We start from the raw sequence: 72,089 nt of genomic DNA on the forward strand, positions 1-72,089 counted from the left end.
TTGCCATCAGTCCTCACTTTTGGAATATTTCTCCAATGCTAAAGTTAACAGAGACCTTCTTAGAGTTTTGCTTAGCAGAATTAAAATTTTCTCTGAATCTCATTGCATCCAAACTGTTATCTAAAAACCACTAGTAGGTAGCACATCAGAGTGATCTTGTATTAAATATTCCATCTGATGAGCATTTAAGAAATTCTTAAATTCTTACATTATGTTGAATGAATGAACAAAGTCTAAGTCCATCATATCATGGGATAGTATGTTATGAAATCTTGTTCCAGAATAAAATTTGCTCCAGAATAAAAGTTTTTTACAAAAATATGTTTGGGCTTTTTTTTTAGAGTAGTAAATTGTTCTACTTTTACTCCCATTATACTTACAACTTTCTTTTTCTATAGCATTGGTTCTCAATCTCTAACTTATCTGAATCACAGCTTGTTAAATCACAAATTGAAGAGCTCCACTCCCAGTGTTTCTGATTCCATAAACCTGAGCTGAAGACTGACAATTTGCATTTTTTAACAAGTCCCCAGGCGATGCTAAAGCTGCCGATTGGGGACCAAAATGTTAGAACCATTGCTTCATAGTTTTTCTCAACTGTTGAAATAATTTGTGAATAATCCATCTTAGAATATACCTTACTACAGTATTTTAGTAGGAACCAACAGAAGTAAATAAACTATATTTACAATTTACATTAGTAAATGAATTACACAATACAAAATCCTGTTGACTAAATCAATGAGACAGTCATTACACTTCGAGTTTGAACTGCCTTGACTTTTGATTGAGAAATGTCCAGAGTCTGCCCACAGCAAAAGGAGAAATTTGTAAAAAATAAAAATAAAAAAATTGTATACTTCACAAGACCCATAATATTTGGAATGAAGGCAAATTAGCTCAAATGACCATCCTCCAAAGGGAAATAATTTGCCAGAGTTTTTAAAAGGTAAATAAATGCCTACTTCCAATCCACAGCCATTTTTTAAAAAATGAGAGTATTCACATACTTCCCATGACAACTTCTGCTTTCCATCACTCATCTCTTTGTGAAAATAGTCCATTTTTGGCTTAGTCCATGTTTGGGCTTAGTCCAAAAATGAACTTCTTGAAAGGTTTACAAAAATAATTTCAGTTGTTTTTAATTCCTGACTGCTTAAAATAAAGAAAACAAACTATAAAAAGGGTAGTAGGATTTTAATTGCATTTTTTTACATTTAAATATCAGATAACTTCCTAATGGACTCTACATATCTATGTGCTCTATAAGAAATCCCATTCCTTCCTCAATTTGAAAACACAGCTGAGACTAAAAAAAGACTGGCGTCTGAAAATGTCCTCTGAGGAAACACACACAAAAGCACATGTGTGTCCCGAACTCTTGAGTATGTACATTTAAGAGGCGCCAGCCAACTCGATCTTTCTTCTTCTATAAACATGCCTCACTGGGTTTTCAGAGAGCCTGCTTGGTGAGGGACTCATGCAATATTGTTTATAATTTTTATCAGTGTGGTTATTTTCCCACCACCTACTTAAAAGCTCATTTTCCCTTGTTTCTGTACTTCTTTGAATCTCCTCTTAGAAGAAATGATTATGTAAACTGAGCTAACCTGAGGCACTGGGCAGAGGAGATTTCTTTATGTTTCTATATTTAACATTGAACATTGTCTTAGTCTACACTTTCACATCTTTTAAACTGATGCTAGGTAAAGGGTGAAAGATCCTGGGTACAGGACAACACACAGGGGTTATCCTGAAATGAGATCCCAGGCAAGGAAAGATTCTCAGGGAAAGTCAGTCTGATTCTAAACATCACTTTCCTCTTCCTAAATTAAATGAACTATTTAATAGCCGATTGTATTCACATACTTTTTATGTTTAAAGACAGCTTCTAATAACTTGTAAACACTGTATCTATATTTGTATCATTATTAGATATGGTTAAATGTCTTTTGCTACTAAGCAGGCTTTCCCATCCTTCACAAATGTGGAATTTCTAGTTGCAAATGTTTCAATTTCTTTGTTAATATTTCCCAATTAACTCCAACTTATAGTGATTCTTTGAAATCATTTGGCCTGTCATTTTGCTGTTGTTCCTTTTACATTTATCTTGTATGATCTTGTGATGTTGCCAGATAACTTTTATAGACATTGATTCTAGCTACCTAATTCAGTTTTAAGTGCCCTGAGGATAGAGACTTCACAGGGATTTGAGGTGTCACTGTGCCTTGAACTTGGAAGGCACTCCATGAAAATGGGTTAATGGTGGATGTATGGGAGATATTGAGTCATCCTTTAATTTGAGGTTGGGATGGCTGGAATGGGTGAGAATGAAATCAAAACACCTAGAGAATGGTTTCCCAACTTAGTTTAGTGTTTCTTTGGCCCAAAGCAACCTTGGTTCATGAAACTTGTTCTCACAGGAAACAGCAAGTAGGCCATGATCTATAATAATGATTTATGGCTGAAGAAGTGGCATGTTAAAAGAAATGGCTATTGGAAGACACCAAGGCAGAAATAACTACCATGTAACAGGTAGTCATGGCCTAACCAACCATTTCGAAGTCCCTTAGTGACATAGGGTCTGTAAAGTAGGAAAAAAGGTGTACCCAAGGAGGAAAGGCTGACTCTGAGAACAGGAATGCACAAACACATTCTGATGTTGTTCAAGAAGGAAGCTGCAAATATGGATGAGAACTTCATTATTCCAAGTCATCATGTCCACAGAGGACTCACACCTGTCCTGTCTGCTCAGATGTCTGACTGGAGACTCCAACCTGTCTTTTTCTTGTTAGTTATATATAAAAGATATAGAAAATAAAAAAGATATTTCCCTTTTAAAAAACAACAACAATGATAGTTGCAGACAGAAGCTGTAGGCAAATTCACTAGTCATTTCTCTGCCAAAGGTCAACTTCTCCTATGCTGAACCATTCTTCAAGGAATAAATTAATGCATTACTACAATTATACTTAACACAATCTTTTTAAAATTTATCTGGATCTTTAAGCTTACTTCTCCTCATCTTTCCATACCTCTATCTGCTACACATACCTATTACAATATGACTGTACATTAGCGATTACACCATCTCATATGTATGGAGGAGAGTAATGCATTGAATAACACAGGTCCACGTTTTGGTTCCATCATTTACTACTCAGAAATAAATATATGTGTTGTATATGTGGATGAACATGTTTATTCCAGATCTATGTTTCTTAGTTATTAACTTACTTTTCTATATGTACTTTTCAAATTATTATATATTCAACTGTTATATGAAATATACATGAATTCATGTCTTCAAAAATGGTATATGCTGAAACAGAAGTCTACACTGTTTTACTATGTTTAAACATGCCAACAATTTAACTATGCACATGAATGCCACAAAACAATTTTGAACACTAAGTGAAGAAAGTTATATCCAAGTGAAACAATTGCCAGAACAGAGGTCAATAGGAAATAATTACACTCAAGAGAATTTGGACAGGACATCAACAAGTGCACAAACCATAAAATCTTCAGTGACTCTCAAACAGAACAGAAACTGCAACCAAGAGCTGTAACTTTCATCCAAAGAAAGATCTTTTCTTCAATCTTGATAATTTTTTAATCCTCAGATTCTGGCATGATTTAACTCAACTGGATTGAATGGGCAATGCTGACTGACCCACATACTAATTTTAAAAAAGGAAATGTGGAAGTATCAGCTATTCTTTCCATATGAATGAATATTTCAAGATTTATGCAGCAGATGTGGAGAAAGAATACTAAACATAGGATCAAATATCTCTGCTAAGGCCGCCATGCTGAAAAACTCCAGAACATGCCATTTCTACTACCATGTATGCGTACTCACTTATAGAGTTGGCCATGAAGGCTACACAGAAAAGCCTGACATTGGTTCTAGTTCTACAACTGCCACTCACCAATTATATGAACTGGACAAGTCATGACATTTTGCTGAGATTCTATATCACCATTTTTTAGTTTATTCTGGGTGCTGTGGATCCATTTGATAATCTGATAAAAGTTATTAATGCTTTCTTAGAATAAGGTTTTTAATTGCATAAAATAATGCAGAGAATTTTGAAGAATCCAATTATTATTTTTTTCTGATGTACTAATAAAGGGTCTCCTTGATTATCATATTATAAATCATTATCACCCTGGTTGGTGTGTTTCAGTTGGTTGGAATGTCTTCCAGCACACCAGAAGGTGATGGGTTTGATTCCCGGTCAAAGCACATACCCAGGTTGCAGGTTCAATCCTCAGTCAAGGCGCATGCTGGAGGCAACAGATCACTGTTTCTTCTCACATCAATGTTTCTCTCTCTGTTCTCTCTCTTTCCCTTCCTCAGTGTCTAAAATCAATGGAAACATGTCCTGTGTGATGATTTAAAAAAATCATTATCAAGAGACAGGTCTCATAAATGTCCTAATTTAGAGGTAGTGTATAAAAAATATTTTGAGATATCTGCAACAACTGTGATGTGATATGAAAATATCTGTTCTATTTAATGATGACAAAATGATAGGTACCTGTAATAATATTGTTCTTTGTTTCTTACACTCATTAAAGATGTAAATGTTAAGTTTTTGTTAGGGGTTAGTGAAAATGAGATGTATTTTTTTCTCCATTCAAGTTCAGTGACTCCATGAATTTCATTTATTGACTCCAGGTTAAGTACCTTTGCTCTTTATTCTTTCATGTTAAAGGGGGAAACAATACTTGTCCTCCAGAATTTACTGAGCTTTTACAGCATCAAATTAGACAAAGTTAATTCAATAAATATTTAGTGAGAAATTTCTATGTGCCAGTCACTGTTTTGGGGTCAGGGGATATATTAGTGAACAAAAGAGATGCTGTCTAGTGGAACATAAGTTTTACTTCTGGGTGATAGAATTTAAATCTATTTCTAAAAGATTACATATGTATTATCAGGAGATAATAAGGAAAATAAACCAGAATAAGATGTGAAGTAGAGAAAAAGCCTCTCTGCTAAGATGCCACTAAAGCAGAGACCAAAAGAAGTAAGAGACAGGAGCCATGGGTCACACAGAAAAACCTGTCTGCAAATAATAAAAATTTTAATATCACTTTTTCTTTGTTCACAATGAATAAGCAGGTAGTAAATTGAAATACAAGTCAGATTACTAAGTAAAAAAATAATATGTAAACTTCTTGCTAGAATTATAAATTCTATAATGTTTTAAATTCTATAATGTTATAAATTCTAACAATGTTTCAGAATTAAACATTGTTTTATAGCCCTATTTGAAAATTTTGTTTCTATTGATTTTATTATACATCATTTTTTTAGCACATCTTATTTCATGTCAAGCACTATATTTAAACAAATTAATAATTTGTTTAATAATTATAGGACAGAACCTATAATTGCCCTACTTTAAATATGAGAAAAAGGAGTCTCAGAGAGGTTAAATTAATTGCCCACATTTGCAGAGTAAATAAAAGTAAATAGCAGGACGAGGATTTGAATGAAGCAAATATCAAACATAAATCTATCTGCCTACCTACCAGATAACACTGATTTTTAAAAATAATACTGTTATTTCACAGGAGAACAATGCATCTCAGATACCATATTTTAAAAGTTGCTAAAGTACTTTAGAAATTTATGATTACGATCATTCAGCATTAAATGATAAAAGTTTTTATTGCATTCAGTAGGGTAAATGTTCAAAGAGCAAAAAGCTGAGCCATAAAGGGGTCAGAAAAAGAGAAAGAAATTCCTGACAAGGGGAAAGATAATCATTCTGGAATCCCAATGGAAAATTATAGCCTCCATAATATTTCTCTTTTTCATATCTATTTGTGATTACCAAATAATAAATTAAAAGCAATTCAGAAAGCTAATCAGAGGTCCTGAAAAGATAATTTAAGTTTTTTTTTCTATAATTTAAAGAAAGTTACCCTGGACTTCTGACTATAGGGGAAGTTTATGTGCAGTGTAAAACCATAGATTAAAGCCTGAAAAGGGCAGAGGTTTCATAAAGTAGATAAGAGTAAGTAGATAAGTTAAGGGTAATTAGATAGAATGGGAAGAGTACAGTCATTTATTTTCAATCAAGTCTGGCAATTTTTGGAAAGAGTGAGACTAACAGTAAAATATTAGATGCAACTTATATTCTATCTGAAATTATTTTTCTTTCTGAATTTATTTTCTTGCTGTTAGACTACTACTCTTCTCAGGAGTGTACTGCAATAGCTCCAGTAAGAGGCTGTTACCATAGGCAGCTGTCAGAGTGTGGGTCTGGCTTGCCAATTTTGGAGGGGTGTCCATGCAGGAGCTGCACAGAGAATACAGGCATGCCGGGCTCCAGGGGTGCCCAGCAGACTCGGCTGGCTCCCCAGATGTACAGGAGCTGTGTCCAGTGTCCATAGATGGGCTGTAAGTTGCAACATCTCCAGGCTTTCTGATGGTGGGTTCTAGAACACCCCCATGCCCACAATCACAGACAGGGAGTACAGGGGTCTCCCTAGTTGACCAAGATGGTACAGGGGAAGTCTTACACCAAGCACACAAAAAGCTAGAAAGATGAATGGGCAGGGGCTCGAACACTCCAAAAGCTAGCAAGATAATGTCATTTCTTTTTAGAAAATCCCTCCCTTCTTTAAACCTATAAGAATGTGAGGCTTTAGCAGGAAGGGGAGATGATCTACCATTCTCCCAAATCAGAGCACCTGAATAAAACCTTTCTTTTTTCACCAGCATCTGTCTCATAAGTTTGGCTTTCATTGGATCAGGAAGCCAAACCTGAATTTTTTGGTTACAGTTTTTGGCAACTCCACTGGGGACAGCATGGACCTCAGTAAGTCCCAGAGGGTCTGAGCTGGGGTTCCACCTGCCTGTGGCAGGCCAACCTCAGGAATGGGACTGTGGGAACTTTCCAGGAGCTGCCAAGAGTTTTCTTGGGGAATTTCACTGCACTCCTTTTCAAGGAGTCAGGGACCTGAAATGCTTGGCTATGGAAAGAAAACAGATTTCGGGGAGGAAACAGACTCTAAGAATGGTTAAACCAAACCAGTGTGCACACTGGGAGTCCTCTATCCCTGCCACTTAAGCTTCATACTGCTTGGGCTTTGTGCCATTTAGGACAGGTCAAGACTGTTTGTAGTATCAGTTGGCAGGAGATAAGATGCTAAGACTTGAGTTGAGGAAAACAGCTGCACTGTGAGAGGAAGGAGAGCGCCCCTGCTCCCAGCCACTGACTTGATTTACTCCTAAAATACTGTGTTACCAGCTTAGAAAAAACAGGAAAATATACCTGAGTGGACATACTTTGAGTAGGGAGCACTGAAGAAATATCAGAGGCTGGTAAGAGAGGGGGAACGTGGAAAGGGGGCATCCTCCCTGAAGCCTGTGCTGAGCTCTGAGCCCCCTAGGCCTAGAGACTGCAAAGCTCCCTCTCCTTGGGAGTGTGGACTGGCATGCAGAAGCTGAGATCTCAAACCCAGAGCTGAGAAGAAAAGGAGTGCCCTGCATGGAGGGCAGAGGGACCCAAAGGAACAGTGTACCTGAGAGGAGGGGACTGTGTGTTCCTAGTGAAAGAAAGCTTCTAATGGTGGCTCTGACCTGCCTCTTATGCACAGGGTTCTGACCATAATAAAGGCAGTCCCACAGTGTGTGGCCCCAGAGTAGAAAGGGACCAGAGATCTGCACTGAGCAGCCACATACAGGGACCCTCTGCCTTCCTGTAAGGATTGTGTTGAGCCCCAGAAAGCATTTAATCTGTGTGGTGCAGGGAAGGGGAAGAGAGCCTTCCTACCACAAGAGATGGACTAGAATTACCGGTGGGAGAAAGTTTTCCTCTAGCCCCATGAGCTCCCGGTGGGCTGATTCTGGGGTTTTTGACCAGTCCTGAGGGTGTCGTGGTGGCACACATGGAACTGCCCCAGCTTTACTGAGATTAGTGGTGCAGGGGAGCTGCGTTGAACTCACTTTGTGTCTCCTCCTGCTGGGTGCCTTGGTGCGGGGCCAGACGAAACTTCCAGGGCAGATTCTCTGCTTGTGTGTTGCTTCGTGAGTTTTTGGGTTTTTGATTGCTAAACTGGCTCCCACCTTCCTGGCTTGTATTGGGTGGACAGAACAGCAGAAGCTGGGATTTCGGTCTGCATAGTAGAGTGCTTGAGGTGAGCCCTTGGTGCAACCAGCCAACTAGATCTGGGAAGGGAAGGCAGAGCATGCCTGCCTCTCTTGCAGCCTAGGAGCACCACCCCCAACAGGAAAGAGGCTGGTTCAGCTCACTGAAGACCCAGATACCCCCTGCAAGGCACAGTCCTGAGGAGCAAAGGAAAACAGTTCACAGGGAGATATTACAAGAATAAGACTCTAAAGGACCATTGTCTGGGATCTGGGAGAAAAGCTGAAAACCTCTGCTGGGAGCTAGGCAGGCAAAGTGCTCACTGGAATGTTTTTTAATTGAACCCACTGAGCCCAGGCTGCTGAAACTGCCCATACAGAAAAGGCAACAGACTGAAGTCAATCTGAACCTACAGTAGGCCATTGTATGGGGAACTAGAATTGAAGGATAGGATGCTGTGAAGCAGAGACTAACTTCCTCATAGTGAGTGCTTGACAGTAAAACCTCTAAGTAAGGGGAGCAATATCCTGAGCTACACTAGCCATCCTGCACCCTAAAGACTCTACAGAAGACTCTGGAGTAAAACCAGGCAACCACAAGGGTGTAAAATAGCTGACAAGTGGAGGTGGTCCACAGAGAGCCTCAGATCAACCAACTACTTAATTACAATCGAGCCAAACCTAGACAGTTCCTGACATTGGCTGATACTCAAGTACCTCCCAGGAGAACTGAAATCAGTATACAAAACAGTGAGTTGCAGACAACATAAGCTGTCCAGGTGAAACAAACTTGATAGCTTATTTTATTTCTTTAGGAAAAAGAAAAAGAAAAAAATTTTTTTCTTTTTAAATTTTTAAATTTTTTAATTAATTTTTTAAAAAAGAATTTTGTTTTGCTTAGCTTGTTTTTTGTTTTTTGTTCTCTGCTTTGTTTTGTTTTATCTTTTGTCCTACTATCAAGATTTTCTTGATATGCTCTGCTTAACTGTTGGGACATTATCATTATAACCAATGAGTTTACTGCTTTTCTCTATAGTTTCTCCCATATCTCTTATTGGACTCCCTCCCTGCCCTTGCTTTATCTCTCTCTCCCCTCTCGATCCATTGAAATAACTTTTTTCTTTTTCTTTTTCTTTCTTTTTCTTCTTTCTTTTGATTTTCTCACTTCTGTCTTCCTGTCTTTTTGTTTGATTTTTAGTTTCTGTTTGTCTCTTTATTGTATTTTTATTTTTTCATTTTCAACTATTATCCTATTTCTATGCTCTACCCTTAATTTTTTTTCTCACCTTTCTTTCAGAATCGTTCCTCTCCCCTTTTATCTCCCAAGAGCTTCTCTCTCTTTTTTTTTTACATTTTAGTTTAGTTTATTATTATTATTTTTTAAATTTTCATCATTATTAACAATAATATACTTTTATCTCTCTAGCTTTATTTTTCTTTTTCTCTTTCCTTCCTTCCTTCCTTCCTTCCTTCCTTCCTTCCTTCCTTCCTTCCTTCCTTCTTCTTTTTTTTTTTTCTTTAGCATTTGTGTTCTCCCTTCACTCTTCCAGTTCTATTTTCACTGGGTTGTTTTCATTGTGACTTTCAAGATATTTTGTAAGATACCTCTTGTTTCTTGGAAGTTTAGTTGTGCATTGTCCAACCTTGCCAGCACTGGTACAACAAATCACACAAAGTTGTTGGGACTGAGACACACATTTAGCTAACCTGAGAGGAGAGTCCTCCCAAAGACTAGTCAACAACAATCTAGACACAATCACAAAAGGAGAGCCCAAAGAACCCACAAAAGGGACACACACAAAAGGGACACACTTTCCTTGTACTCAAAAGAACAAGGAAAACACACTTCAAGGCTCCACTGGACTCACACTAAAGACTGTGAGAGAGCAAATATATCTAATATATAGATAAAAACACTAAGAGCTACCAAAATGGGGAGACAAAGAAACAATCCCCAAACTAAAGAAAAGGAAAAAACACAGAAAGACCTTGATTAGATGGAATTAAGCACATTATCAGAAATAGAGTTCAGAGTAATGGCCATCAAAATACTCAATGAAATTAATGGGAACGACAAGATACTTAATGGTAAGGTGAAGGAACTTAGTGAAAACATGAAAAAAAGAGATAAATATAAATAAGAATCAGGCAGAAATGAAGAATACTATAGCTGATATCAAGATTATGCAGGAAGGAATTTAAAGGAGGCTCAATGAAGCAGAGGATAGAATAAATGACTTAGAAGATAAGGTAGAAAAAACAATCAGAGCAACAAAAAGAAAAAAACACTTAAAAAGCATGAGGACAGGATAAGGGAGCTTTGGGACAACATGAAGTGAAACAACATTCGCAACATAGGGGTATCAGAGGGGGCAGAAAGAGAGCAAGGGATAGAGAACTTGGTGGAGAAAATAATGACAGAAAACTTCTTTATCCTGGTGAGGGAGAAAACCAGACAAGTTCAGGAAGCACAGAGGTTTCAAAAAAGAGGGACCCAAAGAGACCCTCTCCAGACACATCATAATTAAATGGCAATAGCAAGGACAAAGAAAGAATATTAAGAGCTGCAAGAGAGAGAGCCAAGCAGTGACCTACAAGGGAACCCTCATAAGGCTGATATCAGATCTCTCAACAGAGACTCTTCAGGCCAGAAGGGAGTGGCATGAAGTTCTGCAAGTAATGAAAAGCAAGAACATGCAACCAATATTGCTTAATCCAGCAAGGCTATCATTTAAAATTGAAGGTGAAATAAAGAGCTTCCCAGACAAAAAAGGTCTAAAGGAGTTCAGTACCACAAAACCAGCATTGCAAGAAATGCTAAAAGGACAGTTCTAAGAAAAAGAAAAAAACATTGAGAGAAAGGTACATCAGCATAAAGGGGAAAAAGGCATTAAATAAGTATATATCAACAGTAACCTTAAATGTAAACAGAATATATACTCCAATCAAAAGACATAGGATAGCTGAATGGATAAGAAAACAGGACCCAAATATATGCTGTCTACAAGAGACCCACATGAGAGCTAAAGATTCACACAAGCTAAAAGTAAAGAAATGGAATAAAATATTCCACGCAAATGGAAATTTTAAAAAAGCTGGAGTAGCAATACATATTTCTGACAAAATGGACTTCAAAATAAACACCATAACAAGAGACAAGAATTGTCACTACATAATACTAACGGGATCAATCCAACAGTCGGATATAACCCTTATAAAGATATATGCACCCAAAATAGGAACACCTAAAAAATATAAAACATATCTCGGTGGAATTTAATGGGGAGATTGACAGCAACACAATCATAGTGGGAGACTTTAAAACCTCACTGTAATCACTGGACAGATGACCAAGACAAAAAATCAACAGAGAAACAAAGACCTTAAATAACACACTAGAGCTAATGGATTTAATTGACATTTACAGAACATTCCCCCCCAAAGCAGCAGAATACACATTCTTCTCAAGTGCACATGGAACATTCTCAAAAATAGACCATATGTTAGAGCACAAGGTAAGCCCCTACAAATTCAAGAAGATTGAAATCATATCAAGCATCTTCTCAGATCCCAATGCCATGAAACTAGAAATCAACCACTATGAAAAAATTCAAAAACATTCAAACACATGGAGGCTAAATAGCATGTTATTAAACAATGAATGGGTTATCAATGAGATCAAGGAAGAAATCAAAGACTTCTTAGGAAAAAATGAAAATGGCCCGGCTGGGCGTGGCTCAGCAGTTGAGCATAGACCTAGGATCCAAGCAATCAGGGTTCGATTCCCCGTCAGGGCACATGCCCGGGTTGTGGGCTCGATCAATGACTCTGTCATCATTGATGTTTCTCTCTCTCTCCCCCTCTCCCTGTCTGTCTCTGAAATCAATAAAGATATTTTTAAAAAAAAGAAGAAAAAAAAAAAGAAAAAATGAAAATGAACAGACAACAATCTAAAATCTATAGGACACAGTGAAAGCAGTCCTGAGAGGAAAGTTCATAGCAGTACAGGAATATCTCAAGAAACAAGAAAAACATCTAATAAACCATCTAAAACAACAACTAAAAGAACTAGAATGAGAGCAGCAAGAAAAGCCCTGAGGAAGTAGAAGAAAGGAAATGATAGAGATCAGAGCAGAAATTAATGAAATCGAGACTAAAACAAATACAAAAATTCAATGAAACCAAGAGCTGGTTCTCTGAAAAGTAAATATTATTGATGCACCTTTAGCAAGACTCACCAAGAAAGAAAGAGAGAGGACCCAAATAAATAAAATCAGAAATGAAAGAGGTGATATAACAACCAACCCAACAGAATTACAAAGGATCGTAAGAAAATACTATGGACAACTATATGCCAACAAATTGGACAACATGGGGGAAATGGACAAATTCCAAGAAGCATACAATCTTTGAAAGCTGAATCAGGAACAGGCAGAAAACCAGATAACAACTAATGAAATTGAAGCAGTAATCAAAAATACTCTGCAAACAAAGTTCAGGACCAGATGGATTTACAGGAGAGTTTATCAAACCTTCGAAAAAGAATTAAAACCTGTTCTATTCAAACTATTGCAAAAATTCAAGAGGAGGGAAACCTCTCAAACTCTTTTTATGAAGCCAATATCATCCTAATCTCAAACCAGACAAAGACACTACAAAGAAAGAAAATTACAGGCCAATATCCTTGATCAAAATAGACTCTAAAATCCTCAACAAAATACTAGCAACCCAGATTCAGCAATACATTAAAAACATTATACACCACAACCAAGTGGGATTTCTCCTGGTGATGCAAGGCTGGTATAACATCTGCAAATCTATAAATGTGATATATCACAGAAACAAAATGAAGGACAAAAATTATCATATCAATAGAAGCAGAAAAAACATTCGACAAAATCCAGCACCCATTTCTGATAAAAACTATCAGCAAAGTGGGAATAGAGGGATCATACCTCAACATAATAAAGGTCATGTATGACAAACCTACAGCCAACATCATACTCAATGGACAAAAACTGAAACCATTTGCCTTAAAAACTGGAACAACACAGGGATTTTCACTTTCACCACTCTTATTCTACATAGAATTAGAAATCCTTGCCACAGCCATCAGACAGGAAGAAGACATAAAAGGCATCCAAATTGGAAATGAAGAAGTAAAACTGTCATTATTTGAAGATGACATGATCTTGTACATAGAAAGCCCTAAAGACTCCACTAAAGCACTACTAGATTTGATATGAATTCAGCAAGGTAGCTGGATACAAAATTACCATCTGGAACTCGGTGGCATTCTTATACACCAACAATGAACTCTCACAAAGAGAAACTAAAAAAACAATAACATTTACCATTGCAACTAAAAAAATAAGATACCTAGGAATAAACTTAACCAAGGATGTAAAAGACCTATACTCAGAAAGCTACAGGTCACTGAAAAAAGGGACAGAGAAAGATATAAACAAGTGGAAGAATATATCATGCTCATGGATTGGAAGAATTAGTATAATTAAAATGTCCATACTACCCAAAGCAATTTACAGGTTCAATGCAATTCCTATTAAAATACCAACAGCATAATTCAGAGACCTAGAACAAACATTCCAAAAATTTATGTGGAACCAAAAAAGACCCTGAATAGCTGCAGCCATCTTGAGCAAGAAAAGAGTGGGAGGGATCACTTTACTGGATATCAAACTGTACTACAAAGTCACTGTAATCAAAACAGCCTGGTAGTGACACAACAACAGGCATATAGATCAGTGGAACAGAACAGAGACCCCAGAAATAGACCTATGCCATTATGGTCAGTTAATATTTGACAATGGAGGCAAGAACATACAATGGAGTAAAGACATTCTCTTCAATATATGGTGCTGGGATAATTGGACAGCTACATGCAAAAAAAATGAAACTAGACCACCACTTTCACCGTACACAGAAATAAATGTAAAATTGATAAAAGACTTAAATGTAAGTCATGAAACCATAAAAATCCTGGAAGAAAACATAGGCAGTAAAGTCAAAGACATCTCATCTAATGGAATTTTCACTGATACATCTCCTAGGCCAAGAGAAACAAAAGATAAAAATAAACATATGGGACTACATCAAACTAAAAAGTTTCTGCACAGCAAAAGAAGTCAGTCTCACAATACAAAGGAAGCCCACAGTCTGGGAAAACATATTTGCCAATGATGTATCTGAGAAAGGGTTAATTTTCAAAGGGTTAAATTTACAATGAACTTACACTACTCAGCAAGAGGAAGACAAACAATCCAATTAAAAAATGGGCAAAGGACCTGAATAGACACTTCTCCAAAGAGGACATACAGATGGCCAATAGACATATGAGAAAATGCTCAATATCACTAATCATCAGAGAGATGCAAATTAAAACCACAATGAGGTATCACTTCACACCTGTCAGAATGGCTACCACCAACAAATCAACAAATGGCATGTACTGGTGAGGTTGTGGAGAAAGGGGAACCCTAGTATACTTCTGGTGGGAATGCAGACTGGTGCAACCACTATGGAAAACAGTATGGAGGTTCCTAAAAAGATTAAAAATGGAGCTGCCTTTTGACCCAGAGATCCCATTTCTAGGAATATAACCTAAGAATCCTGAAACACTAATCAGAAAGAATATATGTACCCCTATGTTCATAGCAGCAGTTTACAATAGCTAAGATCTGGAAACAGCCCAAGTGTCCATCAGTACATGAGTGGATAAAAAAGCTGTGGGACATTACACCATGAAATACTATGCAGCTGTAAAGAAGAAGAATCTCATAGCCTTTGGGACAGTATGGAAGGACTTGGAGAATATTATGCTAAGTGAAATATTCCAGTCAGAGAAAGACAAACATCACATGATTTCACTTATATGTGGAATCTAAAGAACTCAATAAACTGATGAACAGAAATGATTCTATGACATGGAAGCATGGATCAGGCTGATGATGCTCAAAAGAATGAAGGGGGACAGGTGGGTGGAGGGGGAGAGATTAAACAAAGAATTTATATGCATATATTCATAACTCAAGGACACAGACAGTGGTGTGGTGAGCACCTGGGGAGGGGGATGGAGCAAGGTGGAATGGGTCAATGGGGAGAAAAAGGGACATCTGTAATATTTTGAACAAAAATTAAAAAAATAACTCAAAAAAAATTTCTAAATGATATAAGTTTTTCAAATTATTACATAAAAGTATGACATAAAAGATGTGGTATTAAAAAAAAAAAAAGGATGCTAAGACTTGATTGTCAGCTCTTGTTTCGGCTAATGGAATTATGTTTTGTTTATATGTTTCCACCTTGTCTTGGGTCTTTCTATGGTTATGGATTTGGGTGTGTATTTTTGTGCCAGCAGAGGTTTTTCTGCTTTGACTCCTGAAGATTACCATGCTCAAGAAACAAGAAAATTAAAGTAGGTCACTATTTTTTAAAGAAACAGTGCGGGGAAACCAGAAGAAGAGGCAGGACCTGAAAGGAAAAGAGAAAATGCCAATTAATGCACCTATTGTAAAGAAGAAGAAAAGACTGCTTGGGACACAAAAAGAAAATGGAAACGGGTAGAAATCCTTGCCAAGAACTTTTAGAAAGGACTGGAAAATCTGAACGCCCAGCAGCTCCCCTAGACACCTCCTGACATATTACTATTGTATGGCTGGAGCCCTGGTTACAATTGACAGTGGGTACCTAGGTAATTACTTCCTTGTAGATTTAGGGGCTACATACTCATTGCTAAATACAAAACTAACCAAGAAAAGTTCAGCTGCAGTGACAGTTACTGGAGTGACTGGACAATAAGAAAAAACAGGCATTCCTTCAATCTCTAGAATGCTAGCTTGGGGATCAAAAACATATGCATAGTTTTCTCTACATGCCAGACTGCCCTATTCGATTGTTCTGCCAAGATTTACTTTGTAAATTGCAAGTACAAATAACTTTTCCCCCTGAGAAACTGCAATTATGTTTAGAAGTCTTTCCAGAACATGTTTTACAGCTCCAGGTGCTCCTAGCTAGCCCGGAAGAACCCAGAGCTAGGCTCTTCCCATGTCAGATCTACAAGCAGGTTGACTGGACTGTTTGGGCTGAAGGAAACCCAGGTAAGGTGGTTAATATCCAACCTGTAAAAATTAACCTAAAAGAAGGGACATGTATCCCACAGGAGAAACAGTACCTCCTTAGAAGGAAAGCTTTAGAGGGAATTCAACTAGTATTGCAGAAATTCTTAAAATCAGGATTAATTCAGCCATGCCAGTCTCCCTATAACATTCCCATTTTGCCAATCAAAAAGCCTCACTCATGAAAATTGATTTGTACAGGATACTAAGGCATAAATGTTGTCTAGGAAATTCATCCTATGCTAGCCATACCTTATACTTTGTTGATTGTGGTGCCTGGGATAGCAAATAGTTTTCAGTCCTAGACTTAAGGATGCTTTTTCCTGCATCCCAATAGATGAATAGGCTCAACTATTGTTTGCTTTTGAATGGCAGGACCCAGAAACAAAAGTCATGCTCTAATATTGTTGGACTGTATGACCAAAAGAATTTAAGAATTACCTGACCATATTTGGGGAAATATTAGCAAAAGATTTAAGGGATATTCAATTGAAATTGAGAATTTTTCTACAATATGTACACAATTTACTAATAACTAGCAATACTTGAGAAGACTGTTTGCTCAATACCATTACAATCCTGAATCCTTTGGCAAAGAGAAGATATAAAGTATCACCTTACATGGCCCAGATTTTCAAACAAGAGGTGGCATACCTGGGATTCCAATTGAATCAGGGCACTATGAGCTTGATGGCTGATTAAAAACAAGCCATCACTACAATAAAAATCCCAGAGAATCGGAGACAGCTTCATGGATTCTTAGGGATTACAGAGTTTTGCCGAATTTGGATTTCAATCTCTAGCCTTATAGCAAAATCCATTGTATAAGTCTTTGAAAAGATTAGGCTCTGAATCTCTTGAATGGACAAGAGACTGTCAGACAGCATTTGACACCTTGAAGGAAAAACTAGTTCTGGCCCTTACACTAGGATTGCCTAATTCACAGAAACATTTCCAATTATACATTCATAAAAAGGAAAATATTAGACTTGGGGTACTAACCCAGACCCTGAGAAATATCCATCAACCCAAAGCCTATCTCTCAAAGAAATTAGATTACATGACAAAAAGATAGCCTGCATGCTTTTGGGCAATAGCAGCCACTGGAGACATTGTAAAGTCCTTTGTATTTCTGTTGGGTCAGTTGTTATTTCACCTCTTTCATCTCTGATTTTGTTTATTTGGGTCCTCTCTCTTTGTTTCTTGATGAATCTGGCTAAAGGTTCATCAATCTTGTTTATCTTTCCCAAGAACCAGCTCTTGGTTTCATCGATCTTTTGTTTTTTTTTTTTAGTCTCTATGTCATTAATTTCTGTTCTTATCTTTATTATTTCTTTCCTTCTACTTACTCTGGGCTTTTTTGTTGTTGTTCTCTAAGTTCTTAAGTTGTAGGGTTAAAGACTCTATTAGAAGTTTTTCTTGTTTTTTGAGGTATGCTTGTAGTGCTATGAACTTCCCTCTCAGTACTGCTTTCATTGTGTCCCATAGATTTGGAGTTGTGTGTTGGAGACATTGTACAGAAAGCAGAGAAATTCACTCTGGAGGAACCTATTATGGTATTTATACCACACAGGTCCTAACCCTTTTAGAACAGAAAGGAGGGTATTGGTTGACAGCAGGGCATATGAGAAAATATCAGGCAATTTTATTAGATGACCCAAATGTTACCTTACAAACTACCATTACCTTAAATCCAGTCACCCTATTCTCGAAACTCAGAGGGAAGCTCAGATGCCCAACATGAATGTTTAGAAATCATTGACAAAGTTTATTCCAGCAGACCACATCCATTTGACCAGCTTCTGACAGAACCTGACTGGTAATTATATACAGATGGGAGCAGTTTCATGGAGAATGGTCCAGGCGAGCCAGGTATGAGTTCGTCATAATAGACAATGCAATAGGAGCCCAGACCCTGGCTGCAGGAACCTCAGAACAAAAGGCTGAACTGAAAGCCCTCACCAGAGCCTTAGAATTATCCCTAGGAGAGATATTAACATCTACAGTGACTCTAAATATGCCTTCATGGTAGTCCATACCCATGGGGCAATATGGAAAGAAAAAGGGCTCTTGACCTCAGGAATAAATATTATCAAACATGCAAAAGAGATTTAAAAATTACTATGGGCTGTTAATCTACCAAATTAGATTGCCATAATTCACTGCCTGGAAAACAGAAGGATGGTTCCCAAAAAGCCAGGGAAACCAAACTGCCAATAAAGCAGCAAGACAAGATGCCCAAAGGTTGCTACTTCTAGGGGCTTTAATTCCCCAACTGGACTTGTCAGATTTTAAACCTCATTACATAGAACAAGATAAGGAATGGGCCCATTAATGGGGAATCTCTAACACTGATCCTAATTCTATGTGGAAGTTTAAGACTCATGGTATGACCTTACTCCCTGAAACTCTAGTATATCTTATCCTCAAACACCTACATGAAGGGAACAATTGTGGAAGGTATGCTCTAATCATGCTCATTAAACCACATTTGGAAGGCCCTCATTTACCAAGGACCATTCAGAAGATTACCCAAGCCTGTCAGATATTGGCCCAAAACAATCTTAAGACATAATGTGCCACAACAGGGAAGGGAGTGTGATATAAAAGGATACGCCAATTTGAGGAGTGGCAAGTTGGCTTTACACAGATTCCTAAAACCATAGGAAACTTTACATTTTTATTAATTTTTGTAGACACCTTTTCTGGATGGGTGGAGGCATACCCCGTTAGAACGGAGAAGGCAACTAAGGAAGCAAAACTCCTTCTCAAAGAAATAATTACTAGGTTTGGACTTATTTTCAGCATTCAAAGTGGGAATGGACTGTTGTTCAATTCAGAAATCTCCCTATAGATAGGTCAAGCACTACAGACTCAATGGAAACTACATGCATCTTGGAGACACATCCTACGGATAAGACTGAGAGAATGAACCACACAAAAAGAAGACCCTGGAAAAAATATGTCAGAAAACACATTTGAAATGGGACCAGGCACTCCCTATTGCCTTACTTTGGATTAGGTTAGTGCTCCAAAGTGGGCTTAAATTAAAGCCCTTTTGAAATAGTTTATGGGAGACCCTTTCAAGTTTCTGTTTTAGAAACACCTCCTTTAGATTTAGAACATGAATTAAAAATCAAACAACATGGCCTTAGCCAGTTTAGCTCAGTGGTTAAAGCATTGGCCTGCATACCAAATGGTCTAGGGTTCGATTCTGGCCAAGGGCACATACCTTGGTTTCGGGCTCGATCCCCAGCCCTGGTCTGGGTATGTGTGAGAGGCAACCAATCCATGTATTCTCTCACATTGATGTTTCTCTCTCCCTCTCTCTCTCTCCCTCTCTCTCTCTTTTTCCCTCTCTCTCCCTCTCACTCTCTCCCCCCCACCCCCTTCCACTCTCTGAAAAGCAATGGAGATTTTCTTGGGTGAAGATTAAAAAATAATAATAGTCAAACAAAATACATAACAGTTAGGGCAAATACTAACAACTTTGCACAAGTTTGCTCATTGCAGATGTATCTGCCTAACGAGCCCTTACACCCATTCCAGCAGGGAGACCAAGTTTTACTAAAGACCTGGAAGACACAGGGTCCTGAACAGCAGTTAGCTGAGCAATGGACCAGTCCCTATGATGTCCTGCTGACAACACTCTTCCCTAAAGTTCACTGGACTCAGTCCCTGGATCCACCACACACTGATAAAGCAGGCACCACTTGAGGAGGACTGGGATCTTGCTGTTCTGTTAATATTGCAAGGGAAAGCTGGACCTGCACTCCTGAAAGAAATTTAAAATTTCTCTTTTGGGAAAGGACAGCACCTTCCAGAGCTAAGTTACAATGTTACTTTTTATTTTATTACTATTTTTAAAAAATTGCTGCACTTTATGCCCGTGCTTGGACTACTAATGCTTTTGTCTGAATTTCCCAGATAGTTGCTTCCATGGCAAACTTTTCCCACTCTTGTGTGTGCCATTCAATGCTCTGCTCAGAACTAGATCATGGGGAAACTTTAGTCTCTCCAGTTTCTGATTTCATTACAATCACCTGCACTACTAAGCATACCCTTCACTAAATGCTTGATTGTTTGTTGACACAATAGGTTTTACTTTGGAAGCCCATCAGCAACACTGCTTTTTAAAATATATGAAGCAGTCTACCAGCTTTGTATTTTCAGCAGTTCCATCCTCTAGGCACTGTGTATGCTGCTTTCCAAAGACAGCAGTCCTCCTTCCTCACATAAAGGCTTTCCCCCATTCTTGACCCCTTCTTCCTTTAGCAGATAGCAAGAATCTCTGGACCTGCAGATAGGTAAGACTATGCCCCTTGACAGCAAGAAGAAAGTACAGAAGGTGAGCCTTCCATCAATTTACCCTTGTAGGATTACTAGGGTCCAGAGATTTGAAGTGGGGGATAGTTACTGTAGGCACCCATCCCTTGGAGTGGGGGTTTGGCTGGCAACTTCAGAGGGGCGGGCTGTGCAGGGGCAGCACAGGGGATGCAGGCACACCAGGATCCAGGAATGTCCCATGGACTCCAACTGGTTCACCTGGATGTGTGTGTGCTGTGTCCAGCATTGGGAGGAGTGCTGAATGCTGTGGGCATCTCTACAACAGACAGTCAGGGAGCGCTGAGGAATTTCCACCACTGGCCAAGATGGCACAGAGGGAGGGAGGTTCTTACATCAAGCATGCCAATAGCTAGAAAGATGAATGGACAAGACCTGAGCATGTCAAAAGCTAGTGAGATAATTGGATAGAAAAAAGAGCCTTCCCCTCCTTATCTCTATAAGAACTGGGAGTTTGAGCAGGAAAGGGCGATGGTCTTTGAGAGGGCACCTGAATAAAATCTCTTTCCTTTTGCACTGGCACTGGTCTTATGAGTTTGGCTTTCACTGTGGCAGGCAGCCTAACATGCATTTTCAGTTACATGATGACAAAAGCCTGAAGAATAGCAATAATAGTGGAGATGGCTGGTAAAGAAAAAAAGAAGATATGTGATATTTAATGATGAGAGGGGGAATGGGAAGAATGCAGGTGTCAAAGGGAAAAAGTACAAAATGGCTTTGGTTTCTGTCATGAATGCCAGTTGGATGGTGTGTTACAGAAAGGTAATGAGTGTAAGAATCAGAAGGAAGGCAGTGAGCACACATCTGAATGTGTTGGTCATTAACTCAGAACTGCATTTTTTAATGTTATAAGTTTGGTAGATCCACATGACAGTTACTATAGGCTGTTGGATGTGCAAGTCTGGAACTCAGCAGAAAAATTTGGAATACAAAGAAAAATATAATTAGAAATAGAGCTTCAGGAATCATCAGCATGTGGACAAAGACAGAAAATTTCACTGAACATTTGAGGTATGTCCAGAGAATGAGAGAGAAAGGAGAGTACAGCTGAGCAATAGAGAGGCCTGAGGAGCCAGGAGGAGCAGTAGCAGATGCCATAGAGAAGACAAAGTAAGGATTAGTGGTAGAAGGTTTAGGGTTAAAAGAATCAATGCATTGGAGCCTTTGATAGAGCAGTTATGTGGACATCATGACAGAAAGTCTGAAGGGCATGGAGTGGGGGGGTGAATAGGAAGGTAAAATTACAATATAACTTATTCTATTCATGACGTTGATAGTTAAATAATAAGAGAGAAAAAGAGAGTCATTAGATGCCAAGGCAGAGTCAACAAATGGAAAAGTTGAAATTATTTGAAAAGGAATAATTGATGAGTAAGTATCTAAAAGAAACAAGAAGGGCGCTGACTGAGAACATGGGTGAAAGGATGGGCGTTAAAGAGGTAGAACAGGTGCTTCGTCCCTGAGGCTGTGAGCAGTGGTTCTCAATTCAAACAAAGAACATGTTATAAATTTGTAGGAGCAATGGTTTTTCCTGAAAAAAAAAAAAAGATTGGAGGACCAATTGGCACTAACTAAGTAAGTGGGACCAAGGAATTCATGAGACACAAGAAAATATTGTTCCATGTCCATACGACTATCAAATATACTAAGGGACATTCATGTAGGTGAAATACCTGTGATGGCAACTGTTGTACAACTAGTTCCAATTGCTTCTGAATGTCTTTAATATGCACAGATTTTCCAGGAATACAACTACTGTATAATTCAAGGGAAAGTTGATTTAGGTTTTATTCAGATACTTACCAAGAGTTGGTCATAATTTCTGGAATTCATATGATCAACAAGAAATACTGTTAGCATTATGCTAAGTAAAAGAAACCAGACACAAAAGGTCACATATTATAGGATATCTTTCATATGAAATATCTAGAATAGGTAAATCCATAGAGAGCACTTTCTTGAGTTGATGTCTTAGTTTGGGTCTAGGTAGCATTCTTGGTCAAGGGTTAAAGCTAAGGTGGGTTTACTAGCTGCAGTCTGAGACCATTCAACTCAGTGGAACTTTTCTGAAAGAAAAATCATATTTGAAATTGGCTTTGAAAGGGAAAAGAATATGCTGATAAATTGTGTGTCATATACCAAGACAAGGCAGTGCCATCCAGTAGGTTCTCCTAAAGAAGGAAAGGAGTTATTTACTGGCTGAAGTTTCTACAAGAAGACACAGATTGAACTGCTTTCTATCATTCAGTCAATAAAATTATATTGAACTTCTACCATATGTTAGGCACAGAGCCATGCCAGGGGCACAGCTAAGTAAGGCTTGGGGACATGAATGAAATACTTTAAGGTCTCAAAGGAGTGCTTGGCCTACTGAAGGAAGTAAACAATTAAAAGTAAGGAGTGATACCAATGCTAGATTTGAAATACTCTGACACCCTTGCTACTCAGAGTGTGGTCTGTGGACAAGCAGCATTAGCATTCCTGAGAGCTCGTTAAAAACATAATCTCAGGCTGTACCCAGACTACAAAACAGAACCTGCATTTTAACAAAATTTCCAGATGATTTATATACACATTAAGTTTGAGTAGTGCTACACTAAGGGGTTTCAGCTTTGGGCTGGGATGTGAAGAAAGGTCCAGATTTTGACTATTGTGTTTCTTTTCTTCAGAGTCTCTGATTTTTGTAAAAGTAATTTGATATTTCCTAAGAAATGACTTATATGACTTTATTAAACTGTTTTCCTCTCTGGGAGGTGGTGCCTACTCAATAGCATTTCGAGGTTGCCTGGTCACCAAGTGACAACTTTGGTATCAGGTGGATTGATTGGTTAACTAGAGGCAGATCCCAATATTTTGACTGGTTTCTGAAACCTGTTTCCCATAGGTGAGCTGAACACTGGAGATGCAAAGATGAATTAGATGAGCCCTGTCTTCAAGAGTTAATTTACTCAAAAGGACTTGTTTTTAGTTACCATTTGGTCTAGGCAAGAATATCTGTCTACTTCCATGATGAATAAATAATTACAAATTCTTCACTATTCTAAAGTATATAGTTAGAATAAATATACATCTGGTTTCCCAGGACAATTCTCATTTATTCTGATTTTCCCAAAGTACTTATCAAGAGCATCTCTATCATTTTCAAAAGCATTCCATTTGAATGATAAATTTTAGCCCTTGCCAGTGTGGCTCAGTTGGTTGGAGTATCCCTGACTCCCACTGTGTTGATGACAACTTCATTGCTTAATAGCCATACTATTTTTCCTTCTCTTGCTCACCTTCAAAGCATCCTTCGAAAGTAACCATTGCATTCCTCATTGATCATCACTTAGCTATAGATAGGGTGACTATAAAAAAACTTTTTAAAATCCTCACCCAAAGACATGCTTATTAATTTTAGAGAGAGGGGAAGGAGGAGAGAGAGACTCACACAGAAACATCAACCATTGATGTAAGAGAGAAACATAGATCACCTGCCTTCCTGTATGCTCTCTGACCAGGGATCAAACCCACAAACTAGGTATGTGCTCTGACCAGGAACCAAACCCGCAAACAACTGAGCCACACTGGCCAGGGCAAAGAGAACATGTAAATGCAAATATTTCTAAGTTATCAAATATATTTTAATTATGTTGACTGAGGACTTCCATAAAGAAAAGCCTGGTTAACATAGAAGCATGTGTCATATTGAACAGTTTTATCAAACTAGTGATTATTCAACTTTGAAAATATGAAGTTGCTGAGCCTCCCCTCAATAATACTCCTACTCCATTTAACATTTTCACCTCCTACTTATTGTCATTATAAAAGCTGCTGGTAGCTGAACACCTATTTAACCACAGGGAAAATTGTCTCTATTTACACTGAGTTCAGCTAAAAGACATCTAAGAAGACTGTGTCCCCCTTAGGGCCAAAAGAACATTATTAACATGGCTGGAGAAAGATCTCCTCAGTCTTTATTGATCTATGGATTGGATTATTAACAAAATGCTTGCTTACTGAAGGAGACTCTCAAAACCATTTATTTTGCTCTCCAAACCAAAAATGAAGTGGAGTGCTTCTCATTAGGTTTTTCTTCTGCTCTTCTAAATTGCCTGCATCCTGCAGCATCAGCCCAGTCAGTGCACAATGAATTTTTTATGTTCCAGTATAGCATTAACAAAAGAAGTTCACAAGGATTTTATAGAAAAGCTTCTCTTCTATAACAAGTGTATTTCTTCAATATTTATTCTCACTCACCCCTGTGCTTACAAAAGGCAAACAAACATGCTACATCAAAAAGAGCAAAAAGATATGATTTACTTTCTTTTTTTTCAATAGCTTGGGCAAGTTCTTTAACTTCTTCTGGGCCTCATTTATTAGAGTGCTTGGGCTTTGAATCTAGTCAAATACAACACTGGCAAATATGCTGAGTACAAATCCTCCTATGTGCAGGCTAAATTTATTTAACAATCTAGTACTGCAGAGACAACATTTTGCCAATTTATTCACTTAAGTGTTAGTTTACTCATTCTTTTAACAAATATGTAATAAGCTTCAACTCTGTACCAGACTACTGGTTTGTTCCTCAGCTTATACAGATGAGTAATTCAAGTCAAGCCCTGACTTCAAGGAGTTTGACTAAGTGTAGGAAGGAGCCAGATTGATAGGAAAGAAATTATAATGCAATGTGATGGGTGTAAATCATTCTGTGGCCACTAGGAATGGAATGATTGTTGATGGTTTCCTTTGCTGTGCAAAAACTTTTTAGTTTGATGCAGCCCCATTTGTTTATTTTTTCTTTTGTTTCTCTTGCCTGAGGGGATATATCAAAAAAATATTGCTATGAGAGATGTCCGAGATTTTATTGCATAAGGAGCACTATGTATTTATTAAGCACCTATGGTTCTGGGCACTGAGTACTGTGTGTGTGTGTGTGTGTGTGTGTGTGTGTATGTGTGTTGTATTTATTAATCACATATTATGCGACACTTAAACTGATTATCTTATTTAATCTTCACAAAAACTTTATAAGGCAGGTGTCATAATTATTTTCATTTTATAGAGGATGAAATGAAAACTCTGAAAGTACTGGGGTGAGGATTTGACCACAGGTATAAAACAAATATAAACCTGGTCTATATTTTGTTGCCATCCCACCTCTAGCACATAGTAGGTGCTCAAAAATATTTGTTGGATGAATGTGCCACACAGTCTCAGTTTTCTGTTCTGTCCATGCTTGTTATTGTCATAATTGGCTACTTAATTTTAATAATAAGAAGAGAGCAAAGAGGAGGTCAGACATTATAAGCATGATCACCTGGGTAGCTTCCCCAGAAAGCTTCACACTCCATACAGGTAACCACAGGTCCATTCCCTGCAAGTTATTGGGGGGAAGGGATGGAACAAAGAGGGAGATCAGCACATGCACAGTGATATCAAGGTGATATAGGGGAGATAATTGACTGTCAGTCTAACCTGGGATAAAGATAATTGGCTAGGTGGTATAGCCACCGCAAGTGCCTGAAATACTGAAAGGTTAATTGGTTAAGCTCCTAGTTATAATCCCCAGACAAAGAGTTCTCTCTCTCATGCTCTTACATCTTGCTCTTGCTTCACTCTTGCCTGCTTGTGCTCTCTTGCTTCATGACCTGTGCTATCCTCTGCACTCCATAGTCATGTGGCCTTAAGCAGATGCACAGCCCATGGCCATGCGGACCCCACATGCAGTGGACTGCGGCTGGGAACACAAGTTAAGCTAGCCAGATGCTAGACTATTCTGTGCTTTAATATGAAGTAGAGACTCTGGACAGTGGCATCAATTCTAGCTCTGCTGAAGATAAGATTGGACTTTTTCCATGGTGGGATGGAGGGAAATGCAACATTGGAAAACCAAGGGTTTAACTCCATGGAAATAAAGATCACTCATCCTCCTGTGCAATTCTCAGGAAATTCCTTTCCTTGCAACATCACAAGAACTCCATTTCCACTGGTAATGGGGGGGGGGCGGGGGGGGAGGTTGCAGAAGGCACCCCACAGATAACATGCCCACCCCTTCTCCATCAGCCCTTCAGAAAACCTCTATACTCCAGAGGCTATGATGTTATTTTTGACCGAAAGCAGTAGTTTAAGACTGTTGGGAGGGGAAAATGGCTATTGCTAAGACCACTTTGAGTAAAGAAAGTATCTAAAAGAGAACAAGTTTTCCCTCTTAACTCCTTGACCGGGGAAGGACTGTGTCTTCTGGTCTTCTCACTTGGAGAATCATCCAACTGTTGGGAGCACCACTATGGATACTAGACACATAGAGAAGAGTAGCATAAGGGAACCATAGCATTCCCCTTTCTGACCCAAGACAAAAAACAAACTCTTGATTTACTTCTTCCTTGTTTTTGTTGTTCATTTGTCCTAATCTAACACAACATTTTTTTTTTCTCACACAGTAATTATACAATCTTTAGACAAAGTTCTTAGAACATCATTTGCTATACTATTAAACTGAGTAAAGGGCATAGACTTTTTTGTAAAATTGAACTTATTGAGGTAACATTGGTTTGCAAAATAATACATGTTTCAATTGTACAAGTCAATAAAATATCATCTGCACACTGTATCATGTGCCCATCACCCCTGGCAAAATCTCTTTCTGTCCCCATTGCCTTCCGGTCCTTTGCCACCCACCCTCTACTTCTCTTTCCCTCTGTCTATCACCACACTGTTGTCTGTCTCTATGCAATATATATATATATATATATATATATTTATATATATATATATATATACACACACACACACACACACACACACACACATATGTGTGTGTATATATATATATATATTTTTTTTTTGCTTAATCTCTTCACCTTCTTTCATTTAGTCCCCCAGCCCCCCTTTCCTCTGACAGCTGTCAGTCCGTTTCATGTATCCATGCCTCTATTTCTATTTTGTCAGTTTATTTTGTTCATTAGATTCCACATATAAGTGAAATCATATGGTATTTATCTTTCTCTTTCTCTGACTGGCTTATTTCACTTAGCATAATAATCTCCAGCTCCATCCATGCTGTCAAAAATGGTAAGATTTCTCCTTTTTTTGGGGGGCCAAGTACTATTTTATTGTGTAAATGTACCACAACTTTCCACTCATCTACTGATGGGTACATGGGCTGTTTCCAGATACTGGCTATTGTAAATAATGCTGCTATGAACATAGGGGTGCATATATTCTTTCACATTAGTATTTCTGATTTCTTAGGATATACTCTTAGAACTGAGATTGCTGGGTCCAAAGGCAGTTCCATTTTTAATTTTTTGAGAAAATTCCATATTGTTTTCTACAGTGGCTGCACCAGTCTGCATCTCCACCAACAGTAAATGAAGGTTCAAACGTTTTCACTAACGTCTATGAAATTGCAACTAATATGTGAAGGCTTATATAAGTGCTGAGGTTAAGCTATATTTTTTCTTGTTACATTCCTTGGTATAATTTAGTGAGCTTGGAAGCCAAGCTGAGCTAAAGTTAAACTTCAGCTTCAAAAAACAAGCTGTGTGGCCTTGGGCACATAACACCTCTGAGATTCAGTCCCTTTAACTGTACACTCTCTTGATGTTACTTGTCCCACAAGGTTATTATGAAGGTGATAACATAATATAATTGAGAGACTGGGCAGCAATTTGCAAGTGCTTGGAGTCACTTTGCTTAGAGTGACTGTGAGCAAGCTTTCTTACTATTCTTATCTGTAACAACTACAAAAATAATACCTCACTGATAGAATTGCTACAGAGATTTAATTAGATGATGCACTTGAACTTAGCAGAGTACCTAATGCATACTATGTGTTCAACATATGTTTGTCCTATTTTTCCCCCACCTTTTCCCCTCAGTTTCTGAAATCTGAGTTTACCTTATCACTACCCTTTACTCTGCATATAACATGCTAAACCATTCTCATGCCCCTATGGTCCATTCCATAGCTTACATTTTTGCATATCCTAACCACTAAAAACTTGACGTGTTATGTCTTACTACTTTCCAGGTGCCCTGCCTCTAGATCAATCACACACCTCAGTGCCATGGTCAAACTTTCCTTCCCCACTCATGACCTTACATTGAAATTATACTTAACAAAGGCATTCCATTATGAATAAGGACCATTACTCACCAACTCGAAAGTTCTCCACCTCATCCAAACTGAAGGTCAAATATGTCTTTATCAGCCTAATTCATGTTCTCCATTTCCTCAAACCAAATGTTATATCAGCCCCTTTTCCTTTTTTATTTTCCATCTTGATCCTGGGACTAGGATGTACTCCTGCCCTATCCTAGAGTTCATAGACTATACTTAGAGACTTGAGGCCAAAAGAATGATGAAAATGTTTGGATTTGTTCTGGAAGTCTTACACTTCCCCAGAGATTTATTGGTTCTTCTGCCCACCCTCACTATTGCAAAAGAAAGAAGAGAAGGAAGTTCTCAAAGGACTCCCTGGTCCAGATTTGCAGAATGGCTTTGCTTTCAAGTGTCTAATGGGGACATCAGGTGTCTACATTTAGTACTATTCTACATTGTTGCAAAACATGCAGGTTTGTGAAGCATATAGGGAGAGATGTCATGTTGCAGGAATTCTCACTTTTTCAATCTTGTCTGGGGATATTTCACATAAAGTTGAAGAAACAAATCTAATGAAAAGATTACAGAAGGTTTATGTGTTAAATGACATGACTCTGAACTAGATACTTATTTCTTGGTGGAGAGGAGATTGGAAAGTAGAGAAACTGTGTAGGAAGTGGCAAAATTTAATGAACTCATGGTTGTGAAGGGAGAGATTGAACAAGCAGGTTCTAAAACAGGCTCAGACTCAGGGCTGGGTGATTGGCACTGAAGAATATTCCCTACAGGGACTGCAGGGTTGAAAAGAGAAGAGTGTTTTCTGGTAAAAAAATTAAAATCTTGATCTTTGCCATGTTAAACATGAGGTGGTAATGAGACAGCAGGAAGGTACTTTGGTGAGGCAGCAGGAAAACATGACTAAACAGCTGGAGAAGTGTGACATGCAGAGGTAAAACTGACTGATTCATTAGCTAATCATACCTTCAATTACACGGTACTGAGTTTTACAGTTTACAAAATACTTTAATATACGTTATCTGAATCCTTGGTATTATTAACCACTTTTTACAGATAAGGGGACTGATGTTCTGATAGACACTTGCTTTGGCCTATGGACTCATTAGTAAGTGCTGGAATTGTGATTCAAGTTAAATTGCTTTTTTTTTTTTTTTTAGCCAGGGTTAACATGCCTTTCACAATCCCATGCTGGCACAATTATGAAATCTTCGTTGCTATTGTTCCCTTTGGAGGTGGAGTGGGACAAACTTTTTGAAACCAAATTCCCCTGATAATAGTTTATCGAGTGTAACCTTTTCCCAAATGAAGGTCACATGGGAGATGATTAAGAGCCTTGGCATGCAAGTCCAGAATTCCCCCAAGGGTCTTTGGAATGCTGTGTGTAAGAATCATTGGAGTTTCTCCTCAATGTCAATTCCCCCCTTCTTCTTGCTGGTAAAGCCAAACTTCACACAGGAAAGAGTGACCCTAATTAAATTCTGGTTATTTTAGACCAATCCCCTTACCTGTGGGGGAGTTGGGCAGTAAGGGGGTAACCAATGTCATAGGAGGCCCATGTGGCATCTGCAAAAAGGGGTTTCTTGTTTCTAAAAAGGAGATTAGGAAAAGATGCTCGCCTTTCTCTTTGTTGGAGATGCCATGTCTGAATGTGTTGCCAGAACTACATCAATTATCTTATGTCCATAAGTATAAAAGCCATCACAATAAAGATGTCAGTACCAAGGGAAGGTGGAAAAAACTTAGTATTCAATGACATTTTAAAACTTCTACCTTGAAAAAATCTTGAAACTTTTTCTACCTCTTGATTTATAAGCAAAATAATACATTTCCAGTGTTTAAAGTAATTTGAGTTGAGGGTTTCTGGTTCTTATAAATGATGCTTCCTAAATGATACCATCAGCTTTAGCCTTTATTTTTGCAAGTTAATCCCAAAGTTGAATGACCTAAATGCAGAGCTTTTCTCACAAACTTGTACTAGAAGACATAATTCCAATTCCATTCTCAATAAAATCAAATGTACATATTTTTATTAACAAATGTTACACAAATGTAGATGTAACTGGGTTACTGCCTCTTTTATTAAGCAAAGGACAACTCTGAAGGCAGGTTTCCATCTTGTGTCAGTCCTCATGATTTCCTTACCTTCATGCCAAGCTAAGAATATTATATGTGTAATCCTTGAACTATTCTCATGAATCTCTAGTAGAATTTTATAACCTCTTTCTCAAACTGTAATATAAAATAATTACTCTCAGAAAAACCTGCATTGTCTTTCTTTTATTATTCCTAACTTTTTATCTCTCAGTCTTATCAACACCCTCTTAGCAAATGTTAAGGAATCTAGAACTATGAGAACAGATAAATTCTGTCACTGGGAACCAATGGGCTGAGAAACTTGCCTAAAATAAATTATTACACTTCTCCCAGGAGATTTAGGGAAAAAAATTTACCCAAAGAAAGTGCTTGTACATTATAAGTGCCCTCACAGAGCCCAAAGGTTTCAAAAATTTCATTTTATGTAATAAACAGCATATTGTCCCTATTCAGGCTTGATAGGATAATGTTAAGTTTCATGAAAGCAAAAAATAATAATAGAGAGAAAATTTTACCATATGTACTGTCCAGTGACTTTTGATAAAGTTTAAGTAATAAGTGATGAATATTTATACTAATTCCATTTTAAGTCTAATAAGTGTGCCAGTTTTATATTGTATAGATTACATTGTATTAAATGTAAACAGTGCCTGTGAGTGATGTGAATACATTAGCATGGTATAAGTGATATTCATTATATGTGAAGTGCCAGCTCTGCTCTAGGATCTTTATGATAATGAGATGCTGCTTTTTCTGAGACTTTCCCAATGAGTAACAATTTTCAATAAATAAAATATGTGTCCCTACAAGACTTCATTGACAAGAATATTTTCTAAAAGTAAAGTGTGTATCTCAAAACTAGAGTCCTTCATAGTACTAATCTAGATGCTATTTCTGTCTTGTTCTTTGGAGATTTTTTTTCATTACAGCTGTCCATTATCGTGTTTTTAACAGACAAAGTTGGAGGCTAAATAGCTAGATTCTATTGTTACAGTTACTCAGCTTTTGGATTTTTCCTTGTTGTTTTGAAAGGAAAAGAAGACTTTATTTAATTTGAAATATATAAATGATGCCAAATTCCTATTTAAAATTGTTAGACTGTGATTACCAGTGGAACTATAACCTTATTTATGTAAATCACTAGAGTTAATGGTAAGTCTGACATTTACAGGATTAATGAACTAAATAATTAAGTGACCTAGTAAGTGAATTGGTAAACCAGAGCTATTAATCTTTTAATGAATTCTTTGCTATCACCTAAATAATATTTTTTTTTTGCACAATTTTAAAGGATTGCAGTGAAGAAACATTAGAATTGGAAACCCATTCAATGAAGGAATGCTGTTTTTATAAATCCATCATTATGTCTCTTTTTATTGAATTCATTTTTATTCAGGTTTAGAAAAGGTACAATTTTTATTTCAGTTACTAACATATAAGAATGTTTTTCTTTCCCCTTCACTGAGAAAAAAGTTTAAGATCATTTACTGCTTCAAAAAACCACAGCCTAAAATGAGTAATTAGTATACAAATATAATTTTAGAAATCCCCTATTTGATGGTGTGCATCACATGTGTTTCAGAATTTCTAAGCTCTTGTAGGTTACCTAGCACATAAAATAAGGCATTTGCACTGGTTATCTTCAAATAGCATTTCTCTAATTTCCAAAAGTGACTATCTTTACTTTTCATTTCAAATACCCTTTTTAAAAAATCAGATCACAACTATTAAAATAACTGAACTAGACTAAACACAACCAAAACTTAGAACATTGAAATGTTTAGGGTAATATCAATCAATAATGAGAGAGGAGTAGAAGTAAACTGTGTCTTCTGTATCCATACTAATTGCCTACATAAGACTGCTCTTACTAGGCTGAGCATTTATTGAATCATAAATACTTTCCACTAGAAGGGAAAAAATCAAGTGCTTAAATAAAAAGAAAAGATGTCAAGAGTTATGGTTATAATGGGTTTCTCAACCCATATGAAATAAGAAGATGATGATCACTTAAATCAAAGTGTTTATTGAACAACTATCATGTACTTGACACTGTCCTAGGCACAATGGGACATACAGAAGAAAAAGAAGATACAGTCCACAACTTGAAGATATTATAATCTAAGTGAAAAGACTGAACTAATACACATAATTTAGTACCAAGCTACAGAAAAGTGATAATAATCTCAACTATTGCATACAAAACACCCTGTAGCTTTGTAGGCTGAAGAAATCAACTTGAGTATTTTTAAAATATTCTGAGAATCTGTGAACCTCTATTTCTGGCAATATCAAAGGTTATATATCCTGAAAATCTTTCTGATAGTGAACACTTAGAAATATTCATAAAATATAACAATTTAAAAATACCAACCTTATGTGGATTAGGAGATCAAATTTATACCTCTTTCTAAATTAGTGAAATTCCAAGAGGTAATGTAAATTATTCCCAGGATGATAGCATTCCAGGACACTGCAGAAGCAATGCAAACCTCTTGTGAGACACTTACCTTTTAATCTAGGTCCTGAAAGATCCCCACAAGATTCTATTGGGTATGGCTCACAATGGAAAATTACAAAACACAGGAGGAAACAAATTTCTTTGGATGTAGTGAAACTTGAGCCATAGAAGATTTATTTAACAGAAAAGATGAAGAAATGTTAGAAAAACAGATAAATTCCCAAAGTGAGAAGATCATGTGAGCTTGGTCCTGAAATTGAAGTGAACAAGCCAGCAGAGAAATAGAGAAGGCAGCCCTTTTGTTTCACTTTAGAAGACTCTGCGTTTTAGAAGTTATTTCATCAGCAAAAAAATACTCAGATCAATGGGCGTGTCTAAAACTAGTCTTACTTCACCTGTCCAACTGAAATGTTCATATTAAACAAATGAACAGTGATTTGGCAGGTGGATACAAAAAAGCCAACCTCTTTTGGAAAAAAATTTTTTTTCCTTTAGCTACATTTAAAACAGTCCATTTGGCTTAAATATATATATATATATTTTACTTCTTGGGTTTGCTACTTACTGAGTCAGTAGTTGGTTGGACCAAGAAGCAGACAAATGACAAAATAATCCTTTGTAAAGGGAACGAAGGCCAAGTAAATGTACCATCTAGAGGACAAAGCTCTAAAACTTCAGTATCTTTAGATTTTTGTCCTAAACTACCCAACTTCCTCATTCCTCAGGCCAGGACTTGGGGCCATTCAATGTGTTCTTTTTCTTCAGATTGTTTTCATTGTTCCTGTGAAAGTATGAGAGGGGGAAAAATGACAACACCTAAACTTAGTGTTTTGTACAGAGAAAACACTTAATAGGTATTTATTAACTAACTGTCATAAGCTATCTCTAAAGGCCTGAACAAAAGCCAGGCATATTAATTAATGAACTCATAAGAAGAAGGTACACAATGCAAGGTGAGGCAAGGTAAATGAGAGCCTGCCAAAAGCCATGTCCCCAGTTGGATATTGTCCTGCTATGTCTAGCATGAACTGGATACTCCATAAAACTTTGTTAAATACAAGGATCTTTTCTAGAATACGGCAAACCAGTTAGAATACAATCAACTAGGCATCATAACTCCTCTTGTTAATCTCGAGTTTGGTGAAAGAACCTATGTAAAGCACAGATTCAGGTTGGATCAGCTTCAGGGTATCTTTCATTTTTCTCCAGGGAAATTTCACTTTCTCATGGTGGTGTTCAACAGAACTTAAACTTTGAAACAATATCCTGTGATATCACCCTTTTTTATAAAATATTTCCTCTCAAAATATTTTATTCAAATTAGGAAATTTATCACATAGACTCTCAATTTCACTTAAGTTAGTCATTTACTTCAAGTTCATTGAGTAATGAGTGTTTTAAAGTCACAGGTGTCATCGAAGCCATAGATGCCTTTATGCTTTATAACCCTCTGTCCCACCTCAAACTTTATAGGGAGAGAAATCCAGTTGTTTTTAATGATTATTGTGTCAGTGGGCATGAATGTCGCATGACAGGGTGCACATTACCATGAAAAGATTCAGACAAGAACTATCAGCAGGGGAGGGAAAACATTTGATAACCTCATAAATGAAAATAAATATTTTTCATTTAGCTGAAATCAGTATTGACCAGGCAGTACAGAAAGAGCTACGGCCCAGCCGGGTGTGGCTCAGCGGTTGAGCGTCGACCTAGGATCCAGGCGATCAAGGTTCGATTCCCGGTCAGGGCACATGCCTGGGTTGCGGGCTCAATCAATGACTCTCTCATCATTGATGTTTCTATCTCTCTCTCTCCCTCTCCTGTCCTCTCTCTGCAATCAATAAAGACATATTTTAAAAAAACAACACACACACATAAAAAAGAAAGAGCTCCGCAATAAGTATTAATATCAGAAAGTCTTGAGAAAAAATATCTTTAGAAAATCGCCAATCCCATATTTCAAATATATGGTTTGTAAAAATATGTGGAATTTAGAAGTAATCAAATAGATCAAGTATGTTTGCACAAGACTGTATGATTTCTTAGCAGATGGTTAAACTTGTGACTATTCTAACAGAACCAGAAGAGGAAAAATATCTGTCAAGTCATTTTAAAGATACTGTACCAACCAAAGGAAGACAAAACTTGAGAAACAGTCCTATGAAAAGAATATTAGCATAAGACCACATCTATTGGTGGGCACACTACATTTGACCATACTCTAACAACTGCCTTTATGATTAATTTACATCTCTGATACTGAACTGATCATGCAGTGATCTGCATTGATTATTAAGGTGACTGAAATAACCAAATCAGACATGGCTTACAAGTGCAAATTGGCTGTTGCATCAACACATAAATATTTCAGGGAGAGATCCAAGATGGTGGCTGACTGAGTGGAAGTTACACTGACACTCTCCTGGGACTAATCTGGATTTATAGCTAAAACATAGAAAAACCATACTGACAACCATCCTGAAATCCAACTGAAGACTAGATGGAGAGCACCCTCATGACCAAGGAGGAAAAGTGGAGATTGCGTAGAGACTGGTAGGAAGTGTGGACGCAAAAGGGCTGGCAGGACTCCCACAGGCAGCAGTTGAAGGTCCAGAGGGATATCTCAGCTGTGAGGGGTTCCCACTGAGGACTCTGGGGCCTAAACCCTAAGCTGGGCTTCCCAGCCAAGAGCACCAGAACTGAGAAAGGTGCCCACATAACATCTGGCTGTGAAATGCAGCTGGGTTTCTATCTGCCAGGGAGAGGCAGCTGGAACTGCAGAAACCTTCTTAAAAAGCCAAGCCCAACGTTTCATGTGCAGCCTCTCACTTTGGGCTTCGGCAGAGGGCGAGTGGAGTGGAGAGCCACTTGCCCTGCCCAGAGGAGTTTCTATAGCCTGAGGCTTGTTAAAAGACTGATAACAACCAGCCTACCTACATTGAGGAGATTCTATAGCTTGAGGCTCATTAAGAGAATCAGATTAACAAATCTGCAGACTGAGGGAGACCTCAGGGTGCTTTGAGTCTTTGCCTGATCTGTTTTAGGACCTGGGCCTTAGAAAAGCAGACTTTGGTGTGCACCTCAGTCCTGTCCAAACGCATCCAGCCCCAGTAGTGAAGACCTCAAACCTGGGGTTGTTGATAGCCCCAAACAGGGTACTCAGGGCCAGTCACAAACTGCTTCTGACATTGGCCAGTACCAGAGACCCTCCAAAAAGACTGAGAGCCCTAGAAGATCTACCTAACATTTAGTCAAAATGAGGAGACCAAAAAAGAAGCCCTAAGTGAAATATCAAGAGAAGTCTCCAAAAAAAGAGCCAAATGAAACAGAGATAAGCAATCGCTCAGATGTAGAGTTCAGAATACTGATTGTAAGGATGCTCAATGGCATGAAAAAAAGATATGGAAACTATGAAAAATGACCAGTTAGAAATGAAGAATGACATAGCTGAAATGAAGAATACATTAGAAGGAATAAGGAGCAGATTGGAGGAAGCTGAGGATCAGATCAGTGAATTAAAAGACAAGGTAGAAAAAAATCACTCAATCAGAGACTAAAAAACAATTAAAAAACAGAAGGAACATGTAAGGGAGCTGTGGGACAGCATAAAATGTAACAATATTCATATTATGGGAGTGCCAGAGGAAGTCAAAAGTAAGCAGGTATTAGAGAACCTGTTTGATGAAATAATGGCAAAAAACTTCCCTAACCTGGTCAAGAAAAAAGGCACACAGGTTTTGGAGGTACGGAGAGACCCAAGCAAGAAGAATCCAAAGAGGCCCATGCCCACACACATCATAAGTAAACTGTCAAAAATTCAAGACAAAGAGAGAATCTTAAAGGAAGCTAGAGAAAAGCAATCTGTTACCTATAAAGGAGCTCCCATAAGGCCGTCATCTAACTTCTCATCGGAAACTCTACAGTCCAAATAGGAATGGCATGAAGTATTCAAGTTAACGCAATAGAAGCATCTGAAACCTGGACTACTCTATCCAGCAACATTATCAGTCAAGCTGGATGGTGAAATAAAGAGCTTCCCAGACAAAAAAGGTTAAAAGGTTTTATCACTACAAAACCAGCATTACAGGAAATGTTAAAGGGACTGCTATAATTAGAAGTAGAAATAAAAGAGAATGAGAAACATAGACACAAAGAAACAAAATGTCAGTGGATAAGTATCTTTCAATAATAACCTTAAATGTAAGTGGATTAAATACCCCAATAAAAAGATATAGGGTGGCTGAATGGATAAGAAAATATGACCCAATTATATGCTGTCTACAAGAGACCCACCTCAGAACAAAAGTCTCACACAGGATGAAAGGAAAAGGATGAAAAATATTTTCCATGCAAATGGAAATGAGAAAAAAGTTGGGGTAGCAATACTCATATCAGACAAAATAGACTGTAAACTGAAGACTATAATGAGAGACAAGAAGGGTTACTACATAATGCTAAAGGGATCAATCCAGCAAGAGGATATAACTCTGATAAACATATATGCACCCAATATAGAAGCACCTAAATTTATAAAACAACTTCTAGAGGACCTTTAAGGGAGAAATCTACAGCAATACAGTCATACTCAGGGATTTTAACACCCCACTGGTTTCATTGGATAGGTTTTCCACACAAAAAATTAACAAGGAAACAGTGACCCTAAATGACACACTAGATCAGATGGATTTAATCAACATTTACAGAACATTCTACCACAAAGCTGCAGAATAAATATTCTTCTCAAGTGCACAAGGGACATTCTCAAAGATAGACAACATGTTAGAACACAAAACAATCTCAATAAGTTCAAGAAGGTTGAAATCATATCAAGCATCTTGGATCATAATGGCACAAAACTAGAAATCAACTGCAATAAAAACACTGAAAGACTTTGAAACATATTGAATGGGTTACCAAAGAGATTAAGAAAGAAATAAAAAACTTTCTGGAAATAAATGAAAATGAACACACAAGAACTCCAAATCTATGGGACACAATGAAAGCAGTCCTGAGAGGAAAGTTTATAGCACTACAAGCCTATGTCAAAAAACAAGAAAAACTTCTAATAGACTCTTTAACCCTACAAGTTAAAAACTTACAAAAGGAACAGCAAGAAAAGCCCAGAGTTACTACAAGGAAAAAAAATAATAAAGAGTAGAGGAGAAATAAATGACATAGAGACTAAAAAAATCAATACAAAGATCAATGAAGCCAAGAGCTGGTTCTTTGAAAAGATAAACAGGATTGATGAACCTTTAGCCAGACTCATCAAGAAACAAAGACAGAGGACCCAAATAAACAAAATCAGAGAGGAAAGAGGTGAAATAACAACTGACACAACAGAAATACAAGGGATTGTAAGAGAATACTATGAACAACTATATGCCACCAAGCTGGACAACCTGGATGAAATGGATGAATTCCTAGAAAAATAAAACCTTTCAAAACTCAATCAGGAAGAGTCAGAAAGTCTAAATAGGCTGATAACTGCTGATGAAGTTGAAGCAGTAATCAAAGGGCTCCAAGCACTCAAAAACCTTAGCCTGGATGGCTTCACAGGGAAGTTTTACCAAACATTTAAAGAAGAATTAACATCTATCCTCCTCAAACTATTTAAAAAAATCCAAGAGGAATGAACACTTCCAAATCCTTTTTATGAGGCCAGCATTGCTTAATTCCAAAACTGCATAAAAACACTACAAAGAAAGAGATTACAGGCCAATATCCCTAATGAACATAGATGCTAAAATCCTCAACAAAATATTAGCAAATCTGATCCAGCAATATATTAAAAAGATCACACATGATAGCCAAGTGGGATTTATTCCAGGGATGCAAGGCTGGTACAATATTTGCAAATCAATAAACGTGATACATCACATAAACAAAGTGAAAGATAAAAGTCACGTGATCATATCAATAGATGTAGAAAAAGCATTCAACAAATTCCAGCACCAGTTTCTGATAAAAACTCTTAACAGAGTGGGAATAGAAGGATCATACCTCAACATAATAAAAGCAGTATATGACAAACCTACAGGCAACATCATACTCAATGGGCAAAAACTAAAACCATTTCCTCTAAGAACAGGAAAAAGACATGGTTGTCTACTTTCACCACTCTTATTCAACATAGTACTGGAAGTCCTAGCCACAGCAACCACACAAGCAGAAAACATAAAAGGTATCCAAACTGGAAAGGAGGAAACTGTCATTATTTGCAAGTGACATGATATTGTGCATATGGAATCCTAAAGACTCCACCAAAAAACTACTAGATTTAACAAATGAATTCAGCAAGGTATCAGTATCCAAAATTAACACCCAGAAATCAATGGCATTTTTATACACCAATAATGAACTCTCAGAAATAGAAACTAAAAAAAAAAAAATCTCATTTACCACTGTAACTAAAAAAATAAGATACCTAGGAATAAACTTAACCAAGGAGGTAAAAGATCATTATCAGAAAACTACAGAACACTGAAAAAAGAAATAGAGGAAGATATAAACAAATGGAAAAATATACCATGTTCATGTATTGGGAGAATTAACATCATTAAAATGTATATACTACCCAAAGCAATCAATAAATTTGATGCAATCCCTATTAAAATACCAAGAGCATATTTCACAGATCTAGAAAAAACACTTCAAAAATTTATATGGAACCAAAAAACACCCTGAATAGCCATGCCAATCTTGAGAAAGAAGAACAAAGTTGGAGGGATCACAATATAAGATATCAAGTCATACTACAAAGCTACTGTAATCAAAACAACCTGGTACTGGCACAAGAACAGACATATCGATCAGTGGAACAGAACAGGGAACCCAGAAATTGACCCATGTCATTATGGTCAATTAATACTTGATAAAAGGGGCAAGAACATACAATGGAGAAAAGACTGTCTCTTCAATAAATGGTGTTAGGAAAATTGGACAAGTACACGCAAAAAATGAAACTAGACCAACTTACACCACACACAGAAGTAAACTCAAAATGGATAAAAGACTATGTAAGGCATGAAACAATAAAAATCCTAGAGGAAAACATAGGCAGTAAAATCTCAGACATCTCTCATAGCAATATGTTTGCTGATACATCTCCTAGGGCAAGAGAAACTAAAGAGAAAATAAACAAATGGGAATGCATCAAAATAAAAAGCTTCTGCACAGCAAAAGAAACCATCAACAAAACGAAAAGGGAGCCCATTGTATGGGAGAGCGTATTTGACAATAACACATCTGTTAAAGGGTTAATATCCAAAATATAAAAGGAACTTATAGAATTTAACAAAAGGAAGACAAACAATCCAATTAAAAAATGGGCAAAGGACCTAAATAGGTGCTTCTTCAAAGAGGACATACAAATCTCTAAGAGACATGTGAAAAAATGCTCAGTGTCGATATTCATCAGAGAGATGCAAATTAAAACCACAATGAGGTGTCACTTCACACCTGTCAGAATGGCTACCATCAAGTCAACGAACTACAAGTGCTGGCGAGGGTGTGGAGAAAAGGGAACCCTAGTACACTCCTGGTGGGAATGCAGACTGGTGCAGCCACTATGGAAAAGAGTATGGAGTTTCCTCAAAAGATTAAAAATTGACCTGCCATTTGACCCAGTAATCCCACTTCTAGGAACATATCCTAAGGAAACCCAAACACCAATTACAAAGAACTTATGCACCCTTATGTTCATAGTACCACAAGTTACAATAGCTAAGATTTGGAAATAGCCTAAATGCCCATCAGTAAGTGAGTGGATAAAAAAGCTGTGGGACATTTACACCATGGAATACTATGCCACTGTAAAGAGGAAGGACCTTTTAGCCTTTGACACAGCATGGAGGGAACTAGAAAGTATTATGCTGTGAAATTAGCCAGTAAGAGACAGACAACTACCAAATGATCTCACTTACATGTGGAATATAATAAAGAAAATAAACTGATGAGCAAAGTGGTTCCAGAGACATAGAAGCTTGGAACAAACTGAGGGATCTCAGAGGGAAGGCAGGGAGAGGGTGTGGGTGGGGAGAGATTAATCAGGGAACTTGTATGTTTTCGGGCATCGCCCATGGATATGGACATTGGTGTTTGGGGGGGGGGGGCTGGAGGTCGGAAGGATGTGGTGTGGAGGGGATCAGTGGGTTAAAAGGGGGACATCTGTAATGGTCTCAACAATAGAGATAAAGAAACATTAAAATAAATAAATAAATAATAAAATGTCTTGTAAAAAACTGAAAAAAACATATTTCAGGGAAAAGTTAGTGATTGTCACATATCACCAAGAAAGGAATTACCATGTACTTTCATATCTGCTAGGCCTATGTATACTGACACATATTGTATTTTAATCAACATTTTACTTTAATCAACTTGATGTCTTTCACAACAGTAAAAACCTGTATTTAATCCTGAATCACTTAGGTATAAATTTAAAAATTGTCCTTTGAGTGATTGAATTGTCTCTTAGAAAAATCACCAGCATGATCTACTCTTTTAATATGACCTGTAGTTAGTTATTAGAAGACTGCAACTTTTGGTCACTCTAAAAGAAATCAAACTCTAACTGCAATTTTCATCCATGATCAATTTTCTGAGACTATGTGCCTAATGTAATGCAAATTACTTGGAAAGATGCACTTGTATTTCTAGCCATTTCTAATAAAATATTTTAGTGCACAATATTATTCTTAAAATCAGTTACATTAGCAATGTTAATTTAGAAATATAATAAAATTGGGTCCCAACATGATTATTAGAAAGCTAATTCTGAGCCTAAATAAAAATTATTATGAAAAAAGATTGTGACAATGAAGATTTAGGTGTTTCAACCCAGTATGTGCTACTTTAAGGTAAATATTTGTCTCTAAATGTGTATATATCTCTTCTCTTCTGATGTATAATTTAAAAAGGAAGGAAAAAATGCTGAGGAATTATGATAATTTAATAAATTCAAAATTAAAGAGAAAGCCACAAGGGCTTTGGAGTTAGTTTCTGGTAAATATAAAGATTTGGGTTTTAAAGACATAAGTCTACCAGGAATTCATATGATCTGAGGTGATGGATTCATGAGAATTCTTTTCCAAAGCATTCAACATGATCTATGTGCTTCCCACTTTGTGAAGTATCTCTCAGTCTCCAATTAACCTATATACACAAGCCTCAAAGTTTACTGTAAGAAAATAGTTAAAGATAAATGAAAAATGTCGACACAGTGAGAAATTAGACTCCAAAGAGCATTTTCACTTGCTTTGGAAAGCAAATACAGTATGATTCAAAATTTCTTCGGATAGCAGCCAACTGCCAACTATTTGGATTGGTTGAATTTAGCATACTCTGGAACTCCTCTTGCTACTCATGTCTTCAAAAGAAGCTCTTAAGATTGGCAGTGATGGAATATTTTATTTGAACATTTAAGCAACATGTAAAGAAAGAAAAAGATATAAATGCAAATAATTAAAAAGTGAATGAATAATACTGAAAGCAGAATACTTGAAAAGGCATGTTAGATTTTTACATTCTCAAAAAATAGCAGCCAAATGTGTTAAGATCCTTTCAGTATTCTCAGTGTTTGCTAATATTAACATGGGAAGTACGCAACTGAAAGGGAAATGTCAGGAAAATTCTAGTAAAAATAAATTAGTGCAATTAACAGAAAAAAGCTACTTAATTATTCCAGAACATTTGCTTCACTTCTCCATTTTAGGGTATAATCCTGGACAGAGACATAAAGAGAGAAGATCATGAGGAGAATGGACAGGAGAAGAAGCAGAAGGGAAGAAATCAACATCACTTTTTCAAAAAAAAGAAAAAAATATTAGAATTTAGAAACAATTTATCAGTTATGATTTAATACTTGAGCTGTGAATGGAGACAGCAGTATAAAATACACTATTCAAAAGATAATTGCAAAGGAACAAATAGTGTTTTATCACTATCTCTTAAGACCAATGAAATTTAAAAATTTATAGTTTCTGCTTGTTAGTTTATCAATAACAAAGACATAAACAAATATATAATCTAAGTATTTTATACACTAAATGTTTTCTTTAGTTTATACCATAGTTGAAAATGTTCTGTTAATTTAGTAATATATATAATCCTTAAATCAAAATCAACATATAATATGATTTAAGATAAAACCAAATTAAGAACTGAAGTGTACAACCTTCAAAACTTCCCTGAGCAAGCTGGTTACCCAAGAAAAGTTTGATTTACAACCTTACTGCTTAGTTATGTCAGGATACTTGCTTGGGAGATTTGGAACAGTTTCTTCTCTAAATAATTACTTTCCAGAGTGTTTCTGAACAACCACCATTCCTATCAATTAAGAATCTTCACTGTTAGCTCATTTACAGCTTTAATTACCTTTAAAAGTCAGCAAGACAACATATGAATGTTCACATCTTATTAAACAATTCTCCAGATTTAAGACTTTTGCTCTCTAGAAGGAGACTGAGTTCATTGCCATCAAGAATTCTTATTCAGGTGAAGTCATAAACTGCAAAAAAATTTCCCTTTGCCCTTTTGTCTACCCAATAAATACTCTAAGGATGGAAGTAAGGATACATTTAGGAAATGTAGAATGACTGGAAAACATTGATGCCATAAATAATTAGAAAAAGAGACATATGGAGAGGCCAACAAGTGAAGCTGTGAAGGCCAGGCCCAAGAAACACCTTGGATACCACAGAAAACTAATATTAAATATAAGGCTTATTGCTCAGTATGTATTCTAGTTACAGTCATGAGACATACATTTCACCTGGTCTTTTATTCTAGAGAACATCACCATTTACCAAATATCAGAGACTATCCATATAAAATAAATAAGTCTCCTGAGGCATATACAAATTCCTGAGTGATAAGGCAACTGAAATTATAATGAAACAAAGGGAAAAGTTTGGTAATGAGAGATGGGCACTGGGCTTAAGTAAGAAGTATTTAACCCACTTTATGAATGAAGGGGAAAGGGGTTGGACAAAGGACTTACTGAAAGTGTAATTACTGAAAGGGGAGTGGAATTAAGCAGGTAGGAGAAAAGAGGGAAAACTGTTTCCTGAAAGCATTTGAAAGCCAAAAACTGGCATTTTATGTTTTGTTGATGGTTTCTTTTGCTGTGCAGAAGCTTTTTATTTTGATGCAGTCCCATTTGTTTATTTTCTCTTTAGTTTCTCTTGCCCTAGGAGATGTATCAGCAAACACATTGCTATGAGAGATGTCTGAGATTTTACTGCCTATGTTTTCCTCTAGGATTTTTATTGCTTCATACCTTACATTTAAGTCTTTTATCCATTTTGAGTTTACTTCTGTGTATGGTGTAAGTTGGTGGTCTAGTTTCATTTTTTTGCATGTACTTGTCCAATTTTCCTAACACCATTTATTGAAGAGACGGTCTTTACTTCATTGTATGTTCTTGCCTCCTTTATCAAATATTAATTGAGTGTTATGTCTTGGGTCAGTTTCTGGGTTTTCTGTTCTGTTCCACTGATTTATATGCTTGCTCTTGTGCCAGTACTGGGCTGCTTTGATTACACTGGCTTTGTAGTATGACTTGATATCTGGTATTGTGATTCCTTCAAATTTGTTATTCTTTCTCAAAATTGCCATGGCCATTCGGGGTCTTTTTTGGTTCCATATAAATTTTTGAAGTGTTTGTTCTAGATTTGTGAAATATGCCTTTGGTATTTTAATAGAGATTGCATTGAATCTATAGATTGCCTTGGGTAGTATGTACATTTTAATGATGCTAATTCTTCCAATCCATGAACACGGTATATTTATATCTTCCTCTATCTCTTTTTGCAACATCCTGTAGTTTTCCAAGTACAGATCTTTTACCTCCTTGGTTAAGTTTATTCCTAAGAATCTTAATTTTTTTGTTGTAATAGTAAATGGGATTTTTTTTTTTAGTTTCTCTTTCTGAGAGTATATTATTTGTGTATGAAAATGCCATTGATTTCTGGGTGTTAATTTTGTATTTTACTACCTTGCCGAATTAATTTGCCAATAACACATCTGATAAAAGGTTAATATCCAAAATATATAAGGAATTCATACAACTTAACAAAAGGCACACAGTCCAATTAAAAAATGGACAAAGTACTTAAATAGACTTCTCAAAAGAGGATGTACAGATGGCCAAGAGACATATGAAAAAATGCTCAAAGTCACTAATCATCAGAGATGCAAATTAAAATGACAATGAGATATCACCTCACACTTGCCAGAATGGCTGCCATCAACAAACCAACAAATGACAAGTGCTGGCAAGGATGTGGAGAAAAGGGAACCCTAGTACACTGTTGTTGGGAATGCAGACTGGTGCAGCCATTGTGGAAAACAGTGTGTAGTTTCTTCAGAAAATTAAAGGTCAAACTGCCATTTGAACCAGTGATCCCACTTCTAGGAATGTATCCTAAGAAACCCAAAGCACTAATCAGAAAGAACTTATGCACCCCTATGTTCATAGCAGCACAATTTATAACAGCTAAGATCTGGAAACAGCCCCAGCACCCATCAGTAGATGAGTGGATTAAAAAACTGAGGTACAGTTATACCTTGGAATACTATGAAACTGTAAAAAGGAAGGATCTCTTACCCTTTGGGACAGCATGGATTGAACTGGAGAGTATTATGCTAAGCAAAATGAATCAGTCAGAGAGAGACAAGTATCACATGATCTCACTCATGTGGAGCCTAATGAACAAAATAAACTGATGAATAAAATAGATCCAGAAACATGGAAGCATGGAACAGACTGAGGAATCCAAGAGGGAGGGCAGGGATAAAGGAGTAGGTGGGGAAAGATTAATCAAAGAATTTATAACCCATGGACACAGACAATACTATGTGGAAGGCCTGGGGGTAGGGCGGAGGCAGGGTGGAGGGGCAAGGTGGAGGGGATCAAAGGGGGGGGAGGGAGAACATCTGTAATACTTTTAACAATAAAGGCACATTTAAAAAAAAAAAAAAGAATTAGCATTTTAACACCTTGTTGACAGTTTTTTCCGAGCCAGAACTCTCCTGTGTGGACAGCTATTTTCCACACTTGAATACTTGTGATAGGTTAGCAAGGTGTTTAAAATTACTTAAATTAACATAAGTGCAGGTATGAGTTAACTGGTGACTGATCAGCAAGGTGTTTAACAAGGAAATAAGATCTTTAGGCTTTTTTTTTTTTTTTTAAGAAAACATCCTGGCTACTATGGGAAGGATGAGACCAAGATGCTGGTATGACTAGAAAAGAAAACATGCATTTCAAAGCCAATAGAGTACTGAATTGAGTAGCTGGGGGCTGACAATATAAAGAATGTAGATAAAATGGTCAGGGAGCTAGCTAATGGCTAGTTTGATAAGGGCCCTCAGAAAAATCTTAGTAATAATCCCTGTACACTCTGGGATATCTGGAAAGATGATCTTTTCTGCCAAATTTAATCTCCTTGAATATTCTACTTCACATACTCAAATTACCCTATTGTTTGGATCACATTTTATCCCTTTTTAATATTTACCCCAAAATCTTAGAACTGGAACTCTCTTCATTCAAGAGGCCATGGCCTTTCCTTAACATACCTCCATCTTGAGAAGAAAAGGTCCTCATTTCTTCACAGACTTAATCCAAATCTCATCCTCTAATCTCACACCTTTCTTTTGTGTTCTCCTGGGCTTCTTTTATAAAAGATTTCTTACCTGAAAGAATTCTCCTCTCCAAACTCCCTAGTTGTAAATTTTTAATTAAGTATCTCTATCTCACAAAGGTGTAGTTGGAGCTACTTTGGTCTGTCTGAATTCCCAACTAAAACTCTCCTCCCTCAAAATTCCATAAACACATGATGGACTCATATTTGAGAAACTGCAGCCCCTACAAATCACAAAATGAGAGGCACCTCTCAGAGACACCAGAGAGCTGTTATCGGAGGACAGCCCCCTGAGACTGTGGGAGAGGGCTGTCCACAACATCGATTCTTATATAAGAGCCTTGATTGCACTGTGATAAAGTGAATTTATTAAAACATGATAGCAAGTGAATTTATTAAAAAAATAAAGCATGCACCTTTATTAAAGAAGCAAGTCAAGCAAATCTATACATCTGGCTTATGAAGTGAGGATGAGCTCTCAGCTAATCTGAAGAGCGAGTGGGATGGGGGTTTCTGCCTTATATGCCTCCTGTCTATAAGTTTTTAAAAAAATTCCTTTAATAGATATCCTGGTATGGAACCAAATGTTGCCAATTGGGGTTACCAGCTGGGAACTTGGTTCTTCTTTTCAGCACAGAAAAGATTTTAAGGTCAACGAAAGTGAGAGTAAAGCAAAGTGGGATTTATTGAAAGTACACTCCAAGCAAGGAGCAGGCCAGTTTCCAGACAATGACCCCAAACTCCTGGGTTATATGGTTTAAATGAGTGACTTTCTGGGTGGAGACTTTCATTTGCATTCCGGGATGATTGACAGAAGAGGGTTATATAGCTATATTTCTTCTGCGCATGCCCTTTCCCATAATGAATACAGATAAACCCAACGGGGCGGGTGGAAAACCGCAGTGCAAATTTTATTATAATTAGTCCAGGGCCCTAGTAAGGTCTACATTGAGGTCATGTCGTTTTCCTCTGAGCTTGCGCCAAGGACAGGCTGGTTCCAAACCTGCTGGCTGCTGGGATACCCATAGAAGGGCAGTCTGAAGAAAATGTTCAGGACCTCAGGGCAGGCTCCACCCCAGTGGCTCAAGTCTAACTTCCAATCTAACATAAAGGACCCCCGTTTTGTTTGTTAGGGCTTTTCCAAAATTTCTGAGAAACACCTGGCAACTTTATCTTGACAAACCCAAGACTGCTGGCTCTACTGTTAAACAGTAGGATGAGACAGTCTGCCCTATTTCTCCCTCCTTCCTGCTGTTTTAGCAGCTTCAGGATAATTTGTGCTAAGTAGTCTGTGGATCAAAGTTGAGCCCTTTCCCTTCCTCCTCCTCTCCTGCATTCTTTTGTGAGAAGAGGTTTTAACCCTTTGTTTTCAAGATAAGGACCTGCTACAAGTGGCCTGCAAAACTTTTTAGCTTTAATTTTCCTACCTCAGTTTCCCTATTCCACTTACCCTGGAATTTTCCTAGACTTTCATTGTCCCATAACAACAAGACTCACTGATATCCTGACACTCCTCAGCTTGATTCTTGGTCCAGAATTTCTTCAAAAGTCTCCAGAGGAATCAAAACAAACTTGTAATATCTGAGACTCAGTAACAAGTTACAAGGTGCCAGGTACTGTATTTGATGCTTTAAATATATTATTTTACTTAACCCTCATAATAGTTTTGTGAGGTATATACTATCTAAAGTTTAGGAAGGTAAGTAACTTGCCCAAGGTCAGGGAGGATGACTGACTTTATAGTGCTTCCCCATCTCCTGTATTTATTATCTTTGTTCTTTATTGAGAAAACATCTCATCTTTCATATTCATTTCATTCAATCCTGTACAGATTTTGGATGTATTTATATAGTCATTAGTTAAGTCAAGTATAATTCAAAAGTTTATTTCCCTTTTTATTTATTCATTTATTCAATGTACGTTTAGTGTGTACTTGTACTTTGTGTTAAGCATTAGAATTCAAAGATGCATAACCAACCCTGCTGTAAAAGAGCTCCCAGTTTTCCCATTATGAATGAATATGTACTAATGGTCATAACAAACTAAAATTTCCAAACCTCAGCTATAAGTGAGAAGACATCTATACATGGGATTAATTGGAATGTGGATAATGGATACCTCTGGTTCCCCTTCGTCTGCCTTCTCAAGCATCCACCTATACATACACAATATCTTTTTTTTGTCATTAATTCTATTTTTAAAAAATTATTATTTTATTAATTTACTTTCCAATTATAGTTAACATACAATATTACATAAGTTTCAGGTGTACAACACAGTGATTAGATATTTATATAATCATATGGTATTTTTTTTCTCTGTCTGATTCATTTCCCTTAGAATAATACCCTTTAGGTCCATCTATATTACCATAAATGACAAGATTTCAATCCCTCTTATGACTAATATTCCATTGAATATAAGGACCTCTTCTTTATCCATTTATCTACCAATGGAAACTTAAGTTGCTTTTATCCCTTGGCTATTGAAAATAATTCTGCAATGAACAAAGCGGTGCATAATTGGTGTTTTCTAATTAGTGTTTTGGTGTTCTTCAAATAAATACCCACCAGTGGAATTTCTGGGTCATATGGTAGTTCTATTTTTCATTTTTTGAGGAAACTTCATATTGTCTTTTGATAGTGGCTGCACCAGTGTGCTATCCCACCAACAGTCAATAGGGCTTCCTTTCCTCCGCATCCTCACTAACACTTGGTTGTTCATTTATTAATGATAGCCATTCTGACATATGTCAGGTGATATTGTGGTTTTAATTTGCGTTTCCCTGATGATTAATATGTTGAGCATGTTTTCGTATGTCTATAGTCCATCTGTATGTCTTCTTTGGAGAAATATATATTCAGGTCCTCTGCCCATTTTTTAATTGGATCTTTAGTTTTTATTGGTGTTAAGTTTTATGAATTCCATATATATTTTGGATATTAACTGCTTATCAGGTGTATCATTGGCAAATATCTTCTTTAATTCAGTAGATTCATAATTTTTATTTTGTTGATGGTTTCCTTTACTAAGTGAAATTTTTTAGTTTGATATAGTTCCATTTGTTTATTTTTCCTTTTGTTTCCCTTACCTGAGAAGATATATCCAAAAATTATTAGTAAGAGCAATATCACAGACTTTACTGCGTATGCTTCTTCTAGGAGTTCTATGATTTCAGGTTATTACATTTAGTCTTTAACCCATTTTGATTTTATTTTTGTATATGGTGTGAGAAAGTGATCCAGTGTTATTTTTTGCATGTATCTGTCCAATATTTCCAACATCATTTAGTCTTTACCCCATTGGATATTATTGCCTGCTTTATCATACATTAATTGGCCATATAGGCATGGGTTTATTTCTGGTCTTTTATTTTCTTCCATTGACCTATGTGTCTGTTTTTATGCCATTACCTGCTGTTTTAATTACTACAGCCTTAAAGTACGGTTCGACACCGTGTAGCATGGAAACTCTAACATTATTCTTCATTCTCAATACTGCTTTGGCAATTGGGGTCTTTTGTAGTTCAGCATAAATTTTAGAATTATTTGTTCGAGTTCTGTGAAAAAATGCCATTGGATTTTTTATAGGGATTTCTTTGAATCTGCAGAATGCTTTGGATAATATGGACATTTTAATGATATTAATTATTTATATACATGAGCATGGTATATGCTTCCATTTATTTGTGTTTCCAACTTTTTACTTTGGTGTCTTAAAGTTTTTGAGTATAGTGTTTTACTTCCTTGGTTAAATTTATTTCTAGGTATTTTATTCCTTCTAATGCAATTGTAAATGTAATTGTTTTCTTAATTTCTCTTTCTGATAGTTTGTCATTGGTTCCCTTCATAGTTCTCTCTTCATATTATCGTCTCATCTGGAAATAATATCAGTTTTATTTTTTCCTTTTCAATTCAGATGACTTTTATTTATTTTTTTCTTATTTGATTACAGTGGTTAGAACCAACACTATGTTGAATAAAAGTGGGAAAAACAAACATCCTTGTCTTTTCCTCATCTTAAAGAAAAATATTTCAGCTTTTCACCATTGAGTATTGTGTAAGCTGTGGGTTTGCGATATGTGGCCTTTATTATATTGAGGTCTATTTTCTCTACTACCACTTTGCTGAGTTTTTATCCTAAATGGATGTTGGATTTTGTTAAATGACTTTTCTGCATCTATTGATATTATCATATGATTTTTATCCTTCAATTTATTTTGGTGGTATATCACATAAATTAATTTGCAGATATTGAACCAAACTTGCATTTCAGAAATAAATCCCACTTGATCATTGTGTATGATCCTTTTAATATATTCCTGCATGCACTTTGCTAATATTTTATTGAGGATATTTGCATCTATGTTCATCAGGGATATTTTTGTAGTGTCTTTGTCTGATTTTTGTGTCAAGGTAATGTCAACCTTATAAAATGAGTTTGGGAGTCTTTCATCTTCAACTTTTTAGAATAGTTTGAGAGGGGTAGATATTAATTTTTCTTTGAATGTTTGGCAAAATTCAATTGTGAAGCCATCTGGTGCAGGACTTTTGTTTGCTGGGAATTCTTTGATTACCGATTTAATTTTGTTAGTAGTTATTAATCTGTTTTTCTGCTTCTTCTTGATGCAATCTTGGAAGACTTTATGTTTCTAAAAATTTATCCATTTCTTCCTGGTTGTCCAACTTCTTGGCATAGAATTTTTCACAGTATTTTCTTATACTCCTTTGTATTTCAATAGTATGTGTTGTCACTTCTCTTTCATTTTTTTTTTTTTTTTTCAGCAAAGCAAGAATTTATTGACCACAGCAAAAACACACTTAGGACAGTGAAATAAGGAAGGACTTAGCATAAAAGAAGCAACAGGAGAGCCTAGGCTGGGCTGCCTTGGCTCACTGTGAAGTTAGAGAAAAGAGGGCCTTGGAGACAGGTTCTGGGTGTTAGCCCAGTATGAGCTGCTGCTGCCCATTTCTCCCTCGACTGCAGCTCTCCTGAGGTCCCTTGGAGTTTAGAAGATGCACATCTGGGGGAATGGGGAAGGAGAGGGAGAGGGAAAGGCACAGGTGGGCTCCCTGGAGGGAGAGCATTCTGGGACCTATGTTTTCAGGGGTTTTAAAGTCTGGGCCTTTAGGGGAGATCTTTGGGGAGGATCAAGAGAATATACATCAGCTTTATGCTGATTTATCAAAATGAGATTTATTCTCTTTTGTTTTTTTTTTTAATCCTCACCTGAGGACATCTTTTAACTGATTTTATTTTTTAATTTATCGTTATTGTAGACAGTATTACAGATGTTGCTTTTTATTCTCCCATTGATCCCCTCCACCCCACATCTGCCCAATTCCCAGGCCTTCCCCATACCATTGTCTGTGTCCATGGATTATGCATTTATGCATATAGGTTCTTTGATTAATCTCTCTCTACCCACTCCCCCACCTCACCTTCTCACTGAGATCCCTCAGTCTCTTCTATACTTCCATGTCTCTGGATCTATTTTGTTCGTCAGTTTATTTTGTTTATTAGATTCCATACATGAGTGAGCTCATGTGATATTTGTCTTCCTCTGACTGACTTACTTCGTTTAGAATAGTACTCTCCAGTTCCATCCATGCTGTTCCAAAGGGTAAGAGATCCTTCTTCTTTACAGCTGCACAGTATTCTATAGTGTAAGTATACCACAGCTTTTTTTATCCAGTCATTTACTAATGGGCACTTGGATTTTTTCCAGATATCAGCTATTGTAAATTGTGCTGCTATGAACATAGGGGTGCATAAGTTCTTTCTGATTAGTGTTTTGGGTTTCTTAGAATAGATTCCCAGAAGTGGGATCACTGGTTCAAAGGGCAGTTTGATTTTTAATTTTTTGAGGAAACTACACACTGTTTTCCATAGTGACTGCACCAATCTGTATTCCCAACAGCAGTGTACTAGGGTTCCCTTTTCTCTACATCCTTGCCATCACTTGTCATTTGTTGATTTGTTGATGGTAGCCATTCTGGCAAGTTTGAGGCGCTATCTCATTGTCAGTTTAATTTGCATCTCTCTGATGATTAGTGACCTTGAGCATTTTTTCATATGTCTCTTGGCCATCTGTATGTCCTCTTTGGAGAAGTGTCTGTTTAGATCTTGTGTTCATTTTTTATTTGGATTGTCTTCCTTTTGTTAAGTTATATGAGTTCCTTATATATTTTGGATATTAACCCTTTATCAGATGTGTTATTGGCAAGTATGTTCTCCCATTCAGTGGGCTCCTTTTCACTTTGTTGATGGTTTCTTTTGCTGTGCAGAAGCTTTTTATTTTGATGTAGTCCATTTGTTTATTTTCTCCTTTGTTTCTCCTGCCCTAGGAGATGAATCTTCAAACATATTGCTACAAGAGATGTCTGAGATTTTGCTGCCTACATTTTCTTCTAGGATTGTTATGGTTTCATGTCTTACATTTAAGTATTTTATCCATTTTGAGTTCATTTTTTGTATGGTGTCAGTTGGTGGTCTAGTTTCATTTTTAGCATGTATCTGTCCAGTTTTCCCAACATCATTTATTGAAGAGATTGTCTTTACTCCATTGTATGTTCTTGCCTCCTTTGTCAAATATTAATTGGGCATAATGGCTTGGGTCAATTTCTGGGTTCTCTGTTCTGTTCCACTGATCTATATGTCTGTTCTTGTGTCAGTACCAGGCTGTTTTGATTACAGTGGCTTTGTAGTGTAACTTGATATCTGGTATTGTGATCCCTCCAACTTTGTTTTTATTTCTCAAAATTGCCATGGCTATTAGGGGTCTTTTTAGTTCCATATAAATTTTTGAAGTGTTTGTTTTAGATCTGTGAATTATGCCATTGGTATTTTAATAGCGATTGCATTGCATTTACAGGGTGTTTTGGGTAATATGGACATTGTAATGATTTTATTTCTTCCAATCCATGAACACCAAATATTCTTCCACTTGTTTACATATTCCTCTATCCCTTTTTGCAGTGTCCTATAGTTTTCCAAGTACAGGTCTTTTACCTTCTTGGTTAAGGTTATTCCTAAGTATCTTAATTTGTTTGTTGCAGTGGTAAATGGGGTTGTTTTTTTAGTTTCTACTTCTGAGAGTACATTATTTGTGTATAAAAATGCCATCAATTTCTGGGTGTTAATTTTGGATACTGATACCTTGCTGAATTCATTTATTAAATCTAGTAGTTTTTTGGTGGAGTCTTTAGGATTTCTATGTACAATAGCATGTCATCTGCAAATAATGACAGTTTTGTTTCCTCCTTTCCAATTTGGATGCCTTTTATGTTTTTTTCTCATCTTATTGCTGTGGTTAGGACTTCCAGTACTATGTTGAGTAAGAGTGGTGAAAGCAAATATCCTTGTCTTGTTCCTGTTCTTAGGGGAAATGGTTTTAGTTTTTGCCCATTGAGTATGATGTTGCCTGTAGGTTTGTCATATATGACCTCTATTATGTTGAGGTATGATCCCTCTGTTCCTGCTTTGCTGAGAAATTTTAAAATGGGTAATGGGTTTTTTTTAATGCTTTTTCTGCATCTATTGATATAATCATGTGATTTTTGTCTTTGAATTTGTTTGTGTGAGGTGTCACATTTATTGGTTTGTGAATATTGTAGCAGCCTTGCATCTCTGTAGTAAATCCCACTTGGTCATGGTGTATGATCTTTTTAATATATTGCTGGATCAGATTTGCTAAAAGTTTGTTGAGGATTTTAGCATCTATGTTCATCAGGGATATTGGCCTGTAATTTTCTTTTTTTGGTAATGTCTTTGCCTGGTTTTGGAATTAGACCAATGCAGGCCTCATAAAAAGAGCTTGGAAGTGTTCCTTCCTTTTGTTTTTTTTTGGAATAGTTTGAGGAGGATAGGTGTTAGTTCTTTGAATGTTTGGAAAAAACTCCCCTGTGAAGCAGTCCTGACCACGACTTTTGTGTGCTGGGAGTTTTTGGTTACTGCTTCAACTTCACCAGCAGTTATAGGCCTATTCCAGTTTTCTGACTCTTCCTCATTGAGTTTTGGAAGGTTGCATTTTTCCAGGAATTTGTGCATTTCATCCAGGTTTTCCAGCTAGGTAGCACATTTTTGTTCATAGTATTTCCTTACAATCCTTTGTATTTCTGTTGGGTCAGTTGTTACTTCACCTCTTCTGTTTCTGATTTTGTTTATTTGGGTTCTCTCTGTTTCTTGATGAGCCTGGCTAAAGGTTCATCAGTCTTGTTTATCTTTTCAAAGAACCAGCTCTTGGTTTCCTTGGTCTTTTGTATTTTTTTTTTTTTTTTTAGTTTCTATGTCATTTATTTCCACTCTGATCTTGATTATTTTCTTCCTTCTACTTACTCTGGGCTTTTATTGTTCTTTTTCTAACTCTTTTAGTTATAGGGTTAGATAGTTCATTAGAATTTTTTTTTGGTTTTTTGATGTAGGCCTGTAGTGCTATGGACTTCCCTCTCAGGACTGCTTTTGCTGTCTCCCATAGATTTGGGGTTGTTGTGTGTTCATTTTCATTTTTTCCAGGAAGTTTTTTATTTTTTCCTTGATCACTTTAGTAATCATTCATTGTTTAATAAAATGCTATTTAACCTCCATGTGTTTGAATAATTTTTAGTGTTTATATTGTAGCTCATTTCTATTTTCATGCCATTGTCATCTGAGAAGATGCTTGATATGATTTAAATCTTCTTGAACTTATAGAGACTTGTTTTGTGTTCTAACATGTAGCCTATCTTTGAGAATGTCCCGTGTGCACTTGAGGAGAGTGTATATTCTGCAGATTTGGTATGAAAAATATTCTGTAAATGTCAATTAATCCATCTGATCTTGTGTGTCATTTAGTTTCACTGTTCTCTTGTTGATTTTTGTCTGGAAGACCTATCCAGTGAAGTGAGTAGGGTGTTAAAGTCTCCTACTATGACTGTATTGCTGAAGATTTTTTATAAATGTAGGTGCTTCTATATTGTGTGCATATATGTCTATCAGGGTTATATCCTCTTCTTGGATTGATCCCTATAGTATTATGTAGTGACCTTTCTTGTCTTGTTATTGTCTTCATTTTGAATTCTATTTTGTCAGATATGAGTATTGCTTCCTCCTCTTTTCTTTCATTTGCATTTGCATGATTTTTTTCCATCCTTTCGCTCTCATCCTGTGTGTCTTTTTTCTGAGGTGAGTCTCTTGTAGACAGCATATATTTGCATCATGTGTTCTTATCCATTCTGCTACTCTATGTCTTTTGATTGGAGCATTTAATCCATCTACATTTAAGATTATTATTGATAGATGCTTATCTATTGCCATTTAATTCTTTACGCCTATGTTTCTCTCTATTTATTTCTACTTCTTATTACAGCAGTTCCTTTAACATTTCCTGCAATGCTGGTTTGGTGGTGATAAACTCTTTAGCTTTTTTTTTTTTTTGTCTGGGAAGCTCTTTATTTCACCATCTATTTGGAATGATAGCCTTGTTAGAGAGACTAGTGTTGGTTTCATATCCTTGCTTTTCATTACCTTGAATTCATCATGCCATTCCCTTCTGGCCTATAGAGTTTCTAATGAAAAATCAGCTGATAGCCTTATGGGAGCTTCTTTGTAAGAAATAGAATGCTTTTCTCTTGCTGTGTTTAAGATTCTCTCTGTCATGAATTTTTGGAATTTTAATTATGATGTTTCAAGGTGTGGTCCTCTTTGGGTTCATTTTGCTTGGGGCTCTCTGTTCCTCCTGAACTTGTGTTACTTATTCCTTCACCAGGTTAGGAAAGTTTTTAGTCATTAGTTCTCTAGTAGGTTTTCAATCCATTTTGTCCTATCTTACCCTTCTGAGACTCTATGGTGTAAATGATTTTATGCTTATCTGGAACAAAGATAACTTTGTTACAGAGTTATCTCACACTATCCTATTTTTTAAGTTCATTTTTATATTTGCTGTTCTAATTGGGTGTTTTCCAGTACCTATTCTTCCAAATTGCTGATTTGATCTGCTGCTTGATCTACTCTGCTCTTTATTTCTTCTAATGTATTCTTCATTTCAATTATGGTATTCTTCTGTTCTGAATCATTCTTTTTTGTTATTTACATCTTTTTAAAAATTTTTCCTATCCCCTTAAGTTCTCACTGAGTTCATATATTCTACTTCCAAATTCATTGAACATCCTTATTACCTGTGTCTTAAATTCTGTATATGCTACATTACCTATCTCCATTTTTTTTAGTTTTTTTTCTCCAGAGTTTTGTCTTGTTGTTGAATTTGGAACATTCTTTTTTCTTTGTCTCCTCAATTTGACTGATGCCCTGAATTTGTTTATATGTATTAAGCAGATCTGCTATGTTTCCCTTATATACAGAGTGGCCTTATATAGAAGGCATCTTGTGGAGCTCAGTGGCACAGTCTTTCTGTCACCTGAGCCAGATGCTCTAGTGTTGTCCACTGTGTGGGATATATGTGCTCTCCTGTTGTAGTTGGGTCTCAGTTGTTACTGGCACTTCAGTGGGTAGGATTATCCTCAGGCTGACTGGCTGTAAGGGCTGGCCATAGCTATAGTTGTTCAGGTGTTAACCTCATGGAGCAGAAATCACTTTAGCAGGGCTGTGGTATTGCCCTTTGGGTTGGTTGGTTATTGAGCTGATTCTGTGGGGCTCTGGTGCAGTCTGAAGCTGGAGACTAGGTGTATACATTTGTATTATCCTTTTAATATATTCCTGGGTGAGTGTGGTTTGTGGTCTTCTGGGTGAGCCTGCAGTATCAACTGAGGCAGGCCCCTCCTGTGGAGGAGCTGATGGAAGAAGCTTAGGTTGAACTAAAGATTTGTGCAGAGCAGAGTCTCAGGGAATCACTCGGGTTGGGTGACTGACATCAATTGGGAGCACAGATTTGGTATCTGACTGCATGTGGTTGGCTGGTTGGCAGAAGAGCTCAACAAGGGAACTGTGGTGCTTACCAGTATTTTTGTCTCCAGTGAGATTTGCCCCAAAATCTATTCCTTCAATCATCACCCTGTGTTAGTCAATTTATTTCCTCCCCATAGGTCTCTGGTACTTTTCTAGCTGCTGCCCCTGGTCTGGAGCTTAGAGCAAGTGATTTTGTTTGCTGGCCCTTTAACAGTAGCCCTTTGTCCCTCTGGGACAAAATCTCCACTGATTTTCCCAGCCAGATGTTATGGGGACTGCTCTTCCTGGCACTGGTGCTCCAGGCTGGCAAGCTCATTACTCCTCAGGAGGGTCCTCAGCAGATGAGATATTTCTCCTGATTCTTAACCGCTACATTTTATGTGTGGGACCTGCTTGGTCCCCACTCCTCTTACCAGTCTGAACATTATTTATTTATGACCTTATAGGAATCCTATTTAGCTAGTCTTCAGGTGGTTCCCAGTGATGACTTTTCTGTAATTTAGTTGTAATTCTGATGTGACCATGAGAAGAGGCAATCTCAGTTTACCCACTCCATGCTTTTGACCAGAAGTCTCTTCTATATACTTTATCTCTTCATTCACCATCTAGCTTTGCCAAAATATCCAGTCAATAGAGTCATATTGATGGTTTACTATGCAGGTGGGGGCCAATCCCCATGAGGTTTGACTAGATGTCTGACTTAACTAAACACACCTGATCCTTAGGAAAATATCTGAAAGCCCAAAGGAAACCCTTAACTGGCCCAGTTTTCTTGGTTACATGTAGCCAGTACATGGAATTTCTACAAATAAATTATTATTTCCCACTGGGATTTTGAATGCCCCCTCTGCACATTTTTTTTAGAGTAGAAGACCATCATCTGGATATCAGCATTGCTTTTTACAGAGCTATGATATGTTGAAGATCTTCAACAAATGCTATTATTATTAATATTAATGGTATGAGCAATACCAAATGGTCATGTCTATCCCTGCTGCTTAAGGAGAAGAAACTATCTGAATATCCAAGAAAATAATTATTAGAGTATAGTTTACTTTAAATGAGTTTATTTTTGTTGTTATATATTTGTTTTGCTTGTGTTCGCACACTGCAGGAGGCTGTAGTCCCAAAGTCCAATACTACTACTACTACTACTACTACTACTACTAATAATAATAATAATAATAAAAAGAACTCAGAGTTTGACTGATTTGCACTGAAGGTGAGGGAAATGTCTGGGAGAATCTGAGGTGGGCAATTAGCATGCAGAAATTCAAAATTGTTCCTAGCCTGAGAAATGTGTCTATAGACAACTACATTTACACATCTGCAGAGACACTGCCATGTGACTCTCGTCCCCAGGTGCTCAGATCCCCAGGTGTTTCAGATTTACTTACTAGACATACCACATTATAGGCATCCAAATCCTCTCCTTTCAATACCTCCACAGATCACTGACACCTCTTCTTTTCCTTCTTTCCTTCTTTCCTTCTTTCCTTCTTTCCTTCTTTCCTTCCTTCCTTCCTTCCTTCCTTCCTTCCTTCCTTCCTTCCTTCCTTCCTTCCTTCCTTCCTTCCTCCCTCCCTCCCTCCCTCCCTCCCTGCCTCCCTCCCTCCCTCCCTCCTCTTTCTTTCTTCCTTCTTTCTTTCTTTCTTTCTTTCTTTCTTTCTTTCTTTCTTTCTTTCTTTCTTTCTTCTTTCTTTCTTTTTCTTTCTTTCTCTCTCTCTCTCTCTCTCTCTCTCTCTCTCTCTCTCTTTCTTTCTTTCTCTCTTCTTTTTTACATGTTTCTATTGATTTTAGAGAGAGAGGAAAGGAAAGGGACATAGAGATAGAAACATTGATGGGAGAGAGAAACATTGATTGGCTACCTCCTACACCCTCCCTACTGGGCATCCAGCCCAAAACCCAGGCATGTGCCTGAACAGAAATCTAACTGGTGACCTGACACTCAACCACTGAGCCACAGCAGCTGAGCTGACTCTTCTCTTTCAAAGGAGGTATTAGGTAGTGGGATATTAAGAGTGAAGGAAAATAAATAATTTCCAAAACATGTTTATATGCTTTTCTGAAATTAATAAAAATTGGGAGACACTGTAGTTGCATGCCCTTATCAACTTCCCCTTCTTTTTATTTACTCACAGAACGGATGAGGGCAGACATATACTCAGCTAATATACTATACCAGGTTTCCTTGCTTCAAGGATGGCTCAATGACATAGTTATTGTCAATGACATGTAAGAATAGATGTTATAGATTTCTGGGTGAATTTTTGCTTTACCAATACAAGCACTGCCCCTTTCTTTCTTTTTCTTCCTGCCTGGAATGCAAAAATGATGCTGAAGATGTAGCAACCTTTTGGGACCATGAGGCAACTAACACAAGAATCAAAGCTGTATGATAAACATAGGGGAGCAGAAAAATAGGGCATTTGGTTATTGGTGATATTAGACTTCTTGCTAAGGAAGGAAAGTAATCCCTATTTGGTTAAGCCAACGGTTTTGGGTTTCTATTACAAGTAGTTGATACCTAGATGGTGCATAGGGTAAAAATAAAAAGAAAGCAGAAAAACAAAACACATTTGTGTGTCCACTGTGAAACTACCTCTAGTATGTCTATGTATCATTCAAATAACATTTAGAATTATTTTAAGTGCTCACTGCGCACTTGTTTTTTTTGTCATTGTTGTCTGATCTTTATCTTATACTGAAAGTATAAGATAAAAACCACAATGTACTTTAGCTGAGAAACTGAGCATACATGAAAATTTTGACCTGTTAAAACTTAGGAGTGGTGAATCAAATTCTAGGCAGATGGGGAGATGAGCCTGAACAAGTGAACATACTTCTTCACACATAAGGCAACTGGGACTCCTTTGCTCTCCTTCAGGAAGTAATTAGTCACTCTATAATATGAGCAAATTTGTGTCCCTCCCTAGCAGCTGAACTAGATTGGAGTGAGGGCAACTCTTTTTGGGTCCTCTTGGGGTGGAGGTGGGGTGCATGCTGCAAGTGCCTTCCTGGATGTGCTCTGCTGAAGAATTTCTTAAAAACGCAGCTCCCTCACTTATGTTACCCAAAGAATCTTTAATAAAAATTTTGAATGGGGCTAAGTAACCTGGAAAGAGGTGGACATAAAAGCTTTAGTGAGGACATCTGAAATAGATGCTGCCAAGAAGAACACATGAAAAACTTCTATTTGTAATCCAAAGGCAGTATCTTTTAGTAAGTCAGCTGCAGTGGACTAAGTGAGAATATGGTTCATATGGTGAAAATTGTCACTGCAATTTAAATACAACCTCCTGAGAGGGAGAGATGTCAGCTGAATAGGCAGACTTTTCCTGCACCTCCCAGGGCCAGTCTGGAAACACAACAAAATTGGGGACATTTACCCAGAATTACCAACTGAGGTCCAGCTGAGGAGGAGACATATCAAGAAAGGACAGAAAACACCTGGAGACTGGTAGGAAGGGCAAAGTCTCAAGTGGGGCTGCCCCAGCTTCCACAGGCAGCAGGCCGAGAAGGAGTATGGATTTCTCAGCTACAGGAGGGTTTTCTCCCTGAGAAGATCAAGGCCCAGAACCCAGGCTTCACTCCACAGGCTGGAGCACAAGAGCCAAGACCAGTGGTCCACGGAACATTCAGCCTCTAAAGGTGGCAGAGTAGCTGGCTGGCTGAGGGAGAATCTGGAGCCGGTCTGAGTTAAAAAGCCGCAGGGGTTTTTTTAAAACCCAGAACCCACAGGAGTTTCTTCTTCAGCTACTCACCTGAGACTCTGGAGGAGGGAGGGGGGGTGCAGACTTGAGGTGCCTACAGAGATGCTCAGGTGGAAAGCATTGGGAGGAGACATGGAAAACTAGCTGCCGGGAGTCCTGCATTCAGTCATATCACCCCAAACCTAAACAGTCATTTGTCCTAAGAGGCAATAGCCCCTTCCAGGAACCATGTTGCCCTAGGTGACATGGCCTGCCACATCCTCAGGAGCCCTTCCTGCCAAACCCTGCATTTCTACCTTCACAGAGGAAATAGCAACAGTGGCCAAGCCTAAGGGTTTGAACAGTCTTGGGAAGCCTCAGTGATTGGATAAGGGGTGAGGCCATCTACTTCACTATCATGGGAACCTGACGGGTGCTTCCCCTACATGGGATAGCTGATAGAAACTCCATGTTTTCAGCTTATCCCACTGTACTGCATACAAGGATCTCTGTCCAGTCGAGGGCAGGGTAATGTTCTGGGACAGGACCAGAGGAGTAGCTCTGGGATGGGGAAACACACCCACCACTTTTCCTGAACTCTGAATAGCACTGCCCCTGGAACATGAGACCCTGAGGTCTATACTTCGATTCCGCCTAAAGCCCTCTCAGAAACAAACTTTTCAGTGATTAAGACTGACTGCCAGTTGGCAGGCAAAGGCAGGCAGGGGCAGAACCTGGGGAACTTGGGGAAGGTTCCTGACCCAGTCCTGTGATGCTGCTAACAAACCCGCCTTAGAGTGCAGCTTGGCCCCACCTCGCACAGCTAAGTTCGTGACAGACACACACTGTGGATCCCTTGACCTTTAAACAGGTTGCTGAGGGCCAAAGGAGAACAGTTTCTTACAATGGTTAGCACCTAAGTACCTCATGGAAGCCCAGAATAGGCAGACAGAACAGTCAGCCGAAGCCATCAGAAAAGCAGGATCCAAAGAGAGCTCCCAGGAGGCACTAAATTCTGCTGAGACAAATGTCACTTCACTTTTTTTTTCCTTTTCTGTTTCTTTTATTTTCCCTTTTTTTTCTCCGCCCCCTTTTTTATTTATCTTCATTACCTATCTGCTTTATTGATTTTTTATAATTTTAGTCTCTATTGTTTCTTTTATATATCTAATTTTTTTCTTACCTGTTCCTATTCTTTTTTTCCCATTTTCTCCTGCTTTCCCATCTTTTGTCTTTTCCTTAGTTTGAGTCTACCTGTTTTCTCCTCTATTATCTCTTCAAATTTTTTTCTGCCTCTTTTCTTTTATATCTATTTCCTTCCCCTATTCTTTATTCTTATTTTCCATCTCTGCCCCTTCATATTCCTTTTTCTCTCTCCCCCTTTTGTCCCCTCATATTTTCTTCTTCTTTCTTTCTGTCATTCTTGCTCTCTTTACTCTTTCCTAATTCTCTCTTCTTTTGTGGTTGCTGTTGTTGTTGGGGTCTTGTATATGTTTTTCTTTTATTTCTTTTGTTACTTGTTTCATTTTACTGAATTTTGTTCTGTTCTGTCAGCACCCCCACAATAGCTCATGGACAATGTGGTCAGAGAAGAGCCTCACAGTCAGCCAGACTAAGTGGAGACTCCACCCATGAACAGGACAACAACAGTTAAGACCCAGTTGTAACAGGAGAACCAAACTAACTCAAACAAGTGGCATTCTTAGAGCACCAAGCTCAGGTGATCTAAGAGACTGCACCACTAGGTCACAAAAAACACCATCTACATAAGACCACCCAACAAAGACTGGGAGCCATAACAGTTTGTTCTAATACACAAAAACAAATACAAAGGGACAGCAAACATAGGGAGACAAAGAAACAACCTCCAAATGAAAGAAAAAGAGGAATCATCAGAAAAGGATCTAAATGAAATAAAGGCATGCAATTTGTTGGATAAAGAATTCAAAGTAATGGTTATAAGGATGCTCAAACAACTTAATGATAACAACACCAGCATAAAAAAAAGAGATAAAAGCCATGAATATGAATCAAGCAGCAATGAAGAATGACATAGCTGATATAAAAAATACCTTGGAAGGAATTAAGAGTAGACTAGTTGAAGCTGAGGACAGAATCAGCGAATTAGAAGACAAGGTAGAAAAAAAACACCCATTCAGAGCAGCAATTGGAAAAACAGTTAAAAAGCAGGAGAGTTTAAGGGAGCTTTGGGACAACATAAAACATAACAACATCCCTATCATACGGATCCCAAAAGGAGAGGAATCTAAGCAAGAATTAAAGAATGTTTGAAGAAATAATGAAAGAAAACTTCCCTAACCTAGCGAAGGAAAAAGTCACTCAAGTCCAAGAAACAGAGTTCCAATCAAGATGAACCCAAAAAGACCCATGCCTAGACACAACATAATTAAAATGGCAAACATTAAAGATAAAGAAAAAACCTTAAAAGCAGCAAGGGTGAGACAGAAAGTTACCTACCAGGGAGTGCCCATTCGACTGACAGCTGATTTCTCAATAGAAACACTTCAGGACAGAAAGGAGTGGCATGAAGTATACACAGTAATGAAAAGCAAGGGACTAAATCTAAGACTACTCTATCCACCAAAGCTATCATTATAAATTAAGGGTGAAATAAAGAGCTACACAGACAAAGAAAAGGCTAAAAGGGTTTACTACCACCAAACCAGCACTGCAAGAAATGCTAAAGGGAGTGTTGTAAGAACAAGAAACAGAGAGAGAGAGAGGAACACAGGCATAAAGAATAAAAATGGCAGCAAATAAGTACCAATCAATTGTAACCTTAAAAGTAAATGCCTTAAATGCACCAATCAAAGGACATAGGGTAGCTGAATGGATAAGAACACATGACCCATGTATATGCTCTCTGCAAGAGATCCACCTCAGAACAAAAGATCACACAGACTGAAAGTGAAGTAATGGAAATAAAATTTCCATGCAAATGGAAATGAAAAAAACACAGAGGTAGCAATACTTATATCTGACAAAACAGACTTCAAAGCAAAGGCCATAAAAGCAACAAAGAAGGCCACTACATAATACAAAAGGGATTGATACAACATGCTAATATAACCCTCATAAACATATGTACCCATTGTAGTAGCACCTAAATATATAAAAAATCTCTTACAGGACTTTATGGGAGAGATGGACAGTAATACAGTCATAGTAGGGACTTTAACACCCAACTGACTTCACTTGATAGATCTTCCAGACAAAAAAATCAACAAGGAAACAGAGACCTTAAATGTCACACTAGATTAGATGGATTTAATTGACATATACAGAACATTCCACCCCAAAGCTGCAGAATATACATTGTTCTCAAGTGCACATGTGACATTCTTAAAGACAGACAACATGTTAGGTCACAAAATAAGTCTCTACATGTTCAAGAGGATTGAAATCATATCAAACATCTTCTCGGATAACAGTGGCATGAAACTTGAAAAGAACTACAATAAAAACACCCCCAAACAATCAAACCCATGGAGGCTAAATAGTTATCAATGAAACCAAGAAATAAATAAAAAAATTTCCTGGAAACAAACAAAAATGAACACACAACCACCAAAATCTATGGGACACAACAAAAATAGTACTGAGAGGGAAATTCATAGCGTTACGGACCTACTTCTAGAAACAAGAAAAGCTCTAATAAACTACCTAACACCTAAACAACTAAAATAGAAAGAGAACAACAAGAAAGGCCCAGAACAAGTAGAAAGAAGGAAATAATAAAGTTCAGAGCAGAAATAAATGATGTAGATACTAAAAAACAATACAAAAGATCAATGAATCCAAGAAGTGGTTCTTTGAAAAGATAAACAACATTGATGAACCTTTAGCCAGACTCATCAAGAAACAAAGCGAGGACCCAAATAAATAAAATCAGAAATGAAAGAGGTGAAGTAACAACTGACCCAACAGAAGTGCAAAGGATTGTAAGCAAATACTCTGAACAACTCTATGCCAGCAAACTGGAGAACCTGGACAAATGGTCAAATTCCTAGAAAAATATAATCTTTCAAAATGGAGAGACCTAGTATTATGCTAAGTGAAATATCCCAGGCAGAGAAAGAGAAATTCACATGAACTCACTTTTATGTGGAATCTAATAAACAAAATAAACTGATGAACAGAATTGACCCAGAGACATTGAAGTATGGAACAGACTGACATATAACAGAGGGATAAGGATGAGGTGGGGAGTGGGAAGAGATAAACCAAAGAACTTATTTGCATATATGCATAACCCAGGGACACATACAGTGGTACGGTGAAAGCCTGGGGAGGGGAGGTAGAAGGAGGTCGAGGGAGGTGGTAAAAGGGGACACCTGTAAAACTCTCAACAATAAGGATAAATAAAAATAAGTAAATGAATAAATGCATAAACAAATAACTAGTAAATACAATCTCCTGTACATATCTTCCTGATGAGCATTCTAAAGACTGCCAAGGAGGCTACCAGGGAAGACTGTAGTGAACTGGGCAGTTCTTATCCCATCTAAAGGTCACAGTTGCTACACAGAGGCCCAGTATGGAGAGATACTCTGGTTCTTTCAAGAAAAGCTAGCAGTTTTTGACAAATTTTTGAATATAAGTTTGCGCAGACACATTATATACATGGGTTGGATCCAACAATGTAAACTGCCAGTTGGAGATCTCATATTTAAAAAATCCAAAGGCATTAATAACTGTGATGAATGCCTATTATAAACAAAATTTGTCTTTATTTCTAATTTCTGTTTCCTCCTTTCCTAGTTTCTTGCCCATGTCTAAGCTCATATCTTATCTTTTGTCCTTTCTCTTCTCCTCAACTAGGCTTCAATTATCAATAGGATTGAAGTATTGCCGGTTCCAGGATTATTTATATCTAAAGAGACCTCTGCAATTAAAAAGAAAAAGCACCACAAGAATCAAAGGACTCTAAAGGCAGAATTTATTAGGCAAAGTGGTTCAGTGCAGCACATCTCACATTATACAACATATCTCTAGCAACGCTGCTGGTGCTTTTTCATGTGAGGGTCACACCTTCCTCTTTTCATATCCATACATAGGCACACATATTTAAACATACCTCCAATAACTGTGATTGCCCAAATAACAACATAAAAGATAAACTGACACTCCTAGAAGTGGCAGATAAGACTCAGTGAATATAAACTAGTTGACATATTTTATTTTTGTTTCCTGATTTAAGTTTTGGTTTGTTTGTATCCACAGGAAATATTATGGAAAATTCCACAACTGGCCCACAACTTACATTCCAACTGTATCCAAGAACCAATTTTAGTATATCAAATAAGAAATATAATATAGAATTTTTGGCTATATTTTTACATAATAATAGTAATAAAACATATAGTAGCTTATTTCTTTCTTATACAAAATGCTTTCATATCCACACTCTCATTTGATCCTCCAGGCTAGTAGAAGCACATAAAATAGTTTGTGAATGTGAACAAGTCCTTTAATACAAATCATGGGCAAAACATGATTTTAAAAAGTTGTCAGAAGCAACCTACATCAATGATAAAAATTAGCCCAATGCACATGAGAAATAAGTATATGATAAAGGAGTACTCTCAAGTAAGCAGAGTATGGCAGTTTTAAAAATATGTCCACAAATTCTTTTATATTCCTCAATTCAAGATAAGGAGCTTAATTCTCCTGCCGGTGAATGAGGACTGGACTTAGTGACTTGCTTCTAATAAATATAATATTGCAGATGCGGTCACACGTTACTTCCAAGATTATTCTATTAAAAAACAAAAGTCTTGGGTGCTTTCTTTCTGTTTTGGATCACTTTCTCTGAGGGAAGCTAGACACCATATCATGAGGACACTCAAGTGCCTCGTGGGGAGGCCCACATAAACTGGACACACCTCCAGCCAACAATCAATGAAAAACTAAAGCAGGCCAACAGCCATGGGAATGACTTTGGAAGCAGATCTTTGATCTTTCAAATGTCTGCGTTCCTGGCCATTGACTTAACTGTAACTTTATGAGCAATACTGAACTAGAACCACCAAGATAAGTCATTCTCACATTTCTAACCCCCAGACATTGTGTGACATAATGTTTATGTTTCAAGCTGCTAAGTTTTGCAGTATATTGTTACCCAGCAATAGATAACGAATACATAGAGTAATAACTGATGTTACAACTGGAAAGTCATCTGGAAAAAGATTAACTTGAATCCATATTTTATACTGTTGATTAGGATACCTTTTAAATGGATCAAAGATTTAAATATAAAATATAAAGTGTTTTAATTTATTTGAAAAAACATGAGCTGATTTCTTTAAGCCACTGTTTCTCCACCTCAGCACCTGGCACTGGACTTAATAATTCCTTATTGTAGGATTCTTTCCTGTGCATTGTAGAATGTCTAAGGGTATCCCTAGCTTCTACCCATTAGACACCTGGAAGCCCTGCCTGTTTAGGGATTCAAAATATCTTTAGGCACTAGAGTGGAGGAATAGAAGGGCATTCTGATTATGATAAAAAGACAGCACATACATTATGTGCAAAGTGAAAGGAGAAATAACGAGCTGGGGGGAAAATACTTGCAACTCATATCACAGGCAAATAACTAATAATCCAATAGAAAAATAGTCAAGGGATCAGAACAGACAGTTCTTAGAAAAAGAAATGTAAATGTCCCTTAAACATGTAAAACTGATGCTCAATCACATTCAAAATAAGGAAGACTCAAGTCAAAACTAAACTGAGATACTTTTTTATTTTCAAATTAGTAAAAAATCTTCAAGTTTAACAACACACCCTCTTGTCATGTCTGGGAAGACAAGAGACATACTCTCACACGTTGCTGGTGGAAGTACTAAATGTTTCATCTCCTATAGAATGCAATTTAGTATTGTCTTCTGAAATTACAAATGTATTTATCCTTTGACCCAATTATTCTGTTTCTAGGAATTCATCTTACAGACATTCCTGTTCTTGCCTTCTACCACCATGACAGAATTGGGGTTGGCATGTGGTTTTCCAGTTAGACACTGAATTTCCCATCCTTCTTTGCAGCTAGTGTTAGCTGTGTCACCAAGTCTTTGCAGTGGAACATGGCTGGAGGAAAGTTTGCTGCTTCTTGGTCTGTGTCCTCATATGTTGGGCATGTGCTTTTCTATGAGTTCCCTTTTCCTTCCTGTGACCTGAAATATGAATGTGTCCATGATCCAGTTTCAATCATGCAGACTAAGATATTGAGAAAGCGAAGAAAGTGAGATGGAGGGAACCTAGCCTCTTGTGAATGATTTGTGTCCCCTTAAAACTGACATGTTGAAATCTTAATGCCCATTATAATGGTATTAGGAGGTGGGACTTTTGGGAGGTGATTAGGTCATGAAGTTTGGGCCCTCATAAATGGAATTAGTGCCTTTATAAAAGGGACCCCAGAGACCTCTGTCACCTTCCTCTGCCATTTAAGGACAGAGGATAAAGACAGTTGTCTATGAGCCAAGAAGCTGAACTTGGATTTCCTAAACTCCAAAACTGTGAAAAATAAATGTTTGTTCTTAAGCCACTCAGTCTGTGGCAGTTTGTTATAGCAGCCACAATATACTAAGATACCTTTAACGATCATAAAGAACAAACTACCACCAAACCGAACTTCCTTCACTCCATCCTTAGGACTCTTGCGTGAAGGAAATAACCTTAAGCCATTGCATACTGTATCTTTTCCTTAGGGTACCTTAGCCTTAATTTTACTACACACTTGCTAACATATGAATTGACATATGGATAAGCTTATTCATTTCAACATTATTTGGCATTGTAAAAGATTAGGAACAACCCATATTTCCATGAACAGGGACTAGTTATGTAAACTACAGCATAGCCACAAGATGAAGTACCATGTAGGTATTTTAAAAGTAAAGAAGCTTTATGTACATTCAAATAAGTGTCTCTTCAGGCCATGTTAAGTGAAGAAGAGAGTGCAAAACATTGTTCTACAATAAGAAGATTATACATTCTTCATGTTGGGCTTAGCCATGTGATATGTTGCAGCCAGTGGAATAATGTGATGCATGTCATGTCTGAGCTTCCTGAGGCATAGTGAATTGACACTAGCTCTCTTAGTCTTGCCCTGTACCATAAGAAGAGCATATCCCAGTTAGCAGCCACTCCTTTGGCCTCATTCCCAGGAAAAGGAGACCTAGGAAGCCTACCTGCATCCAGGAGAGGAGCTGTAGAGTAGCCCACATACCAAGTGAGTGAGCAAGAAAAGTGTGTCTTGAAAGCTCCTGAGGTTTAGGCCTCCCTTGTATTTACACAGAATAATTTAGTTAAAATATAGTAAGTTACCTTTTATTTAAAAATTGGGATTAATAAGAATATATATTGTATTTGCATTTACTGTCATAAAGAAACACTGGAAGAATGTAATAATAACTTTTATATCATTGTAATGACACCAGCCAAACCTAGGAAACATTTTGCCATACCTACTTGTAGTCTTTTTTCCATGTGTATTTTAAAATAAAAACGGAATTGTATAATACATACTGTTTTGTAACCATTCTTTCCCTCTTAACAGTATATAATGGCAAATTCTCAAATGCTTAGTCATCATTTTAATATGCAATGTCCAGTTAACTTATTTTGTTTTATTCTGATATATTGTAGAAAATTCTAGCAGAGGTCTGTGTAGTCACTCATGCACATGAGCAATGGGTGCAGTTCTTCCAATGTTTGCAGGTCATACTGTTTGAGTGAGCTTAGCTTTGCTAGGACATGAGTGTGACGGGCGACAAGAGCTCTTGCCTACAAAGCCAGGTCATCCCCAGAAGCCCACGTGTGGCTCCAGCAGGAGGGACATAGTCATGTTTTATACTTGGGCAATATATTTCTTCAAATTTTTTTTAATGTATATTTATTGATTTCAGAGAGAGGAAGGGAGAGGGAGAGAGAGATAGAAACTTCAATGATGAGAGAGTCATTGATTGGATGCTTCCTGCATGTCGCCCACTGGAGGCTGAGCCTGCAATCCGTGCGTACGCCCTTCCCAGTAATTAAACTTCGATCTCCTGGATCATAGGTCAATGCTCAACCGCTGAGCCACACAGACTGAGCTAGCTCTTCAAATTTTTGAAAAAGCCACAAACAAGTGTATTCTTCCTAAAAATGGTTTCTTTGTTTCTATGAGATCAGAATTTTTATATCAAGCCACATTGGAAGCTGAAAAAAAACTAACATAAAACTCAGGAAATTTCTGCTTTTTCAAAGAATATTTTAAGTGGGTATGGTAAGAATAGGAGAAATTTGATATTTGTATTGAAGTTTTTATATCATCAAGCAAGACACAAGGTCAGATAGCTGAGGTGCAGGGCCTCTGACACCCCTTGCCAGCATGTTGGCACCACACTGCAATGTTTCTGTCTCAATAGCATCATACTAAAATGTATGTGTAGTTTTATTGCTATAACACAGGTCATTTTTAACTTAATACATAACCTTCACACTCACAGTGAAAGGCAGTGCATTCTGATAGTATTGAAGTATATACTTTAAATAACATAAACTAAAATCCACATGTAACATTCAATTGCCAGAATGCAGCACCAGTGTACCCAGTGAAGGGAATTAATGTCAGGGTGGGTTTCTTATCCTTCTAAAGATCCAGAGAATCGACTCAACTGGCCTGGAGGAGAGGGGTCCCTGCAGATTTCCCAGTGCTTTAGAAGCCCCAAGGCAGAATTTTCAATGCCAGAAGGTGATTTCTAAGGCTATATTAGCCCATAAGCATGCCCATGAGGACTAATAGAAATACCGTAAGATAAAAAATTAGTATTATAAAAGACAAGGTAAAGATGAAACAGATTCAGACTTCTCTAGCAGGTCTAAATAATTTAAAAGCACAGGCTTCTAGGATGGGTTACGCACATCCAGCTGTGAGTCAGAAGACCTGTGTTTTAGTAGTTTAACATTTTGGATAGTGACAATGAAGGAAGGGTTGAAAGCTATTCAAGAAGAGCAGACGAAAGTGTTGGATTTTTGCTCTTTACCGATACTGACAGAGGTGGCAATGATTAGGAGAGTGGCTGGCAAACCTAGAAATAGCTACTCAACTAAACAAGAAGGGAAGAATGAAAAGGACTTTCTTGAAGAGTCTTCCATGCTATGCTCCATTATAAGAAAGGGTGCAGCAAATCAACCTAATATGCAAGCCTTCAGTTTGTTGCATTGCAGCAACACATGATCTGTAACTGGGGGCACATACTATATCTATGAAATAACACTAGTAAAATTCTATAATAGGATTATGTGAGCACAAATTTCCAAATATAACTTTTGTCCTTATATTTCAAGGGTATTTTAGGAGATATGAAATCTAAGTGAGAATAATATTATGGGGTAAGAATAATAGAATTGGGAGGAGCCAGGTTGCCACAACTGTGATCACCACTTTGAGGGGGCAGGGAGTTGGGAGGTGGTAAAGCAAGAGTAGGAGCACCCTGAACTCAAGATGGGATCCCTGCTTCATATAAGGATAATGGTGAGGAGGAGAAGAAGCAGATGCTAATGACAAGCATAAAGGAGAAATACAAATAAGATTTTCCCAGTTCCCATCCTGT

The sequence above is a fragment of the Miniopterus schreibersii genome (assembly GCF_964146895.1).
Source record: "Miniopterus schreibersii genome assembly, chromosome: 9".
Taxonomy (NCBI): Eukaryota; Metazoa; Chordata; class Mammalia; order Chiroptera; family Miniopteridae; genus Miniopterus; species Miniopterus schreibersii.